This window comes from Dermacentor silvarum, chromosome 9, assembly GCF_013339745.2.
Source record: "Dermacentor silvarum isolate Dsil-2018 chromosome 9, BIME_Dsil_1.4, whole genome shotgun sequence".
Taxonomy (NCBI): Eukaryota; Metazoa; Arthropoda; class Arachnida; order Ixodida; family Ixodidae; genus Dermacentor; species Dermacentor silvarum.
In genome coordinates this window covers 27,128,045-27,200,133 of record NC_051162.1, presented here as the reverse complement: position 1 = coordinate 27,200,133, position 72,089 = coordinate 27,128,045, and the positions used below count along the sequence as shown (strand labels likewise).

Below are 72,089 nucleotides of genomic sequence, written 5' to 3'. Positions count from 1 at the left end.
CTCTTCAAGTGTCAGGGATGTTTCTCATTTGCAATGCCTATCTCTAAGTCTCTGGCAGCATTATGTTATTGGCACTTTTGTGATCTGAGAAGCTGCCTGACCAAGTTGCCTATCAAGATGAACATTCCATCTCTGGATTCTGCTTGCGTGGAATTTATTTTACCATATATTTTTCAATGCAGCTAGAAAGTACTGGCTTTCTAATCTTGAATCCGGTGGCCCCAGAAGCAAGTGCTGGCAAGCAGGCCATGCGCTTTTGGTCATTAATTAGTATGTTATACTACCTCTTACTAATCAGTTTTATTCTTTTTAACTATAATTGCGGCACTGTGCCTACTAGTCATTCTGTGCCTATTCGTTACTTGTGTTTTAATGAAGTTTAATTTTCAAGAATCTGTTCTTGATTACGTTTTTTTTAAGATCCGCGTTTAACCTGTTTGTATACAGCGAGCACATGTAATGAATAATTTCATACATGTGCGTGGCTGGGGGCCGATCATTTTTGTAATAAAGCTTTATCAGTTGTATAAATAAAAAAGTAACATTGGTATGACATTGTGAGTTTCACTGGTGTGCTTTACCTAGTGCTTACTGAACTCACTATTTTTCATTTATCCATTGCAGGATTTGTAATGATGCATAATGATCAAAATGCGGATTTACGGTTTTGTTAGCACAGTTTTCGCATTTTGATGAGCGCTAGAACTATATATAAAAGTTGACAGTCACTTTAGCGAACACTGAAGAGGATAAAGGCAGAAGCCTGCGCACTCACGAAGCATTAATTAAATTATTTGTCATTCTCATTCGCATGCGTTGTTACTTCTATTGTTTTCTCCTACCAAAGTTGTGGGCTCGAGTGCCTTAATTACCTGTGCCTTAATTAACTTCGTCATAATTAACACCAATGGTTGCGGGCTCTGCTCCCACCAAAGGTCGAGGGTTTGAGTGCCTTAATTGTATCTTAATTAACTTTGCTTTAATTAACACCAAAAGTCGTGGGTTTGACTTCCACCAAAGGTCGCGTGTTCGAGTGCCTTAATTAACTCTGCCCTAATTAACTTGCCTTAAGTAATTTCGCTCTAATGAACACCCAAGGTAGTGGGTTCGACTCTACCTTCACCATGTCAATTGGAATCCAACTTGGCGATAATTTGGAGATGTGGCCGATTCGCCCATCTCTCCAAGTGGTTTTGACTCCCAACAAAGGCCGTGGGTTAGAGTGCCTCAATTAACTCTATGTTATGAACTATGCCTTAATTCGCTTCGACCTAATTAACACCAAAGGTCGAAGGTTCAATCCCCAATTTTGGTGCCATTAAATTTTGGTGCTGCAACGTTGGACATCGGATTTTTCGACCATTGAGCCATCTAAGGATTTCATCTTAATAAGTGTTGCAATTTATATTTTCACATTCACACATTTACACGTTAACAAAACATTTCAAGCAAAGTCACCAGCTACATGCCGACAATGGGGGTAACTGTGCCATTAGTGTGCCTCAGCAGAGGCACACTAATGGCACAGTTAATGTCCATCGAGGACAAATTAAATGCGAACAGCGGAGTGTGTGGCCGAAGCATAACTAAAGGTATACTGTGCATGTCGTCGGCCAGTCGTTGTGCACGTGCGTGGGGATGTAGTTCTCGAGGAAGAGTGCAGCGCTGCTCGCCCTATTGCAATAAACGTCACCCGTATTTTGTCCGAAAGTTGTTTTCTCATCTCTCCTCGACAGTGCCATACCCACCTGGCAGTACAGTGTTATGGTGACTGGCACCATCGCTACATCTGTAGTGTGATATAGCTGGCATGCTACCCAGCTTGCTAACGTGCATTGCTTTGCTTTTGTTACCACCATCAAAGCTGACAGTGTCTAATCGTAATTTGAATAGCACGAAAAATGTATTGCATTGGATGCGCAACAACAGTGCTAGCAACCTTAAAAGTAATCACAGATAGGAATGGCACTGCAATAGTGGGGTGAGAATACAAGCTTCAAACAAAATACACGTGACGTAATACGCACTAGGACAAGCAGCCCCGCACTCCGCATCGAAACCACATGCATGTACATGTGCTACATGTGGTTGTACATGTAACCACATGCGTGTAAAATGATCGCTGGCCGACGCCGCAGACTGTGCTTTTGGTTACGTTTTGGCCACACACTCTGCTGTTCCCATTTCATTTGTATTCAATAGTACATCTGCTGTGGCACTCGCAGGTATGCAGCTCAGTATAGCGTCAGCAGGAAATATCCACTAGATGTTCTATGGGCCTCCTGCATCCCCAAAAAGAACATCTATTAGAGGTTACTTATGTCCAGCTGCGACATCCTTTCAACGTTAGAGCAACGTGATCTGGATGGGACTTAGATTATCCAGGGTACGTATTTGTAATGTTGTTTGGATAAATATAGATATCTATAGGATGTGTGCAATGTCTCAAACATGATGTTCTATGGACATCTATGGTACATTAATGGTTCACTGGGAGATATATGTATAAGCCAGCGAACGTCGACGCTTTTTTTTATAGCGGTGCTCAGTACATCAGCGATGACAGTGCGTTGTGCGTGTTTTATTTCGCCGATCAAGATTGTTAATGCCTCTCAGTTCTGCACCACGTCGCTGTTGCCGAAAAATAAGTTGGGTGTGGCCCAACGGTGGTGGGCGCGCACAAGAGTTACATGCCTCGCGCGGGGCGTGACCTATGGTTTTGATTGACAGGCAAACTCGTGCCAAACTCGTACATCGCGAAACCCCCCTCGAGTTGAACTCGTGAGCATAGCGGCGGCAGCAACAGCCTGTGTCATCGCATCCAGCGGCAGTAAGCGTCAATATGACTGCCTGGACCCGTTCACCTACATGACCGACGCGTCATGCCTTTCCAAAACGTCAGTGTGCTGGCTGTGTGACCAGTTAGGCGAAGGCCGTCGTCTGCGAAGACAGCGTGGCGGGCAAATTATGCTTTCTGAGCACAGAGTGGTGTGACTAGGCTGCGGAGGAAAAGTTCGTGCGATCGCTTCGGCTCTCTCCTGTTTCAAGCGCTCCTCGTCCACCGCGCCCCAGCCCCAGGCCAGGTCCGGCGTCGTCATCGGAGTACTGGGGCACCTGCGAGCACCTGGGGTTCAACCCGGAACAACCAACCTGCGCAGGCGAAGTGGTCACATTGTATTGGAAGGCTCAGATTGGACGCCGGGCTGCCTTCCGGTGCAACAGCTGCCGAAATCAGTTTTTGTAGTTACACGGTACCGCTGCACTGCACGGGCAGAGAGGCGAAGGAAGTTACTTCGCCAACACGGACCACTTCCGCCATCCGAATGACCACCTTTCCAGGCGGCAAATGATTTGGCTCACGTACTACGTGATCCAAAGCGTAGACATATGGCTGTTGAAGGAGATGACCGGCGACTTGTTTCCTCTATCGGCGCACGCCATCGCCGACAGTAGGAACTACCCCCATAAGTTCGCGAGGGACGAGCTGCTGGCGCAACCTCCACTCGGTGGCCCCGGGAAGATAGCGCAAATTGACGAGTGCCTTCTTCGCCGCGAGCAAAAGTACAATCGAGGCCACCTGATGTCGGGCGACAGCTTTCCGCCGAGCGGTCAAAATTACGGTGGTGTTAAAGATGATGGTCCATGGGTATTCGGCATGTTCTGCACGACCAGAGGGGTGCTGCGACTTTCAAGGTTGACCGACGAAAGGCGGTGACGCTAGGCACCATCATTGCAGCCAATGTTCAACCGCGGACCATTATTCATAGTGATGAATTGGCCGCATACAAATATATCCCAAATTTAGGGGATGCTAACGGGCCATGCCACAATCTGCATTGGGAGATAGTCTACCACAGCGTGAACTTTGTGGACCCCTTCACGGGCGTTCACACGCAAAAAAAAATAGAATGTTATTGTCAAAAAGTCCTCGTCAGCGATGGGTACACGGTAACTGCACCGATGCTGGAGTCCCCCTGGGATGGATGTGGTGGCACCCAACAGCCATGTGCGCTGCAAATACCGTCTCTTACATTTGTTAGAAACCACCGATCTCTCGGGCTACCCAGTATAAAGAGTCTTTCCTGTGGTTGTTAGAAGCAATCGCTCGACGTCTTGCCAGTATGAAGGTGCATCTCAAGGTAAAAGAAAATAAAGCGTAGTTTTCTGAACCTTGTATGAGTGCATTCTGGCATTCCGTAGTGCTTACACGGTAAGCGCGCGGCAAACCACTTCTGCGCTAGCCGACGCTCACTTCGTCTCGCAGCCTTACTTCAGCGCGAGCAACGAGCGATCTGTTAAAAGCCCAGTGCGTCTACCAAGCGCACACCAATCTGTGCTCGGAATTGCTAGCGCAAGCACGTAGCCAGCCGCGCCAATCCAATCCGGAGGAAAAAAAGAGGGCGAGAGTCCCCTCGTGGTATAACGTGAAACTTATTAAACTACGAATTAGTCTAATACACATTCAGTGTACATCTTGTAAACATTGAAATGGTTGTAACCCACGTTAATGTGACTAATATTATTGTACTAAATGCATTTGTTTTATAACTTGATTGTGCCTGTAATGCACTCGGTGGAACGACAAACAAGTGAAAGAAGGCACGACCATGCAGCGACCGTATCATCACGTGAGCCCCAGTTTGTCGACCGCCCGTATGGCAACGCCCAAACGATGATAGCCACCCAGAGTGAATCTAGATAGACCAATGAAACTGGAGGCGTGCCGACGGACAAACTTTGTCTTGTTACCATTAGTTCTTTCATCTTGGGGTGTCGCCAGAGCTCGTGAAGATCCCGAGTTTCTACAAACTCGGCGCATCTTGCATAGCACCCCAGGTTTCCCTTGAAATGCTTTTGTGAGTAGAGCCGCCAGCCTTTTACCACGGGGCCTGTGAAGCTTCAATTCATATGTTTATTGCACTGTAGCCCAATGAAGCCAACCAAAGGCTACCCGAAACCCAGAAATATATTGTATTCATGGTGACATAATCTTATTTCCTATGAGTGACTGGCGTGCTAGCGTGCTCCTCAGTTTCGATTATTTCTCCTCACAGGGGCAGCCGTGGCCACTCATTCTTGCAGTAGAGTTGAATGTTTAAAGCATCTGAAAAATATGCTTGTAATACCAGTAGTAATTACTATTATTGTCTACCTGAGGTCAGTGCAATTTTGTTTTGTTAATGAACGAACACCTTCGAATGATCGTAATTCCCTATCTGACAACAAACACCACTCGTACACAAAGCTGAAAATTTCTCAGCAGGCGGAAGAAATAGTCATTCAATAATAGCGCTGCAGCAAGTGAACGAAACCAAGCAAGGTACACTTTCATGCGCTTCTCCACTTGGCTGCGAGTATTATAATAACTTTGCTTATAATGATCCTTCAAGTTAGTGTTGCTTGCCTTGGAATATTTTCCATGCATTCCTGATACATTATATTCTTCTCGTTCAGACAGCAGCGTAAGGACGTCATGATCACTGTAATGCTACTTACTGTAAGCGTGAAAAAAAATGTCGCTGTTTCGCCCGAAAGGCCAAGCATCGATTGCGATAGCAAATGAGTAGACAACTATACGAACTAAGGATAGTAGTTTAATCAGCCGTATAAACTTGAAAACATTGGCTTACTAACTAAAATATCAAGCACGGTGTCAGCGCAGACAGGTAAACACGACCGCATTTCGCTCGATGTCTGCGGAAACTCGCTGTCAAAACGCGGGAGTGAGGAGGCGCGGTAGCAGCAGCGAGCGAAGTGATCTTTGTGCTGTCTATCGCTTCAACGCAAACTGAGCGACGAGAACACCGCACATACTAAGGTATGAGCCGCCTGCAGATCGCCTTCAAGATAAAGTGCGCGGGAGCGCCCGCGGCCGGGTAAAGTACGCAGTTTATGCCGGAGTAATACGCCTCCCTCCCGCGCTGCCTCCCCGCTGCCTCACTCCTTGCCAGATTGAGCCGCGATCTTCTGCTCCCCTCGCGCGCTTTAAACTCGCACATACAGCGTACGGCGCGCGGCGACGGTGCTACCGCCTTGGACTTTATACGGCGACGTCGAACAGTGCGCCTATGTAGAATATATAGTTGGCCAAGAATGAAAACAGCACAGATTAACTGTTAATATTCAGCACGGAACACTTGTGACCCTTCACATAAAAAAATTATCTTGAAATGTACTGACAAAATTTTTCCGTGAATGACCTATTCACCCAAGAAAACAAAAATATATGTTCACAAAGACCTATAAAACCACGCTGAATTGCTGTGTAAGCTAGGTGTCATGTACAGTAAAGAGTGCACTTAAGTTTCACGGCTAGTCAGCCTGTGCTGCAAGAATTTGCTGAAGCAATAAATACAAACATACCCATAAGCAAACGCGTATATTAGCGCCTCACACACAGTTTTTGTCCCCCAGCCCTTGCTGCATGACACCAATCAGGATTTCACTACCAGTTTAGATTTTCAAGATCAAAGGCGTTTAGTAGTGATTTTAACAGTTCAGTTCAAAGGAATGCGGAATGAAACTACAAATGTAGGCAGTGCTGTCTTCCAACTAACCTTATTTAGCATCACATGCGTACACACGAAGCTGTCACATGCACAAACATGATAAAAATCATATATTGCATATGAACTAGCCCTATTCCCAAAATAGCCTTTACGTTTAACTAGATTCTGTGATACGAAGATATTACGCTATTCATACCTTCATGATGATGCACATAGTACAAGTTATAACTTCATAAAACAGTTGTTAAAGGGACACTAAAGTCAAATAAAAAGTCAAGCTAAAGTGATAGAGCAATGCTCTTGAACGTCTAAGGCGTCAATATAATCGGGAACAGAGCTTTAGTAATCGAGAAATTGAGGTAAATGCAGGACATGATAAGAGACTCCCCAGAGATATTCCGGTACTTACCCGATGACGAAGGCACTCCTCAAAAAAGATGTCACTAGTACTCAACCACTCGTATTAAAAAGATTGTTTCGTTGGATTATATGACGGAAAAATTATACTTGTGTTATCTAATTATATTATATTATAGAATCTAATTATATTAGATTCTTAGAAAAAATACCTTTTTGGCGTCACACTTGATAACGACGCGGGCGGTGAAAAGGTTTCGTTTTCGATCGACTCTGCGCCGCGCTCGCTTTCGAGTTTCAGAAGTTTCGATATCGCGTAGTACTGCGCTCACAGAGGAAAAGCTTTTCTTTCCTGGCTCGCTAAACTCGCACTTGAATTTGCTAGCAGCTTGAGAGTGGCGACGGCACGTCCAGACGGTGACCAGCTTCGTCGCCCGACGTCGCATTGCAGGAGTCCTCGCTGCTTTCGTGCTCGGAAGAGCCGGTGTCGAGGCCGCCGTCGTAGTAGGCAACGACGCCGGTAGCGCGAGCCCTCAGCAGCATGTCACGCTCACCGGAGCTTAAATCACTAAAATCGAGCCCAGCATCGCGAGCCAATGTGTCGTGGTCAGGGTCGTCAACTAGTTGGTCCATTGCGACGAGCGTCGACGATCACCGTGTTCACAGTTCGCCACCATATTTCCGCTTTCACACTGCCGTCGGCTCTGTTTCTGGCCGCACGTTTGCGCTTTCCCCCCAAAAAAGTCGTAGCGCCGTCTGCGGGCGCCGTTTTACTCACCGGCCGCACAACGTCACGATATGGCCAGGGCGTCACCACTCCTCGCTCGGGTTCGCGATTTGACTTGACCTACGTATAGAGAATAAGTGTAGGGGTACACTCTTCAGTCAATGTACCAAAGCATGGGTGGCGGACTGCACGTCAGTGTAATCTGTCACCCGTACAGCACATGAATGTTCGAAGGTGAACGTTTTGTGACGGTGAAGAAAAAAAAGTAGTCGCAGTTTCACCTGAAAGGCGAAGCATCAATTCCGATAGCAAATTTGTAGACAGCTATACGGAGTAATGATAGTTGCTTTATCAGCTGTATAAACTTGGACATGCAGCAGCACCGGCAACACGCAGAACTGTTGTCGACGCCGTCGGTGTTTTGCCCGCGTTCGCACAAAATGCGTGCGGCGTTGGTGACTGTTGCCGGAGGCTCTGATATAAATAGGCACTTGGTGCCGCAGCTAAACGTCGCCGTCGCCTCCCTTCCCTCCCCCTGCCCCCCCCCCCCCCAAAGCCTTTCGCACGTCGGAAGAAGGCGCGTTTGCTCTACATATATGATGATTGTAAAGGAGGAAAGAGACGCCTACTTCTGCAGCCCTTCAGGGAGCATGGCGCAGAACGCGCGTGTGTTCTCCGCCGTGCGTTCACTGCCCGTGAAAGCGGGCGTCCCTCGCGCCCTTTCACTCGCACATACAGCGTTCGGCGCGCGCGGCGACGATTTCATCTCCATTGACGTCATACGGAACCTCACGGCGACGGCGACGCCGACGGCAGAAATCTGCTTTGGAGTGTCCATATAATTGCTATCGCAATAAAAAGGGAATGGTAAGCAATAATGGTTATGAGTTTCACGATAACATTAATGCAATTATAATGCGGTACCCATCAGCGTCAATAACTATTCTAGGCGATTTTAATTATCCTTCCATAGCGTGGACGTCATCATTACCACAAGTCGTGCCATTTTCTTCTCACAGCCAGTGCTTCCTTGATACCTGCAACCTTTTTAATTTAACGCAGATGGTGACTACTCCAACTCGTGTTACCAGTACTTCATCGCACACTCTTGACTTGATCTTGACATCAATGCCTGAGACTATTCATTCACTATCTTCCTTTCCTGGTCTTAGCGATCACTGCATGTTACACTTTTACATAAACAGCAGCACGCCTGCTGCTACTAAGGAACGCAAGGTAATCTACGACTACAATGCCGCAAACTTCGAAGCAATTATTCACGAACTGTCTCTCTTTTTTGACACCTACATGATTTTGATCACAGAACCGTACAGGAAAACTGGGATTTGTTTGTTAACAAAATTTATGAACTTACTCGAATTTTTATTCCTCGGAAGTTTATCCCTATAAGCAGCTCCGCACCCTGGTATAACACATACTTGAAGCGTCTCTCTAATAAAAAGAAACGCTTGTTTCGCGGGGCGAAATTGCAAGGTACTGATGAACGCTGGCGTGCCTACGAATCTGCTACACAAGCATATTCTTTGGCAGTTTCAGACTGCTAAAGCTAACTTTCTGTCAAACACCCTACCTGCAATGCTTGTCAATAACCCGAGGAAGTTTTGGAAAACTGTAACAAATACTAACAACAGTGAAATTGTACTTGTTGACACTGACGGCCTTCCCGTACCGGCTGGGAGATGTACAACACTTTTTAATGAAAACTTTACCCGCAATTTTTCAGTATCGGTCACTAGCACGTCTGTTTCTTTGTCAATGCGCAATTATGTCTCCAATAGAGATCGAAGTGCCTGGCATTGTGAAAATGATTGAATCCCTCCGAATGTCCTCTGCTTGCGGTGTTGACAATATTAATTCAAGATTTCTTAAAGAAACAAAACTGTGCTCATCTCTTTTCTTGTGTAAAATATTTCAAGAATCTTTGGATCAAGGTGTGGTACCTCGTGCTTGGAGAGAGGCGTAGGTGGTTCCCCTACATAAATCTGGAAGCAAACAATCTGTGATAAATTACCGACCTATTTCTCTCACTTCTATACCATGTAAGATTCTGGAGCACATAATCTTCTCTAATCTGGTCACCTTCCTAGAATCTAACTCATTCTTTAGCAAGTCACAGCATGGATTTAGGAAATCATACTCATGTGAAACACAGTTGCTCTGCTTTACCCATTCCTTACACGTCAGTCTAGAACGTGGTTCCTGGGTCGATTGTATCTTCTTGGACTTTTCCAAAGCCTTTGACAAGATTAACCACCACCTATTACTCTACAAGCTTAGGAGCCTAAACATTGACAGCAGAATTCTTACTTGGATTGAATTTTTTTAAGCAATCGCTCACAGTACGTTGTTGCCAATAATTCCACCTCACCGTCGTCTCCTGTTACCTCTGGCGTGCCCCAAGGCTCTGTATTGGGGCCTTTACTTTTCCTCATCTATATTAATGACTTACCCGACTGTATAAGATCCTCAATTCACCTCTTCGCAGATAACTGTGTTGTTTACCGCTAAATTTCAAGTAACCTAGACGTTAGTTCACTGCAAAACGATATCTCTAATATTGCTCATTGGTGCAGAACTTGGCACATGGAACTTAACACTAACAAATGCAAAGTTTTACGTGTTTCACGCACTAACGGACCCTCTGCTACCTATACCCTAAATAACGCTACTCTAGAATCTGTTAGCTCTTATAAATACTTGGGCATTCATATCACAACTGATCTAAGCTGGAAACATCACATTAACTACGTTATTAACAATGGTAACCGTATGCTAGGGTACCTACGACGTAACTTTAGTGGAGCTCCTGTAAGTGTGAAACTAACAATGTATAAAACACTAGTGCGCTCGAAACTTGTATACGCATGCTCCATTTGGGACCCCTTTCAATCGCACTTAATTTATTCACTTGAAAAGGTACAGAATAACGCATCACGTTTTATATTATCCAACTACAATCGTACTAGCAGTATCACGTCGATGAAACACACCCTTTCCTTGCCGTCGCTTGTTTCACGTCGCAAAGCATGTCGTCTTACACTTTTCCATAAAATATACCATCATCCAGTTCTCAAAACCCAGTTCGTTACGACCCCATCTTATCGTTCAGTACGCTTAGATCACCACCATAAGGTAAACGTTACTACTTGCCGCACTAACACTTTCTTTTATTCTTTCGTCCCACGCACGTCCAGTGACTGTAACCACCTTCCCTCAGATATTGTTTCCATTGCAGACCATGATCAATTTTGTGTAACCATTTACAGTCCCTTATTTGATGACGCATGAATTTTTTTTTTCTTTTTTTTTCTTAACGCGGTTCTTCGCATTGTATCTTCATTCCTGCTTTTGTTGTATTAGCCTAACATTGTCTCGTCCTGTGTATTGTAGATGTCATTAGAATTGTACATATTATTACATTTTCTATTTTGTTTACTATTTATGTACCCCACTCCCCTCTGTAAAGCTCTGTGCGCTTGAGGGTAAAATAAATAAATAATAAATAAATACGTATTCGCTACACCGTGTTGAACAGTACACAACGTCTACTTTCTAAACATTGTGCCCCGAAAGAACAAGTCCGCCACAACTGAGCGCACCCTTGAGCGACTGGGCAAAAAATAAACAGCCAACTACTGAAATCACCAAGGAATGTTACTGATTCAGAAACTGGACAGGCTGCCATTCAAAGTAATCGACAAATAAAAAGGAACATTAAAAGAAAGTGGTCCTCATTTATTTCAGAAGCGGAAAATTTCGATCGCTTGGAACACATTTCTAGTCCCAATTGTAGTACAAGCCCTGTATACGCTGCTCGCAACTTTTGGACTAGAACTAATGAGCTCAGAAAAAGCTTACATGTCCTCTTAAGCTGTGGCCTGAGGTTTCTGAAGTCCAACCAGCCACCGCCTACGATATCCACCGAAACAGAGGTTTGCTGAGCTGCACCAACCGTAGTGCACATCCATTGTAAACATGGAAGAAACGGAGGCAGCTGAGACAAGCTATGGACGCGTCACCACGGCACCCACGAGATCGCGGTGAAAAGGTACAATAAATAGAGATTAGGTTCTATTTATGCTTACTTATGCGCTCGGCAGGCGACTTGTACTGTTATTATGCCTGGTGCTCCCCTGTGAACAAATAAATAGAAGCGTGCCGCCTTCAATGGCGTTTTCGCCTCAATGCCTGTTCAACGCCGCAGAGTTGGCAGAGATGCAAGAGCAGCAATCAAGGTGATTGAGGAAGGGCGCGTGCTCTGAAGCAATGGTTCCCGCTGGTCAGATCATTGCACGTTGGCAGCAAGCCTACATTCCCGACACCATGCATCACAAACATCAAGCACCATGCCTCGACAACGGTATTCGGGTCAATGGAACTTCTCTGGGCCTGCTGCTCGGCAGGAATCTGGTGAAAGAGCACTCGGGAAAGTCTAGGGGACCTGGGCAACTGAGTGGTTATTTAGGCGCTGAGATTTCTCTTCTGATCTTTGCCATATAAATTACTGTATGTAGTTACACGAAAAATAACCGAGGCCTTCCATATCAAAAAGCGTGCTGATATGTACGTAAGTGAGCCATCTATAGCCCTAACTGACAAAGAATTTGCCTTTTTGAGCGCCACCTGGTGTTAAGATACGTAGAAGTTCTGTATATATATATATATATATATATATATATATATATATTAAATGTATTTATTATTCTTATTTCTATTCCGCATGCTCTTGCACATGCGCACTTTAGTCAGACTGGGTATATATATGTGTGTGTAATTTCCCTTCAAAAATAAACTGAGTTGTGAGTCAGCGCCTGTCTGTTACCTTTGCCTTGTGTCCTCGTTTCTTGTGCGCGCGCTGCAGTTTCAAGATGTATATAGTTACTTGCAGAAAGACCCCCGACAAAAGAGACTATTTAGAATGTATTTACAAGAGCAGTGCAGCCAGAGACCAAGATGGGAACCAGCTCGTGTCAAGCCCAGATGCCCGTCTTCGTTTTCCTTTGCGCCATGTCTTATAAGCGCCTTTTGTATCGCAACAACATAATGATCATTTTATCGTCGCTTCGGACTTCTCTCTTCTGCTGGCACCAGGAGTGGAATGAGCCCTGAAGTCTTCATGGCCACTTATAGTTCCCCCATTTCGCATAGGTGGGTGGCAGCTTATGGGATCGGCCGGCCTTGGCTATTTCGTTCTGTGTGATAAGTGTTTCGTGTTTCCTTAACTTTTTGCCCGACTCATTCGCGCAAGCAGTTGGTAGTTGTTTGGCGTTGCTGGTGATTTTGCCACAAAGACAGACTTGGGTGGCTCATAGGCTGAACTGCTCGTATAGAAGCAACAAGGAATGTGCTGTAAACTTGTACATGTTTAATGTCCGAGAACGCCTGGAGTTTTTAAGCTGTTCAACATTTTTGTTGGCCTTGCGAGACGCAAAAATGACTAATGTACGGAGTGATCACTTTTAGGATCACTTGTGGCAGATAGCATAATTCGATTCCTTGAGCTGGAGTACTCAAAGAGGCTGAAATTACGTGCACGAGAAATCGAAGCACATAATCAGCTAATTGATAAAAATTCGCCAATTATCCTCTTAAGTAATTAGTTCACGGCACATATTGCAATCAAGGAATTGTACGCAGTTAGCTTGGAAGGCATATTCTCTAGGAGGAGGACAAAACATTTATTTGAAACCAGAGGCTCGTGGTTTCTTCAGATGTGGGAGGCGACAGCCTCTGCCCGCCCCGTGACCCAGACCTGCTCATCTGCGTTGGAGCTCAGCAGTGTGGCCTCCCACTGCTGCGTCGTGGTAATTCACTAGGAACACATTTTGAGGATGGCACGGGCTTCGAGAAATGCGCCATCAAACTCGTGGTGAAAACGCACTGTTGCACTTAAAAAGAATGCTCTTTTATGCATTGAAGCACGAAAGCAACTGAAAGCCCATTTATTTCGTCGCATACTTTATGCCTGAATATCCCGAAACTGGTGTCATACTAAAGATCCATTATAAGTGGATGCACCTTGCAAGGTCACCGGCCACAATTCGTAAATTGAAGTTTGTGCCATAAAGTAGTTCATCAACAGGTTTATTATAGCATTTCCGTTAATGAGATAAATACATGTTTAGATTTCTCGTGAAAGTCATTTAAATATTCGAGCTCAAGGAGTGGAATTATGCTTTCCGCTACAGGTGATTTTTTAAAATTGCGTTAGAACTTAAAAATGATGACGCGGTGGATGTTTTGCAAGATGAGCAAATAAGTGTACATGGGACTGAAGAGGCTACCACACAATTCCAGACACGAAGGAGCACGAAGAGCGAGAACAGGAAGCCGAGAGAAAATGCAATGAAATAGAGCATGAATTACCGCCAAAACAACTTAGATGGGCCGCGCAATACACTTTGAACATAGTAAATAAATTGTATTAGATGCGAGAGAATGCTTCCGTAAATACCTGAGCCAAATATTACTGAATTCCACGCAGCGGGGAACGCAGAATGCCTCTGTAAATATCGGTCACGCTTTCCCACGGCTCCGACAAAACCCCGCCATTTAAACGGTCCATTATGATGTCGTAGCGCCCTCATTCGACTATTGAATGATTGTGTGATAGTAATATTATCTAGGCTGCGAACAGGACATACACACCTAACTAGCAATTTCTTTCTTAAACACGCCCGGTACCTTATCAGCAACAAGTGCGATGAACTACTGACTGTAAATCACATTCAATAACATGCCCAGCTTTTGAAACACAAATATCTTTTCCAAACTTCTACACATAAGACGTATTGTTTTATCCATGTTTAGTCGTTGAAGGCAATGCAATTATTCCCCATAATGATGGTTTGAGGTTTTCGAAGGAGCTGTGTACTTAAAAAAAGACATTTAGGCAGAAGCAAGCATGTTATTCTCATTGCATTACATGAATTTTACCTTGTGTGCGGCGCATCATATGTTCTTGCTGAAAAGAAGCCCTTTATACTCCTCTTACTTAAATTTTATTGACTGATTTGAAGTGATGAAAAAAAAACTATCTATTTTGTCTATAACAACAGCCGCAATGCAAGTATAACTAGAACGATATCCGGCATAAATACGCCCTGACATTCCGCCTTGGAATTTTAGATAATTTATAATACCACCAGTGCTTGTGCGATGAACTAATCCTTTTTTCCAATTATATTTTCAGTGACTAGACCCTTCTTACGCAGTAGGCATATAACGGCGCAGAAATATTCATTTTTTGCAGTCCTTGTTACCACGCAGGGCAATAGAGTGAAATCAGCTTCGCATGAGATGATGACCAAATTATGAAACACTTAGCTGGCATTGCATTATAGGAGACTGTTGTATTTTTGTCGTTTATATCCCACCCCCCTTTCTAATGTTCATTTTATCCTGATGGCACTTGCAAAAAAAGAAATAAATGAAGTTTAGATGTCCTTGAAACAACCTCAATTGATGGCTCAGGAACCGGTATAAGCGCTGATGAGAACCTACGACAATTTGCTTTTCTCTGTCGGCATAGAAGAACACAAAGTAAAAATGAGGATAAAAGGTGACGCCGACGACATTTTCAAGGTTGCTCGTCAGGACAAGGAAAGTCGCCTCGTTCTTCACGCGGTGTTGTAAGTTCGTCAGGCTGCCACGGGCACTCTACTTCGAGCGCCCTCTGGTGCTTCCTTCTCCTCCTCAAATTTCCTCCGTTCCTCCCTCCTTCGTCCCACAAATGTTTGCCATGAATGCCGGCAGAGACTATGAAGACAAGAATGCATTCTTTTTCAGCACGCTTGTTTGTAATCATTCCAGCTCGAAAATATTGCTCGTGAATGAAAGTAAATGCTCAGTAGACCTGTAGATAGCTCATTGTCACGAGATAAGGAAGTTGGTGCGTACTTTCTAATTATAGCATTCAATTATGTCGTAAGAAAACTCCCAGTATGAAGAGAAAGCACAAGGTTCAGGCAGTTCTCACCTTAACAGTGGATTAAGCTAACCGCAGCGACTTCCACCTTTAATAACATAAGCTGTCATTTGCTTCAGATGTAAACAAATCGAATGATAAGTGCAGGCAGCTTTACTATAACCGGACCTGAACAGGAAGCTGAGTGAGTTCTTAGGTTAAGTTATATACGGACGGATACGGACGAAGGACAATGAGTCTGAAAACAAGAGCGCTGACACACGACTAAAGGCTTTATTTCGCCGATAAAATTATGCATACGAGCGTAAGGGCACGTGGTGCATGCCAAATATCAAAGATCATCAGAAAATTATGCACTTAATGTTTCCAGGAAACCAAGGTGCTGTTTGAAAATGAGAACCAAATAACCCGCGAAATATTTGAGGCATACCATAAGCCTAAACATACTGCCTCTTGTCGTGACAAAGACGTAGAATTCGTGAGTGGCACGATTTTCTGATTCAACTTGCGCATCTGGCATGGATCAGGTACCTTTATATGGGTTGCTGAGAATCTTTTCTGTGAAATAAACCATTTATTTATTGGTATACCTCGGGTTGCCTGATTCATTGTCATCATCATCATCATCAGCCTATATTTTATGTGCACTGCAGGACGAAGGCCTCTCCCTGCGATCTCCAATTACCCCTGTCTTGCGCTAGCGTATTCCAACTTGCGCCTGCAAATTTCCTAACTTCATCATCCCATCTAGTTTTCTGCCGACCTCGAATGCGCTTTCCTTCTCTTGGTATCCATTCTGTAACCCTAATGGTCCACCGGTTATCCATCCTACGTATTACATGGCCTGCCCAGCTCCATTTCTTCCGCTTAATGTCAACTAGAATATCGGCTATCCCCGTTTGTTCTCTGATCCACACCGCTCTCTTCCTGTCTCTTAACGTTAGTCCTTCATTCATTGTATGTGGTTCCTTTGGCCTGTTTGATTTATATTATGTGTCGCATATCCGCCAGAAGCAGCATGTACAAGCTCAATAATATAGTCTTTCATAGGCAATGGCTAGGATGATCGCTTCTCGACAATACATTCCTCACAACTGTTGCTTTGAAAAGCGGACACACTTGGAGCGTGGAAATAGAGAAAAATGTCTTCCATATGTAATATAAAATTAAGAATTGCAGGTGTGACATTTCTGGAGTAGTTATCACTGGTTTTCAATGCGGTTTAACTTGTGCACAAACATGTGACATAGATGGTTGTGACACAAAATCACCGCATCATGTTTTTACTAAGGGCCTCATTACGGCATCGACATAAAATTTGGGTCTAGTTTAACACGAGGCTTAGTACACGGGTATTGGCAACTTCAACAATGCCATGAGTTCACAAATTTGCTCGAACAAGAGAACTTAACTGGTTGTACGTCCGCATGGATGCCATACAAGCTCAACCTATATAGTCGAATTCGAGTTTCCTAGATGGACTACATTCCGTGAGGTCAGATTCAACTTTTGTTAAGCAGGTATAAGTAGTCTGGGTGGAATGCACGAAGTGACGTTTGTTTTTCACCCATATATGTGTTGGTAGCAACCAGACAGCGGGTCAGACACACGAGCAAGCACGTTCGCTAGCGGACGCATGCTTCATCAAGAGGAGCGGTGCGCTGCCACCAAATCGATACACGTGACCCTGGCACGAGCATGCAGACGCAACGGTGGTGAGGATTACAGCCCTTTCTCTCATTTACTTGACACTCTCGCGTCGCAAGCCAGCTTTCCTCTTCGGGCCAGCGACGTTGCGTGCTAGTGAAACACCCATAGTGTTGCAGGAATCGCGCCTACCACAAGCGCATTGTCGGTTGTACTCGTCTAGAGTTGTTTTGTTCTGAATAGCCGGTCGAGTCCCGGAGTCGACACTAGACGACGAGGTAAGTGCCACCGAACATGCATAAGCGCCAAAGGCATCCCTACGTGAAGTCCGGCAGCTCAGAAGATAAAATTTTGGCTACCATAGGCACGAGGTCACAGGATCTAATACCGTACACGGCGGCCGCATTTCAATGGGGACGAAATGCGATAACACCTGTGTACATAGAATTAGGTGCATTTTAAAGAACTCCCGGAGGGCCATATTATTCCGGAGTCATCCACTACGACGTGCCCCATATTCAGATCGTCGTTTTGGCATGTAAAGACACATAACTTAATGACATGTTTAAGGAGAAAATATTTTTGTCTTCATGGGCCGTATTTTATGATTGTATTGATTTTTATCTATATATTGTCTTTTTTTGTTGCGAGTAAATACATACGAGTAAATATTATACGAGTAAATACAGCATACGTGGTCCAAAGGTTTACTGGCTTGGTTTTGCCTGTGCAATTTCAACCCAGGCCAATTCCTCGGCAAACAACGAAATGACGACGAGTGCAGCACTCCTGGCGGGCCTTTTTCTCGCAGTCGGGCTCACTGCCTCGGCCGACGATGCATTCGTTGAGAGGCAGACCACGGAAGGCATGGTTCGCGGCAACGTGCTACGTGTCCTGGGCAAGGCCGTCGAAGAGTACCGCGGCATTCCGTTCGCCGAGCCGCCTGTGGGAAAGCTCCGGTTTAGGCCTCCCCTTCCCAAACGACCTTGGGAGGGTACCGTGGATGCAACCGCTGGAAATACAGCCTGTCCTCAGGTGAGATACACATGAGTGTCGTTGCTTGACCTGTGACCTCGCGAAGAGAGGGTGGGAGGCGCACGAACATCACAATTTAGGAGAGCCCACTTAAGGTCAAGTAGAGAATGACACAGATACATGCATAGGGCAAGAGTCCAAGAAATCATAACACTTAAACGGAAGGTCGCGAATGTGCAGCTCAACGTCGTAAACCTAATGACGCTAAGTTTTTTGAGTTACCGAAGTAGCAATGATAGCGGATGAAACGCATCCTGTCTCGTCGCCTGCAGTCGCTGTTACGAGGAAGAAGGCCATGTATGCTGATTGTCGATGGTACAATGTTGACGAGAGGCCTATGCACGAAGAAGTGTCACGTATATTTAGATACATTTCAGCCTTCTGTGCCGACTATCACAAGAATGGCCAGATACCCAGTGGCCAAAGTTTTACATTCGTATGAGCGCCAAGTGGCACATAACCAGGGGCACATACCAAGACGCACGTAACAAGTGCTATAAGCTGTTATCTAATAGGCGAGAGAACGACGAACAGCTCTAAATCACGGACGAGACGCAAAGAAAGCTTCGATTTAGAAATTGAGATAGATTCCCCTCCACTAACCAAACGCTGCCCGAGCGTATGTCGTACAGTACCTAATATCCTCCACTTTATTTTCATCACTAATAGCACCTTAGCCTAAACACTAATAAAATAACTTTGAGTGACAGCGCAAACAGACGACCACAAGAAGGGAGACACGGATGCACAGGCGCCTTTGTGTCCGTGTCTCCCTTCTTGTGGTCGTCTGTTTGCGCTGTCACCCAAAGTTTCAAGATGTGCCAACTCGCCCAAAAAGAAGTATTGATGAACTGATAAAATAAGCAGGAAAAAATCGGATAGCCACTTCACTTCCGAATATTTTAGTCAAACTTAATAAGAAAAACTTGATTTACTATGGATGTCAATGGGGGAGCTAAGGAGAGAGAGAAAGAGAAAGATCATTATTGTCGTCGTAGGCTTAGTCCAGGGCTCCAATGATCAAGACTATGTCGCGTGCCCACCAGACAAGCGTCTGCAGAACAAGCGGGTTTATTCACACAACCTCCCAGCTATCGAGGGTTAGAATAGAGTTGGTGTAAGGTCTGTGCCCAAGCGGCGCGTGCTAGTACCCCAACCTCTCGTGAAATAACGTCAGAGTGCCCCCACACCCCACACTATGGGGAATTGGATTGCGGGGTGCAGGCCATGTAAGAAGTGAACGTTTGGGGAGGCGTTGGCCTTCAATGGCCTAACTAACAGCCACTATGTCCCTTCTCAAGAAAGGAAAAGCTAAGGCATGCTTCCCTAACTCCCTTCACTAACTACATTGAGAAGGTATGCGTTACCCAAGAGCCAGCCAAGGCACTGACTGATTTCTTTTTCTATTTTTTTACATATGGACTGCCAATACAGGTGCTGGTAGGAGGAATCACCCTAGGCAACCTGAACTTCACAGAAGACTGCCTCCAGCTGAACGTATGGGTCCCAGAGGTTGCGACTACTCCGGGCTCGCGTCGGCCTGTACTTGTGTGGATCCACGGAGGAGCATTCACCTTAGGCAGCGCGAATGTGGCGAATTGTAGCGGAGTCTTGCTCGCCGCGCTGGGCGATGTAGTGGTCGTCTCCATGAATTACCGTCTTGGCATCCTCGGCTTCATGAACGCGAACTCTCCTGAGGCGCCAGGCAATGTTGGCCTCCTAGATCAGAACATGGCTCTGAAGTGGGTGCAGCGGAACATCGGACATTTCGGAGGTGACGCCGAGCGAGTGACGTTGTTCGGTGAGAGCGCAGGCTCAATGAGCGTGCACGCCCAAATTATGTCGCCATTAAGCAAAGGCCTTTTCGCGAGGGCAGTCTTGATGAGCGGCACGATGTACAGCGTAGACACGTGGGACACAGTTCCGGAAAGCGTGGTCAAGGCCGACAAGGTCGCTAACGTTGTTGGCTGCTCTAACGGTGGAACTATCGAGCTGTCATCTAAAGCGGAAGAAATCATAGACTGCATGAGAAACAAATCCGCCGATGAGCTCGTGATGGCTTCTCTAGAGGTAGCGATACCAAAGGTGGCCCCATTTGCGCCGACTTATCACAACGAGTTCCTTCCCCGAAATCCATTAGTGGCCTTGAAGCGTGGTTTCTTCTCATCTGTGGACGTCTTAGCTGGAGTAACGTCAGATGAAGGAGCTGCGTTTCTCCTGTTCCCGTTGGTCCCCGAGCTTTTAGTGGAAGACCTTCAAGGTTCGCCACCAGAGGAGCTTGCTAAATCTCTTCGTAGCGCCCTGTGGCGAGTGCTTCAAAGATGACATACCGGATATAGTAGAAACATACACCGAGGAAGCACCAAAGGACGATAACAACGCACTGAGACGCCAATACATCGACTACGTGTCCGACAGATTGTTCAACTGTCCCCTGCAGTTCTTCGCTGAAAAGCACAGCGAAAAAGGCAACAAGGTTTTCATGTTTGTGTTCGCCCACAAGACGGCGATGTTTCCGCTGCCTGAGTGGATGGGAGCGCCCCACGCCACCGATATAGCCTTCACGTTCGGTCATCCCTACGCAGCAAATCCAGATTCTCCGGACGGTCGCATGGCTGAGGCCTTTATTCGAATGCTGGTCAACTTCAGCGAAAACGGGTGCGTTGCTTTTTTTTCTATTCATATAGCAAAAAGTAAATGGGTTCGGCAGTAAAATTTCTTCATAATTAACCTCATTATGCTGTAAATAAAACCAAAGTGGATATGCGAATACATGAGATGTGTACATCGACGCCTAATTAACATCGTAGATTCTATGCTACCACAAATTTCTACGTTGAGCAACGAGAACACGTGGAACCAAACGAATTTATATGGCCACCTGTCGCGAGTAATGGCAGTGGCACATTCATTCACCTAATGTGCAACATGCACGTCGACTGCTGTACTGACGCGTTGAACGCTCAAAAGTCAAGGCTCGTGTATAAATTACCGTATAGTTTCTCAGCGTAAAAGGGAGTCAGATATCATAAAAGAACGGTGATAATATTTGAGTAACTTCGCGCTGACTACATTGAAAACTTTATTGACCGAGTGATCTAGGAACCTACAAGAGAATAGTACATCACTGTCACAGGAGTGAAAAAAAGATAAAGTCTTTCAGGAATATCATTGCAAAGTAGTTCATGGTGAGCATCGGTACACCTCGCTTCATACATTTACAATGTCCAAAAACGATTAAAACGCAAGATCCGAAATGGAGAGGGGGAATACTCAAATCAAGGTGTTAAAAAACGAATTCCCAAAAAGCATAAAATGATAAATCACAAAAACTCTCAGTGTCTGCGTGCTCAGAAAACAAGCATGCTTTGCCTATGTTGTGTAAACGAAAGTTGACAAGCCTCACTCAAACTGCGCAGGGCATCATTTTGAAGGGTTTCAATCTTACTACTTGCTTGCGAATAAGGGAAGCAGAGGGAAAGGTATTTAATTTCTTAACTACCACTTCAACTGAAAACCGCGATTTACAGTGAAGAACTAGTCGCAGCACGGTAGTTACAAGTTACAGCTTTGTCACTAGCAACAGTTACCAGATGATTAGTACTACGCGACTTGCCGTGACTACTTCTTAATTTGCAGATTTGATTCTTACATGTACTGAACGTTTAGGAGACATACAGATGGCATGGGCCTGCATGTTCCTAAACTTATTCATATGCGTGTGCAGAAGCAGAAAGGCAGTAAAAAACGTTTCATTCTTTGAATTTTTAATGGCCTTGCAGTCTAGAATTCAAGGCCTTAGTAATCGACTTGGGACAGTTGAAAAATTACAGTGGAGAGCTGCGCTCACGAGCTAACAAGGTGCTCTCCGATTAAGAACCCGTGAGGTTGCAGGCAAAGATGAACGTAGGGTTAATCTGCGACGAAGATCGTGGTAGAATAAACGCGCTGGTGGACTTCTACCATAAGTTCGACTATACTGTAGTAGTAGCTGGACGAAGTCATTAGGCGGTTTTAGAAATAGTTCGCCCAAGTCGGCGTACATGCCCAATTCTCCACGCCTTGCTTGCGTTATTTTGTACTCTTTTTATTGATTGTTTTGCTTCGTCTCCACGTGATGTAGTAAGCTATTTATTATCTGCTAAAGTCCCTTTCGCTTGTCTAACAGAATCAAACAGTTCATTCTTTGATCTAATGATGGGTAATGCTTCTGTACACATTTTGGGAATATTTGAGTGATAATTTCCTGTTTATGATATTCGCATCCGTTTTTTACACGTCTCGCTATCACCCTATTAGAACTTTTGTGCACGAGGGCAATAATATTTCACAGATAATGTTGGACTCGTATTTGTAGGGATAGCTACTACACATTGCTACAACTATTGCTTTACATTTGTTATGCTAAAGGGGTGCGGTATACTTTGATAATGCAGAAAGATGCGGGGAGGGTGATCTTGCACTAAGCACTGATAATCATCTCTTATGGCTTTTCTAAACGAATGTTGATAAGAAGTATAATCTTGCCAGCTCGAATGCAAAGGAAAAACAGTATTATTTGGAATTACATACAGTGTCACCAGGTCGCAAAAAAGTAGCATATCAGCTGCTGTTCCTGGGTACGTTTAGTTAAGACGTTACAAGACGGAAAAATCTTCAGGAATGGAAAGAGCGTCACTAGCAACTATTTTATTGAAAGCAGACGGGGTCACATTTATAGGAGTAGGTGGCCATGTGCGCACGTACGTTTGCACACACAACTCAAAGTTTGTATCGTTATACAATCATACAGTGTAGAAACTGGCGTTCAGTCTGTTTTAAATAATCTAGGTGCAAGTGACGCTCTTTCCTGTTCTGAAGCTTTTTTTCCGTCCTTGGTTGCGTCTTAACTATACGGAATAAGATTAACCAACTAGCCCAGCAACAAATATGACAAGTACCTGTGTCATTTCAACTATTGAGGTGCTGCTGTCCGCAGAGTCAAATACTTACTTGGTTTCTGCTAATGTATGTTTGCAATTTGCAATTTCTAAAGCGCACCAGTTACCTTTTTGGCAATTGATGCTTCGGTGCAAAACAGTTGATCAAATTTCGTGTTTTCAACAGGATTCCGGAACTTCCTAACAACCAGACGTGGCCACAATACAGCAAAGACTTGCCAAGCACGATGGTTATCAGCAACGGCCAATTTAACCAGACACAGGGATTCCGCTCAAGCTACTGTGAACGCTGGAGGCCTTTGTATTAAATGTGTGACTGACATTTTCCGTCATTGTTATATATTATTGGTTTATTAGCTGCACATTTTCAGTGCATTAACGGTACTACAAGTAAATCATACAGCTCAGGTCGACCTCCCTGCATTCCTGGAAATAAAATTTACCTCTCTAAATTAATAGAGCAAAGCGCCAACAGAGAAGGAACGCCGAAACGTAAGTCAACGCCACAACTTCTCTTCTCTGTTGGTGCTTTGTCGTAAAAAAGTTGGTTGACTCTTCTTTCGAAAGAAATGGTCATAACACGAAACTCAAACGTATATTCTATCAATCAACAACAGATTTTTTGTGCAATCACAAATACAAGCCTACAAATATTCACAATATGTTTTATAAATTACAGTTTCCCTCCAAGGTCGAAGCAAAAACAGCGATAGCAAGTGCGCTATGCGTGTGCCTGTGCGCAGCGTGAACAGCACCCTGAAGGCTATGCGTTATAGGGTATATACGACATGACGATGAGTGCTTATGTGGCGATGCGGCATGGTTAGAGCTTCGATTAAATCGCATGCAAGAGCGCATACACGTGTTCATAGATGAGCAGACACACAAAAATGGTGTGAACCGCCGCGGCACCACCGAGAGGTGACGGTTGTCGGAGATAATCGTCTACAAAAGCTCCATGTACGAACTACGTTATAAGTGCCCAGGCTGCCGGGCATTTTTTCCCGTGGAATTACTCAGTGTTTAAACAAATGGTACCTATATATGCTCATTACAATAAACAAACCACACAAAGAACGGAGTTCATTCAATAAAGCAAAGTTTTCTTAACTTACTCCGCCTACTTTCCTAAATTTCACACAAAACGGCAAATAACCGCCATGGCCCGGATTGGCGTGATGTCGATGGTCTGACTACGTACATGGGAGATTTTTTTTGGTGGGGCCCGGCGTAGAACACCTACGTGCGAAAAACAATGTGTATCAACTTACTCATATTCCACTTGTTTAGCGGGGATTTAAGTCCTTTGGCACCGCAGTACGTCATCATTTTATTATTCCTTGGAGTCATGGTCATATTCGCTTTTAGTGTCGCCCTATGGAAAACCTGATAGAATAATCTACACATGGCAAGCGATGTGAGTGTGCCCTAATGGGTGAGAAAAGGACCGCAAACATATTCTTTTATAATAAAAATATAATTCACATCGAAATCAAGTATGGCATGATATGATGAACTTTATTCAGCTCCTGAAGATCAACCCTTTGGTTGACGCAGGCGGCTCCCACGTCGGGACAGTAAGGTTTAACCTTGTCGCCGTGTCGTGTACCTTCTAGACAACCTGTACTTGATCTAAAAGAACTCCATTGTGAAGTACTCGTAAGTCTCTTTCTGCTATCCATTATTATTGCCACGACGCCCTGACTTGCTACCCCCTGTCACTGTTCTCTTGACTGTCCTACCCACCGCTCCTAGGAGTGTTATAACGCTTTCGGCTTCAGAGGGCATATATTCCTCCCCTCTCCGACGCCTCTAGCTTTTTCAGCTTTTTCTCGGCTGTTAACTTCCACTTCCATACTTTGTCCACCTTAAGGATACTTGTCTACCTGCCGTGTCCTTTTGGTCCCTAGTCACCTTCCTAATATCCTCCAGAACCGAGCACATCAATTCCACCGCAAGAACTACAGCTCTGTCTTTGGGCGCCGGTGTGCCTTCTTCGCCCTGGCTGTTACTTCTACACACCGGCTTAGCTACTGCCACATTGCCGCTTTCTGCCCTCAACCTTTTGTTCATTTCCTGCATATGCTTCTTAAGTTCTTTACTTGCTTCCTTAAGTGATATAACCTCTCTGATCAGCTGTTCTACTCTGGTATTATTGCTTTGTACCTGCGAGGCTATTCCTCCGTTACCTGTGGCTTTCACAGTACCTTTTACTTCACCTGCCCAGGTCGCTCCGGGCTCCTTTTTCTTGTTTGTCTTCAGATCCTACTTGTCGAAGCGCACCTGCACCTCCCGAGACCTCGACGGTTTCTTCCCTTCGATGTTAAACGCTGTCTGGATCTTAAACTGCTCCTTGAGCATTAGCGCCTCCCGGCGCTCGGAGGGGTCTCCTTCGTTGGTTCAGCCTATTCCATCTCGGTGTCCACTTTGAAGCGTTCTCTTCTTCTTACTCTCACTACATACGGTATTTGGTACCGCTACTTGCAAGCCTTGTCACCTGTGGGGTGATCTGCGGTGATCAGAACTTGCATTTGCGAAACCATACATATCCTCCCCTGGGTCTTGCACAGCACATTAGGTGTGAGATAAACGTCCGATCTGTGTTCAATTCTTCCACATGCGTAGCATACGTCAAATTGCTTCCTGTACAGATAGCACCTCAAGCTGCCTTCCCTGCTGAGTGCATAGTACGACATGCTATTTAGGTTTCAGTGGGGCTGACCCATATTTGATGAAACTGGGCACCTCGAATCAGCCAAAGAGCACAATAACCGCGCCCGTAGCTTTGATACACTGTTCAGCCAACGCCGTTGGGTTGTATTCATGCCCAATCATTTTCGTGATCATACTTTGACTGTCGTTTAGGTTCACTCTTCTAGTTCACTCGTCTCCTTCCATTCCATTTGCACGTAGAGTGGGGGGCCGTTTCATAAGCGCTGACATCATATTCTGCCTCCATGACTGCAATAGACTTGATTCTCACATACCTTTCGGCATGATCGGAGACCGGTGTACTAACCACCACGATGTTCTGTGTGAAGTTTGAGCAGACGATGTCTCCCTTCGCTTGGTTTTCTGTAAGTCCGGCCGCCTCGACAATCGTTTTTCTAATAACTGTAGTGCTGAAATTGTTCAGGTTGAGGCCTCCCCGAGGGCTACGGATGATTTTCCTCTGCTCCTCCGGCAGTTGCGGCATCCTTGACGCCTTCATAATCCGGCGCTTGAGCTTGTCGGCCCCGGCGGCACCTTTGTTGGCGATCTCCTTTCCTTGTACTTCTTGGGTCAAATTGGCGGTTCCATCAGCTCTCCAGGTCGTTACCGCAAGTCTGTTTGGATCAATTTTTTTATATTTATTAACGGCACTCAACAACAGCTTAATGACCTGCAAAGTAGAAATTGCAAATTAAATTCTGAAACATATAAGCACAAATGAAGGTCTGATAAGATTTTCCTTGCCGTCGTTTCCTTCTGAATATGATCACACCCGCTACGCGGAATCAGCGTAGATTTAATGCAAATAGACATTTGTTCATGTCTAAAGAGCAAACAATATATTTACGGCGAAATCGAACTGAAACCTAAATAGCATGTCGTACTATGCACTCAGCAGGGAAGCCAGCTTGATACTAGTAGGCATTCCTAAAGAGCTCATCGAACATTCTTACTATCGCGTCCAAGAGATGTGCTTACCAACGAAAGAATGTCAGGAACAGAAGATTCACTCCAATGCAGTGAAGCACTGCTTTTAAAATATTTTATTAGGAGCGATAAATGGTAAATTAATAACTAAGGCTTGTAAATCGTCTCAAGGCTACCAAAAAAATAATTACACCAACTTCCCGTAGGGGAACCCTGAGTAGTATGCGAAGCAGCCATGGGGTCGACTCAAGGTAGTTTTATCAGCTGTATAAACTTGGACATGCAGCAGCACCAGCAACGCGCAGAACTGTTGTCGATGCCGTAAGCGTTTTGCCCGCGTTCGCACCGAACGCGAGCCGTGTTGGTGACTGTTGCCGGTGCTTCTGGGACGCCTACCGTTGCGCCTCTAACCTAAGCTGCTTCGCATTATCGCGCGCGGAGCCGCAGCTGTTGCCAATCGTTGCGCAATCCGGAGAGGAGAGAAGGAATGCCGAGAGGAAAGGAGGGGGAGGAGGATGCGCATGCGCAGTAGGGGTGTGGACGCTGCACGGCCGATGGATAAATGGATGAGGGAGGGAGGGAGTGACATAGCCCTGACCATAAGATGCTTCGCATCTAAAACAAGCACAATGAATGTGGCGGGGCAGACAAGACGCTTCAAAGTCATTAACATGAGTAGGACTATGCAATCTACTCATAATATTTTGCTGATAATTTCCATTCTCTACACCATTCCGAGACTTGATGATGATGATGAACCTCTGTCACGGCTCGAACCCACTAAGGGGGATAGGCCAAGAATCGGGCAGCAGTGCTAAATAAAATTCACATGAGCTATGAGAGGAAACATGTGAGTGCTCGTCTGCTTCCTTTTCTTCCTTGTGTCCTGTCGTGTTGCGTAATTTGTACCACTGTATGCGTGCCATATAGCGGCTCATGAGAAAGTCATCATCCACAGTGCAGTTGTTGTGAGTGACTCCTCTTTCTACAGACGGCTTCTATTTTATGCGCTCAGCAGGCGGCTTGTACTGCATTCTGATGGGCGTACGTTTGGAAAGGTAACGGGTGACTCCTTAACACTGCGCGCGTGTCTCCACCGTTTTCCATCAGTTAACCATGAATAAGGTTTAAACAAGGTTTCACTTTCCTGTCTGGGAAAAAGCCTAAAGCCACATTGATACTTTGGAATTTCAGGGTACCAAAAACAATCTGCATTGGCTTGTTTCCCACCAGCATAGGTCGGCAAAATAAACGGAACTCGCTGCTCCTCAGTCACAAATTATATTTTTGCTTCGAGATCACTCGGACTTACACTCACCAAAACTCTGCTCAACTGAACTGATGCGTACTCAGACTCACTAGAAGAGACGGCGGCTGGCACTACTTACACTAACGGACTTAACTCACTCGGGCTCTTTCGGATTTGCGTGATTACGGACTCAGAGATACCAACAATATCGTGGGATCAGACTGCAATAAATCTCCCAGGATCGCCCACTCGTTCACTAGATTCGGAACTCACAGGCTTATAGTTCACGTGAATTACCAGCTCACTAAAAAGATCAATGATACGGAGCAAGATAAGAGCTCGCTTCAAAGCCATATTCACACTCCCGTCTACAAACATGCACTGCCACGCACTAATGCACGCACTCTTCTGCCCACATTCAGACGTTCTAGACGCTCATTCACACGCTCATAATGATGTCGATTCACCCTCAGCAGCGTTTGCTCATAATCAGAATAGGATGTGAAACAGAAAAAAAAACATACCTGGCTCGGTTCGACTTCTACTCACTCTGATTTATTTAAGTTCAGTACCGGTTTCTACAAAAAAAAATAACATTTATCAAACCGATTCAGCATAGAACAGTTCCCCTAGCCTCATTGTGATGCGTTGCCGAGTGCTATTGACTTGTCTGTATGACACAAGGGCAAGTTTACACGGTGACAATCGAATTATGATATCTCACGGTGGCACCCAAATTATAATATTATTTCTTCATTAAGGGTACATTGTAATTTAGCGATATAATATTACAAAAAAATGTCTTGGATATAAAAACAATATTAGGTCTTGTATAGGGCACATGCACAGGCTTGACAAGCGACAGAACTTAAAGAAACATGGAATATTACACATACAACGAATCCCCTTATTTTATGTGCCTGACAACGTGCACAAGTCAGTTACAAAAAGATTGCATATAATGAACATGCAACGCAATCATCAAATGCACAACTAAAGGCACGTCACAGAAAAATAAAATTTTACTGAAAAGACTGAAAATGCAACGAAAATATCACAATTACAATAGCAGCTGTTCACTCGATTTGCTAAGTTTCTGCTTAAGCTGTGAAGCAAGCTCCTAAAGATTTCATGCAAAGAAAAATAGCATGGGCGCAAAAATTTAGTATGAAAAAGCCTAAAGTAACCTGACGCCTGACCGGACTACGACACACGGGAACACACTACTGAAAGTTCGGCTCACGTCACCGTTCTGGAAGGTAACACTCGACACTCAACTTTTCGAATGTCTGTGGCTGCTCCACAGACGCAACAGGAGTTCTAATCGCGACACTAATTGTGCACAAGCGTAGATCTACACGCAGCACGGCTCGTGCACAACTGTGGCATTTACATTTGATCACAGTCCCTCGGAACACCAGAGCGCCATTCGCACAAACCAGTAGGACAATCATTTTAAGCAGCATGTCCCTGCGTTACAAGGAAAGAAGGTCGAGTGGTTGATGAAAATGAAGCTGAACTGAACTTACCAAACTCGGCACTCGTCGTCAATTGCCCTTCCTTTCTTGACGCCGCCGATATCGTGGGTGTGGCTCAGTCTGACCGTCGTCACAATGCCGAAGGCTAAAGCAAAAGGGAAAGCTTTGCTCTCAAAGCACCCAATGCTTCGTGCTCCTCTACGAGGTTTCCCACGTTTTCCTTTCAAACTCCCCGCATCGTGCCAAGGATGCTCGAAAAGTGTACCCAGTTTTAGGACCAAAGCGAGATGCACCGGGAAGGCAGGGTGGTGGAAGCAGGCACCCTACCAAGATACTCAGCGTCGAGGGCGCTGCGATGGCTCTTGGCTGACGCTACGTAAAAGCTCGCACGTGTGTGTGTGCGTACGTACGTGCGTACATATCTGCCAAAAGCAGCATGTATAAGCTCAATTAAAGTTTTTCACAGGGAATGGCTGGGATGATTGCTATTAACAGCGAAGCTGTTTAAGCCAGCCGTAATTTGTGGTTCATGGTTCGTATCAAGAAATGAAAGGAAATAAACTTTAGTCCCGATGTAGGATTCGAACCCGCGTACCCTCGGTCCCAAGGCGAGCGTCTTAACCACTAGCCTATATACAGCCGCGCTTGCAGAACGCGCATTTATGTGAACAATATGATTGCGTTCGAGCGTCGTCGTCTTCGGCCACAGCTGGCGCGTTCGCACACTCGTGCTCTGCGAGGTGAACATGTTTTGCGCGCTATGAGAGAGAGAGAGAGACGCATTTACGGAGCGGGTCTGCTCGAACGCGTTGTCGGCATTGCAATGCGGTGTCGGTGTAGCAAGCTGCGCTATGCAACGCGCAGTGACGGCCGTAAGTCCGAGACACGTGAAAAGAAATTATAAGCATGAGTAGTAAGATGAAAAGTGCGCGCGCATTTCCTGGAAATGCTGGGCTACGATCGCCCACCTTCCCTGTTTCAAGTGATGCGCGGTTAAGCGTTTTTTTTTTTTACAGCAAATTCCTCACCACTGTCTCTGTGAAAAGCAGCCGTACCTGGAGCCTGGATTTAGAGATAAATCTCTGCCAGATGTAATGCACCGTGAAGAATTGCAGCTGTAACATTTATCGAGTAGTTGTCACTAGTTTTCAATGTTGTATAAACTTGTGGAGAAACACGTGCTGTAGATAGTTAGAACGAAAAGTCACACCCTCATGTTATTTCCAACGACTTCATAATGGCATTGACATATATGTTTATAAGCCTAGTTCAACGCGAGAATGAGTAGGCGAGTCTTCGCAACTTCTACAATACGAAGAGCTCGCAAATTTATGAGAACAAGAGTACTGAACTGATTATACTTGCGAATGAACACCATACAAGGTCAACCTGTACCGTCGATTTCGAGTTTGTTACACGGACTGAGCTGCGTGAAGTCTGTTTCAACTTTTGTTAAGCAGATATAGGTCATCCGAGCTTACTTCAGGAAGTAACACTTGTTTTTCACCAATATATCTGTTGGTGGAAACCAGACAGCCGGTCAGACACACGAGCGAGCACGTTCGCTAGCGGCCACGTGCTTCATCAAGAGGGATGGTGCGCTGCCGTCAAATCGGCGCCCGTGACCCTGACACGAGCATACACCCTCGACGGCGGTGAGGATTAAAGCCCTTTCCCTCATCTACTCGACGCTGTCGCGTCGCACGCGAGCTTTCCTCTTCGAGCCAGCTACGGTGCGTGCTGGTGAAACACGCAGTGTCGCAGGAATCCCGGCTACCACTAGCGCATTGTCGGTTGTACTGGCCCAGAGCGTTTTTTATCTGGATAGCCGCTCGGGTCCCGGAATCGATATTAGAGGACGAGGTAAGTGGAACCGAACACGAATAAGCGCTAAACGCACCCCTTTGTGAAGTCCGGCAGCTGAGACGAACCACTTTTTTTTTTGTTTCCATGAGCGGTATTTCATAACGCTTCTATTGATTTTTCTCCATATGCATATTTTCTTTGTTGTTGCTGCCTCGTGCAAAGTGACGTGCCTCTCGGCTATACGCATGGAAAAGCAAATGTTTGAAAAATAAGAATTTTTTGATATTATGGCCCCAGGTATATAAATTTGCCAATATGTTTCCGTTATATGTTATGGCAGTCAACATAATACGCCTGAAATAAGTGCCCGCTCTTATAATTTTTGTTGGAAATGCGCCAAAATTATTTGATAAATTTATGGTAAATCTTTTCATTATCGCTTTTCGCCAGTTCTCCGAGCAGTCTTGAGTAGTCTGCGATAATTAAGGTGCAGGCTAGAGCGAAAGAAATGCGTACGATAAACTCGCCCTGATAGCTGTGTCTTTGGTGTATGCGTCGAAACGAACGGCCCTCTGCCTTCCATTGAATTACGCTTGTGCAGTACGGTAAAAAAAAAGTGGATTGCTTCGCACCGGTTTACAAGCTACAGATGGAACAAACCTCGTTCTCTTTACGTTTAGGTCTAGGATCCGCATACCGAATATTCGTCGCTCAGATTCTAATGCGTAAATTCACAAAATGTAGCTAAATCAGCTCTACGGAAATCCTTAATATGTGAAAGAAGAACAATGAAAAGTAAGACTGTCAACCACCCCAGAGTCTCTCTCGAATGTAAAAATGAGACCCATATGGCGTAGGTTTGCACCTCGAGAACCCCTGAGCACTTGTTTCGACAGGTTCTTGGTCCTTGCCTCCGCGCATGTCCATCGCCGGCATGCGAGTACTTAAGTACGATCCTCCGTGTACATATGGGTGGCAAGGCAAGGCATGATGGCCACAATTATACCTTCAGCCATGCCACCTTAAATCAAAGAAGCACGGCTGATATCCGGCGAGAAATCTGTCACGACGGTGAGTTGGTCTATATTCCTACCCAACGTCGCATTACACCTGTTCTGACGGTAGAACCGAGAATGACCGTAAGGCAACTCGAAAATTGGTAGTTGATGATACGAGATGGTAGTTCATGGTAGTTGATGGTACTTGATTGTACGCACAGCCGACCGCACAACGATTCCCGGAGGCGTGCTGGCCTCGTATTCGATTATACGTCGAGGCACTAGAGCACGCAAACGGCAACCTCCCCGAGCGCAGATACTAAGTTATCAGTGACACGGGAAACATGAAGCTGCACCCACAACGGCCTCTACGGAAAGATCAGTGTCACTGAGCTTTCCGTTGTCTATTATTTTGAGCATCCCTCTGTGATCTGCTGACCGAGTTAACTGATATCCTAGAGCGGCTGCCTATCAGAGGCGTTGGTTTCATGCTTAATCTTCACATTCTCAGAATGTTTTGTCACATAAGTATTACATCGCCACCTACGCAGACATGGCTGGCGGCGAAAGAACGTTTATTGTGGCAGCGCAGGCCAAATATGTAGCTTAATATGTGAAGAGGGTAGGCAGGGAAAGAGGACCAGGAACGGCTATCGCTTGAGCCATCGATAGAAACAAGAACGGGGGCAGGGAGACAGAAGAAGCAGGGGCGCGGTTTACAACATTGCTCTCTTCTTAAAAGTGGGACCCTTGCAGAGGCTTGCGTTGCCTTGTCGATCGCCGAAGCACTCATTCCGTGTCTGTGGTGGCTACCTCTGCAGGATATTTCTGTGGCGGTGTTGTCACCCGACTATCGTGGGTGCTTTCGCTAATGATCTCTTGAGGATGCAACACTTCAGGACCTGTGTTTGAGAAATTGATGATTGTTCCGGGAGCATGGATAGGTTGGGCTCTCGTGAAGTTTCTAAGCCAGGGGAGGTTGGCATCGGCGATTCATGTCGAGGGCGTACTTGGTCAACGTGGCGTCTGACCAAGGAAGTAGGAGATTGGATGGTGGGAACCATTCAGTCATCCGAATCCTTCGGCAACTCTGCAACAGGTCTAGGAAAATAAGTGTCCAATCGAGATGGCAACTGATATCCCAGTAGCAACTTCAACGGAGATTTTCCCGTCTTCTGGGGCGTCCTCCTGTAGTTGAACAAGAACCTTACAAAGTTGTCTCGTAAACTTCCCTCCGTCATTTTCCGAAATCCGTCCTTATTGTACGAACTGCTCGTTCGGCCGCTCCATTAGACGGTGGATAAAAGGGTGCTCTTCGCATGTGCATTAGGTTGTTAGCTGCGAAAGTAGCGAATTCCTGGCTAGAGAACTGCGTACCTTTATCCGAGACAATGGTTCGCGGAACGCCAAATCTGCTGAACACGGCGCGGAGGCAGCTGATCGGGCGCGCCGTTGTGGCATGTTTGACTGGCACGACTTCAATCCACTTTGTATGTGCATCCACTGCCACTAGAATCATATTGCCTGCTATTGGTCCGACAAAATCGACATCAATCCACGACCATTTTTGTGCATCTATGGCCAGTTTACTTGTGGCGCTGCAGTCGGCATTGGCATGTTTTAGACACAGTTCGGGCAGCGTTCTGATAACTCTTCGATATTGCGGTCTTGTCGAGGCCACTAAAATTTTGACCTAGCAACTGACTTCATTCCCTACGACCCCGTGTGCGTCTCTTGCAACAGTTGCAAAAATCGGTCCCACGCTTTTTCAGGCATGACTACGCGATGCCTCCAGTACACGAGACCGTGAGCGTACGGTCAGAAAACGGCCCTGCAGTTCCCTCTAGCTGTTTCGTGCTTTTAGGCCAGCGATTCTATGTACTGCTTGACCACACTTACTGTGGGGTCTGTGGCCGATACTGTTGCGATACAGCAGATAGCTGGTGCAGTTGACGTGTTGTGACCTTACCGCCGTCAAAGTTTTCAAGAGGAAGTAAATATTCTGGTGGCTGAACCACTTTAACCGTCTCCGTAGTCTGCAGTGGCCGTCTGCTATGGGCGTCCGAGGTGAGCAGTTGTTTTGCCGGCACGTATTGCATCGAGAAAGTGCAAGAATTGGGTTGAAGATGAATATGCAGAAGACAAAGATAATGTTCAATAGCCTGGCAAGGGAACAAGAATTCAGGATCGCCAGTCAGCCTCTAGAATCTGTAAATGAATATGTTTATCTAGGTCAATTACTCAGAGGGGACCCTGATCATGAGAAAGAAATTTACAGAAGAATAAAATTAGGTTGGAGTGCATACGGCAGGCATTGCCAAATCCTGACTGGGAGCTTACCACTGTCGTTGAAAAGATAAGTGTACAATCATTGCATTCTACCGGTGCTAACATACGGGGCAGAAACTTGGAGGTCAACAAAGAAGCTCGAGAACAAGTTAAGGACCGCACAAAGAGCAATGGAACGAAAAATCTTAGGAGTAACGTTAAGAGACAGGAAGAGAGCGGTGTGGATCAGAGAACAAACGGGGGTAGACGATATTCTAGTTGACATTAAGCGGATGAAATGGAGCGGGGCAGGCCATGTAATGCGTAGGATGGATAACCGGTGGACCATTAGGGTTACAGAATGGATACCAAGAGAAGGGAAGCGCAGTCGAGGACGGCAGAAAGTCAGGTGGGATGATGAGGTCAGGAAATTCGCTGGCGCAAGTTGGAATACGCTAGCGCAAGACAGGGGTAATTGGAGATCCCAGGGAGAGGCCTTCGTCCTGCAGTGGACATAAATATAGGCTGATGATGATGATGATGATGATGATTGCAGCATGTAGCGGTAGCGGTAGTACAGGGCCAGCGTTGGATACGTGCTGCAGGGAGGGGTGGTATCGGGTGGTCAGAGTGTAGCAAACTCAGGAGGGGTCGGTGATCCGTTACGAGGGTAAATTCGCGACCTAGAAGATAATCACGGAACTTTGTGACACAAAACACCAGACAAAGGGCATCTCTATCTAGCTGGGGAAAATTCTTTTCAGCGGCCAACAGCGTACGGGACGGAAACCTATGTGCTTGGCCATGCTCTCGATCGTGTGGAATAGAGCTGCGCCTTCGCCGTACGGGGAATCGTCACATTCGAGCTTGGACTCTTTTGACGGATCGAAGTGTACGAGAACCTGAGCTTGCCTTAAGATTTCCCTGGCTTTGTAGAAGGTAGGTTCCTGTTGCGGTCCCCACTGATATTGTGTGCACTTCTCCAGGAGTTTGTTACGCGGACAACGTAAAGAAGACATGTTTGGCAAAAATCTGTATAAAATGACAACATTCATAAAGAGGATCGCAGCTCAGCGACATTATGTGGGCGAGGTGCCTCTAAATTCTCCTCAGTTGGGTGAAGACCCTCTTTGTCAATTCGATGGCCAAGATTAGTGACAGCCGGCTGCCGAAAATTGCTCTCGTCATACGTCGTCATACCTCAGCTTAACTCCGTGTTCTCAGAAACGTTCTAGCCCATTTTTCAGGCATGCACTTCCATCTCCACGCGTCTCGGAAACTCTCATTGAAGATTTTCAGAGAAGGAAATGAGACGTGTGAACACAAGAGGGGTGGCAACTTGTAGTATAGTAAGCCCGCCGGACCAGAAGCAAACGACTTGAAGCGCACCCCACCTCACGAAATGCAGACGAGGAGTACGGGCTTCGGCACTAAGACAAAACCTTGAGCTGGTATTCGCCGAAGGCGGTCGTGTTGGCTGAATCACGAGAGCACCTCAACTTCTGAACGCTCTGGCCCGATGTTGTTGCAAATAGGCATTGCACATTAGACATATTTAGTGGAGGAGCGGTGTACGCGGACTTCCTCGTCAAGCAAAAGGAAGTGATCCCCACTTGATCCCCGTGAGGTGTCAAATGGTGCAGCAGCCCCGGCCACCTATCCCCCCAGCACATTTCTTTTTCAGCACTTTGCACTTCATTTGTGCAGGACCAAGATAAGTGGAGACTATGTGTGGATATTGTTTACGCCTACCGTATTTACTCGCATAATCCTTGTACCATCTTCCTCCTCCTTTGGCCAACAAATGATACATGTTTTAGTTCGATTAAATATCGCACCGTTGAGAATTGCTGCAGCGGAAGTCATCGGCTTCTTCCGGCTGGTAATGATGACAGCGGACGGCTGCCCAGCGCCACCTGTGGAGCTTTATGTACGGTATTGTCTGGCATCCACAATCCAAACCAAACATGGCATGAGGTCACTAGCATTTCGCGAAGTTGGTGATTGCAGGCGGGTAGCTAACGTCGCCTTAGTATTTGTTTGTGTCGCTTCGCCATTGGGCGATATGGAAGCTACATGATTGGTGTCAAGCTGCAGGCTGATGACAGCGGCGATGCCAACAGCCATGACGCGGCTACCTATGAGACAGCTATCAGAGACGTAAGTGTTGACAGACTCTGAAGTGGTCGTGCCAAGATCACTTTATTAGAAATGTAAATGCTACTAGGAAGGAATACTTTTTAGTGGGCAGTGGTTGGTGTGCAAAGTTAAATTTACAGCCTCTTCACTTGTGATTTTATTGCGATAGCAATTATATGAACACTTCAACCGGATTTCTGCCGTCGCCGTCGCCGTGAGGTTCCGTATAGATAAAATCTTCGCCGCGCGCCGTATGCCCGAGCGGAAGCGTGCGGGGACGCGCGCTATCACGGAGAGCGAACGCACTCAATCTCCCACGCGCAAGCAAGGAAGCAGGAAGCCCGCGCCGGAAAGAGCGGGGGAGGGGGGGGGGCGCACTTCTACGCTGCCAACAACCGCGCTCGTCGCTCGTCCGCACCGTCTCTTATCTCAACACGGCTCTGACCTTTATGCGCCGTGCATTCGCCGCTCAGTTTCCGTTGAAGCGATAGACCGCACGTACCTTCGCCCGCTGCTGCGGCGTATATATCCGCTCGCTGCCAGCGTTTTGACAGTAGTTGTCTGCAGTCATTCAGTGTGATCTATTCATGTTTGTTTGTGCGCGCTCACACCACGCTTGTTCAATCAGTTAGTAATAGTCGGGCCACATTTTCCAACGCACGCTACACATGCAATGCTGCCCGGGTCGGCAGTGCAGCGCTACAGGTGTGTCGCTTCGCACGCGCTGCCCACGGGAAGCGCTTCTCATCAACACCACCGTTTCACACGCGCCTTCTCGTGGTCATCGAGTCTCTCTTCATGTCGGTCTACTTGCGCCGCAGCACACCTGTTTACTTAATCAGCTCATGTTTACTACAATTCATATTGCTACCAAAGCCGCTCACCTTACTTCGTATGACATTGCTGTGTTGCTATCGCATTCATCGCTTCGCCCTTAGGGCGAAACTGTGCCATTTTTTTAATGCGGCAGCATTAAGGGCCCCGTGTCGCAGAAAATACGTCGCCGGCGTCGGCGTGGATGTCGGCGTCGGTGGCGGAGAAAATCACCCCCAACCACCCCGACCGCGCAGGCCCTCCACGTGATGCAACGTATTGGTGAAAAGAATTGAATTTCTCAAAGTAAAATCTGTCAGAAAAACGGTAAAGTACGACTTAACCACAACCTACATACATGGTGGCGTCGAATTGTAATTTGAATGTACGAGAAATCCTAATTCCATTACGAGGAAACTCAAACACACCCCTTTTCCAGCATTTCTACCAGAACTACAGCCGCGCGCTCGTTTAGTTTTCTTGCAAAAATGATGTCCAGATGGCGCTGGCATCCTCGGCCGGTATTCGCCTGCCTAATGCGTTATGGAGACGCGCGCGTGTCGGGGCGATAGCAAACAATTAATAAAATAAATAAAAAAGGTGCTAGGGCCTACACATTTTATTATAAGACCACTTATACTGCACCTCGAAAAACGTCTTCCCAGCAATGCATTTCTGTTTAAGAGTGAAGCCGATTTTTAGGGGATCGTTGTAAGCTTGGTCTTTGTAAGCTGACTTTCCCACGTTCACTGTTGCAGTGAAGCCCACTGAAAGAAAAATGAGATGTGAACAAGGCCCGATAACGCTATCACGTCACACTCTTAAAGGCGAAGCTTAAGTGTCCTCCAATATTATTGATATAGCAAATATATGGACACTTCAACCGGATTTCTGTCGTCGGCGTCGCCGTCGCCATGAGGTTCCGTATAAATTCCAAGGGCGATGAAATCGTCGCCGCGCGCCGTATGCACGAGCGAAAGCGCGCGGGGGGGGGGGGGGGGCGCTATCACGGAGAGCGAACGCACTGCGGAAAGCAACGCTACCGTCGCGTGAAAGGCCCTGGGGGTATGGCAGGGAGGGAAGCGGGGCGACGCTGTGCTCCGGCACCAAAGGCGTATCTTGCAACCAGGCGTAAGGAGAACTTGTCACCCAATCTCCCACGAGAAAGCAAGAAATCGGGAAGGCAGCGCGGGAGGGAGGGGGCGCAGCTTCTACTCGGCCAACAACTGCGCTCGTACTTTGCCCGCGGCTATGGAGGTCGCCCGCACCGTCTGTTATCTCCACACGGCTCTGACCTTTGTATGCGCTGTGCATTCGCCGCTCAGTTTCCGTTGAAGTGATAGACCGCACGAGCCTTTGCCCGCTGCGGCGACTGCGCTTGCTGCCAGCGTTTACAGTCGTTGTCTGCGGTCATTCAGTGTGATCTATTCATGTTTGCTTGTGCACGCTGACACCACGCTTGTTAATTCAGTTAGTAAGCGAATGTGTCCAAGTTTATGCAGCCGATAAAACTACTATCCCTACTCCGAATAGCTCTCTACTAATTTGCTATCGCAATTGATGCTTCGCCTTTCGGGCGAAACTGCGACATTTTTTATATGTTTAGTGCATAGAATGTTCTCTCAGAAATTTTCTTCAAAGAGTTATGTCATCAGAAAAAATCTGCAAAAGCTTTCAGAAAAAAGGTTCCAGCATTAATTGGGTAAATGCGGCGTACGTTTTCCAAAGCTAAACTGACTTGGCATCGCCTTTACACTTTCAACCCAGGCTAAATCCTCAACGACCATAGAAATGGCGACCAGAGCAGCCCTCCTGGCGGCCATTTTTCTCGCCGTCATGCTCATTGCCATGGCCGACGATGCATTCGTCAAGAAGCAGACCACGGAAGGCATGGTTCGCGGCAACGTGATCCGCGCCCTGGGCAAGACTGTCGAAGAGTACCGCGGCATTCCGTTCGCCGAGCCACCTGTAGGAAAGCTCCGGTTTCGGCCTCCAGTTCCAAAAAGACCTTGGGAGGGCACCATGGATGCAACCGCTGGAAACACAGCCTGTCCTCAGGTAGGATTCACATGAGTGCCGTTGCTTGACATGTGACCTCAAGAAGATCGAGTGGGAGGAATAATTAATTTGGACTCTAGTGAAATTTAGTTACAAAAGTTTCATTTACTAGCGGTGGCGATGGAGGACGTAAAGAAAGAGAGAGAAATAACTGTATAGGCTGTAAAGTTTATAGGCTGGATCGCATAGTCTAGAGCTCCAATTGCAATGGCGATGTCGCGGCCCCACCAGACCAGTGCCTGCAGAACCTGCGGGTTTCCTTTTCTTAGCAGTGCCTCCCACCTATCCTGGGTAAGGATAGACTTGGTGTAAAGTCTGTGCCTAAGCGGCGGGTGCTAGCACTCCAATCTTCATCATCATCTTCATCATCAGCCTATATTTATGTCCACTGCAGGATGAAGGCCTCTCCCTGCGATCTCCGATTACCCCTGTCTTGCGCTAGCGTATTCCAACTTGCGCCTGCGAATTTCCTAACTTCATCATCCCACCTGACTTTCTGCCGTCCTCGACTGCGCTTCCCTTCTCTTAGTGTCCATTTTGTAACCCTAATGGTCCACCGGCTATCCATCCTACGCATTACATGGCCTACCCAGCTCCATTTCTTCCGCTTAATGTCAACTAGAATATCGTCTACACCCGTTTGTTCTCTGATCCACACCGCTCTCTTCCTGTCTCTTAACGTTACTCCTAAGATTTTTCGCTCCATCGCTCTTTGTGCGGTCCTTAACTTGTTCTCGAGCTTCTTTGTTAACCTCCAAGTTTCTGCCCCATATGTTAGCACGGGTAGAATGCTATGATTGTACACTTTTCTTTTCAACGACAATGGTAAGCTCCCAGTCAGGATTTGGCAATGCCTGTCGTATGCACTCCAACCCAATTTTATTCTTCTGTAAATTTCTTTCTCATGATCAGGGTCCCCTGTGAGTAATTGACCTAGATAAATATATTCCTTTACAGACTCTAGAGGCTGACTGGCGATCCTGAATTTTTGTTCCCGTGCCAGGCTATTGAACATTATTTTTGTCTTCTGCCTATTCATCTTCAACCCAATTCTTGCACTTTCTCGATGAAGGTCCTCAATCATTTGTTGTAATTCCTCTCCATTGTTGCTCAATAGGACAATGTCATCTGCTAACCGAAGGTTGCTGAGATATTCGCCGTCGATCCTCACTCCTAATCCTTCCCAGTCTAAGAGCTTGAATACTTCTTCTAAGCATGCAGTGAATAGCATTGGAGAGATTGTGTCTCCTTGCCTGACCCCTTTCTTGATAGGTATTTTTCTACTTTTCTTGTGGAGAACCAAGGTAGCCGTGGAATCTTAGTAGATATTTGCCAAGATATTTACGAATGCCTCCTGTACTTCTTGATTACGCAATGCCTCTATGACTGTAGAGAGGTTGATTGTACTCCGCAGATTTCTCGATTACCTGATTGATGACATGGATGTGGTCCATCGTAGAATATCCCTTCCTGAAGCCAGCCTGTTCTCTTGGTTGGCGGAAGTGTTGTCCTGATTCTATTGGAAATTATCTTGGTGAATATTTTATACAATACTGAAAGCAAGCTAATGGGTCTGTAATTCTTCAATTCTTTAACGTCTCCCTTCTTATGGTTAAGTATAATGTTGGCGTTCTTCCAGCTCTCTGGTACACTTGAAGTTGTGAGGCATTGCGTATAAAGGGCCGCAAGTTTTTCAAGCATGATATCTCCTCGATCTTTGATTAAATCTACGGTTATTCCATCTTCTCCAGGCGCTTTTCCCCTGGTCATGTCTTTCAAGGCCCTTCTAACTTCATCGCTAGTTATAGAAGGAGCTTCTGTATCCGGTTCATCACTACTTCGAATGAAAGTAGCTTGGCTGTTTTGGCTACTGTACAGGTCAGTATAGAATTCTTCTGCTGCTTTTACTATATCATCAAAATTGCTGATGATATTACCATGCTTATCTTTCAGTGCATTCATCTTGCCTTGTCCTATGCCTAGTTTTATTCTTACTGATTTCATGCTACGTCCATATTTTACGGCTTCCTCAATTTATCCCACGTTTTAATTTCGTATATTCCTTACTTTCTTCTTGTTGATCAGTTTTGACAGTTCAGCGAATTCTATCTGATCTCATGAGTTGAACATTTTCATATTCGGTCGTTTCTTTATTAGGTCCTTTGTTTCTTGGGAAGGCTTACCTACTGGTTGCCTTGGTGCCCTACCTCTCACTTCAATCGCTGCTTCTGAGATCAACCTAGTCACGGTTTCATTCATTACCTCTATGTTGACTTTATCTTCCTTTTCTAAAGCTGCATATTTGTTTGCAAGCACCAGCCTGAATTGGTCTGCTTTTACCCTTACTGCCTCTAGGTTGGCCTGTTTCCTCTTGACTAATTTCACACTCTCTGTCTTCAAATTGAGAGAAATCCTAGACCTCACTAACCTATGGTCACTGCACTTTACCTTACCTAACACTTCTACATTCTGCACTATGCTTGCATCGGCAGTGAGTATGAAATCTATTTCATTCCTTGTTTCTCCATTAGGGCTTTTCCAGGTCCACTTCCTATTGGTGCGCTTCCTGAAGAATGTATTCATTATTCGGAGCCTATTCCTATCCGCGAATTCCACCAACATCTCTCCTCTTGCATTCCTAGAATCGATGCCGTAGTTTCCAATTGCTTGCTCGCCAACCTGCTTTTTGCCCACTTTTGCATTGAACTCACCCATGACTACAGTATACTGAGTTTGCAGCTTTCTCATTGCTAATTCCACATCTTCATAAAACTGTTCTATCTCTTCATCATCGTGACTGGAAGTTGGGGCGTAGGCTTGTACTACCTTCATTTTGTACCTCCTATTCAGCTCTATTATGACGACTGCTACCCTCTCACTAATGCTGTAAAATTCATCAATGTTGCCCGCTATGTTGTTATGCACTAGAAGTCCTACCCCGGATTCTCTCTTATCTGGAAGACCTCTGTAGCAGAGGACGTGGCCGTTAGTCAGCACTGTGTATGTTTCACCAGTTCTTATAACCTCACTAAGGCCAATAATATCCCAGGCAATGCCTGATAATTCCTCAAATAGTCCTGCTAAGCTAGCCTCACTCGAGAGGGTGCGCGTGTTGAACGTTGCCAGGTTCAGTTTCCATTGGAGGCCTCTCCGGACCCAGAGATTCTTAGCACCCTCTGCCACGTCGCAGGTCTGACCGCCGCCTTGGTCAGGTGCTCCGCAGCCACTGGGGACTGAGGGCCATGGGTTAATTGTCGGAGTCATCAGGGAGGTCGGTGCCAATTCCTGGTGGAACAGGAATTGGCACCAGGGAGGCCAATTCCTGTTCTGGTGAGGGAGTGACTTTGAAGAAGCTTAGTGGGCCTGCCTAGTTTGCTTGCACCTGAACCAGTATAGCCCCACTAGCTCTCGGCAATATGCAGTTTTTTTTTCTTTGCCGGTGTCAGGCACTACTCCATGCCTGAAAATGTAGTGGAATAGAGCAGGATTCGAACTTACGACCTTCAGATTTGAGGTCGGGTGTCCTACCTCTACTCCACGACACCACTCCTATCTCCACTCCACTCCACTCCAATCTTACTGAACAAAATTAGAGGACGCTTAAGCTTCGCTTTTAAGATTGGAACGCGATTGCATTTAGATCCCTGACTGCATCTCACGCTTCCCGACAACTGCAGCTTATGTAACCGTAATGTTCACTGTGAAGCGCTGGCGGCGAACACTATGCACGAATGCGAGCTTGCTGGTAGAAACTTGGGCCCTTGCATGGGTTGATTCTGGAGATGGTGCCGCACCAAAAAAGGAAAAAAATTGCATCATTTGCAGATTTCTTGTATTGTTTCGCACTTTTAATATTTCAGTATAAGAAGATGTAACATAAAAAAGATGTGTTGTAGGTGTGTTATTTCGTGACATTTGTTTGTCGGCTGTCATTCTCAAACCTCCAAGGAATGACTTTGTCAAGAATGTAAGGCAAGGTATGAGCAACTTCAGCGATATAAGGGTGTGGCAATTTAACCCGCATGTACATGTCAAATATCAAGGTGTGGCATAAACATATACCTAAATACATGCGCAAATTTTCGCTCACGGGAAACTCCGCCGACCCCGACACCTTATTTTCTGCGACACGAAGCCCTTAACGCTTTCGCGTTAACAGCGTCGGCTTGTCCCCACAGCCCAGACAACAGGGACAGTATGTGTGGGTTGGAGGACATGTAAGAAGAGGTCGTTGGGGGAGGAGTCGGCCTGCAATTGTCTTTCAGTCGAAGGGAGGCCGTCATCGAGCGGATGCACCCACAGACGCACGCACACACACACACACACACACACACACACACACAGGCGCGCGCGCACCGAGGTCGCGGGATCGAATCCCGGCCACGGCGGCCGCATTTCGATGGGGACGAAATGCGAAAACACCCGTGTCCTTAGATTTGGTGCACGTTAAAGAACCCCAGGTGGTCAAACTATCCGGAGTGCCCCACTACGGCGTGCCTCATAATCGTATGGTGCTTTTGGCACGTAAAACCACCTAATTGAATTTTTTAACACAGGCACACACACACATGTATATATATATTGTCACCTGTCGGCCCCCTCGGTTCCCTTTCGTCTTGTTCATATATATATATATATATATATATATATATTGTCACCTGTAGTAGTGGGAATAGGGCAAGCGCAGAGGCGCAAGAAGAACGAAGTGCGCGTGCTAACCGCCCCGCTCGATGGTTAGCACGCGCACTTCGTTCTTCTTGCGCCTCTGCGCTTGCCCTATTCCCACTACTACAGGTGACATTATATATATATATATATATATATATATATATGAACAAGACGAAAGGGAACCGAGGGGGCCGATTATTATTCATCATATCACAAGAAGCCAACAAACAATGACACCAAGGACAACATAGGGGAAATTACCTGTACTTACTTATTGAAATAAAGAAATGATAAATTAATGGAAATGAAAATGGATGACAAAACAACTGTCCGCAGGTGGGGAACGATCCCACGTCTTCGCATTACGCGTGCGATGCTCCTACCATTGACCTACCGCGGAGCCGTTTTCCCATCCACTTTCTGGGGTATTTAAGTTTTACCACTAGAACTAACCCAGGGAGTGTTAGCCAGCGCCACCACACACAAACCATGGCGGCGGATGTGGAACATCGCTTCTTCCGCAGGCGTCACGAGCACGTGATCTTTTTTGGTGATGGAAACTGGGTTAGTTCTAGTTGTAAAACTTAAATACCCCAGAAAGTGGATGGGAAAACGGCTCCGCGGTAGCAAAATGGTAATAGCATCGCACGCGTAATGCGATGACGTGGTATCGTTCCCCACCTGCGGAAAGTTGTTTTTTCATCCATTTTCATTTCCATTAATTTATTATTTATTTATTTCAATAAGTACAAGTAATTTCCCCTACGTTGTCTTTGGTGTCATTGTTTGGTGGCTTCATATAATATTATATATATATATATATATATATATATATATATATATATATATACAACAGTACATGTGCCGCACGAGTGGAAGACGAAGCGCCAGCGGCGAAAAAACAAGAATTATAAAAAGGACGTTTTTGGCCGTCTAAGGCTTTGCCTGTTAACATGTCCAAGGAAGGCGACGCTCAGAGACCGATGCCTGCCTCTTAGGGATCAATGCCTGCTGGTACGTGGCGCAACTACCGAGAACCTCGGGTTTTCGGCGGGAAAGCAGGTGAAGATGTGGACGAGTGGCTGAGGCATTACCAATCAGTTCGCAAATACAACGACTGGGACACTACCGACCAACTAACCAACGTTGTCTTCGCAATCATTGACATTGCCTCGATGTGGTTTGAGAACCACGAATAATTAATAACGAAGTGAAACGTTTCGTCCGTGAGCCAAAGGGATGCTTCGGTGGCTCGGACACAAAAAATAAACGCGCAGAGCACACCCTGGCACGGAGCGCACAGCTACTATAGTTGCACTATATACATCGAGGATGTTTTGAAATTGTGCAAGCAAGCCAACGCAAGAATCTCCGAGGAAGGCAAAGTCTGGCACCTGCTCAAGGAAATAGCAGAGGATGTATTTCTGAAGGCATGAACCACTGCCATACGTTCGAGCCACTGCAGATGGGCGGAATGACGCCAAAGATTGGTCAATTGGCCAATGTTACCACTGTGGCCAGTATCGATATGAGCTGTTCATTTGACCTGGCGTCGACCATAAGACAAATCGGCCGCGAAGAGATGCACAACGAGATGACACGTCGCCGGCCTGATGTCTCTGACACCTCCTTTTAGGGCCGAATCTCCTTAGGGTGTGGGTCTGTCCCTCCTCTGTAGTATGTAGTAGTAGTAGTAGTAGTCGTAGTAGGTATCCACGTCTACTTTTATGAAAAAAAATTCAGAAAGTTGTGGCCGTAGCGCGGAATCGAACCAGGGACCCCTCGCTTCCGAAGGCGTGGCGCTAACCACTACGCCACGAAGCTTTTTTTACTTCTTTATTGCCACATTGAACAGCACAATTACACAAAAACATACATTCGAGGGAACAGACACCCGGAACTGGTTTTGCGCTATCCCGTTAATATTCGGGCATGTTTAACAATGCTTCAACTCTTGGGAGCCATGCAGGCTCAGGGGTTTGAAACTGGTACTAAGTAATAATTCTATTAATGCTTTCCTTGAAATATAGCCGTATCGGTTTCGAGTCTATGTCAGCGTTCCGGACTGCCATCCTAGATCGCCAAATGCTGTGGAGGCCCAAGAGCATAATGAGGTCAAATGGAATACTATCCTCATGTTCAACTGGCAAAAATCGTATACCGAACGAGTCCACAGGTAGGTATTTCTTGAGAGTACGTTGTAAGATGTCCCAGAAGAAAAATGCTTCCCTACAGTCTAGGAATACGTGCTCGATCGTTTCTGGCTTCCGACAAATGAAACAGTGAGTAACCCAAGGTACAAAAAATCCCTTTTCTTCCAAATAAGTCTTCACATCTAATGTATTTGTATGCAATTTGAAGAAAAATGTTTTAACTCCTCCTGGTACACTCATGCTTTTCATTCGTTTGAGAACGTTTGCCCATGGTCCGGTACAATATTGTGATCTATACAGAGGAACTGGTAAGACAGTGTCACACAAATCCTTGTATAGTCTTTTCCGCGACACAGACCCAAGATAGTCCAATGAAAAACGAGCCTGCGAGAAAATACATGACAGGTAGACCTCTTTTAGGTATCCACCCAGGCCTCCCGCATATTATCCGACGTGACTACAAAGTTTGGTAATGCTCTTCCTAGTCTAACTTGACAAACAGTTCGTAAAAAGGGGTCTGGTGCATCGCGAAAAAACATGAATCGGTTTACTAGCTGCCTTATAAAGAGGTGTGACAGACTCAATCATCCGTAGCGCACACGTCGAAACAGGTTGGTTCGCCGTGTGCGCTCCCACGTAGATCCCCAAATGAAAACGACAAGAACTCTAGGCAACTTTTGCACATTCACGCGTGAACACTGAATTACCTGCATTATGTACCAAAGCTTGCATATTAAAAACAAAATACACATCGTTGCTCTCGCAAAAATTGACCAGTAAAAACACTTAATGTTATCAGCCTTTTCGCGCACTTCTACAACTTTACGCCGCCACAAAGGCTCACTGTCCTTGTGATTTTCCAACGGCACGCCTAAATAGGTTGCTGGAGTAATATCCCACCTGACGTTGCAGAACATGTTTGGGGTCGTTGGCCAGTTTCCATGCCAAAATCCCAAGCACTTTCCCCAATTGATTGCGCTGCCACTAACCCCACAGAAATCTTTAACAACTTTAACGGCATTAATGATGCTTTTATGATCAGCACAATATAGTGCTATGTCGTCTGCATATGCAAGCAGACGTACTTCCGCTGCCTGGAGACGGAATCCTCGTATAGTGGAGCTATTGATATGCTCAAACAAAAAGATTCAATGTACATGGAAAAAAAGCAATGGCGAGAGAGGGCATCCCTGACGTACCGAGCGTTCCACTTTGATGCGCGCTCCAACCACCTTATTTACTATCAAACGCGTCGTGCAGCCTCTATACGCCATGGCGACACCCTCTCTTAAAACGGATCCAACGTTCACGTGTTGTAATATAGCCAACAGCATATCGTGAGGTACTCTATCAAATGCTTTTTCAAGATCTAGCTGTAGCATTGCGATGCTGTCAGAATTAGCATCACAACACTCCAGAACGGAACGGGCTTTATGCATATTTGTAACTATTGATCGACCTTTTATGCCACAAGTTTGATGTTCACCGACTAATTCTTGTATTACAGTTTGCAACCTCTTGGCAAGAATTTTCATGAATATTTTGTAGTCTGTTTGTAAGTGATATAGGTCTGTACGAAGTAACTTGCATGAGCTTATTCTTGTCTTGAACCTTAGGTATAAGAACAGTGTTTGACGTTAGAAATGATGGTGGAAGTACTGACATATCGAAAGCCTCGTTAAAGAGCGACACTAAGACTACAGCTACTTTTTCCCTTAGAACCTTATACAAAGATGCTGTAAGCCCATCTGGGCGCGGGGATTTCCCAGGATTGAGATCATTAATAGCTTTCTTAACCTCTTCCAGTGAGATCGGCATTTCCAAATTTTCTTTCGTCTCATCGCTTACTCGCGGCATTAGAGGGAGAAATTTATTTTTAAATGCGTCTACGTCGACTTCAATGCACGAATATAATTCACTGTAGTATTCATAAAACGCTCTTTGGATACCTTCCTTATCTGTAATAACAGCGTTTTTCCACTCTACTTTTGCTATTTCGTTTAGGTGCGCGCGACTTTTTTCCAATCCTAGTGCTCGCTTGGTAGGAAACTCCCCACCCATTAAGCGCTCGGACCGAGCTCTGACTACTGCGCCTTCGTACTTCTCCCTATCTATGAGTTCCAATTTCTGCTTTATGGTACTTAAGTCTTCTTTAAATGTTCCAGGCTGTCTGCACTCTTCTGAAATGAACGTGCTTAGGTTGGTTCGGAGCACATTTTCTACACATTCTTACTTATGCTTTATGGCACCTGACCTTTCCATGGCCTTCATTTTTGCTTCTTGCTTAAAGAGCTCCCAGTGTTCCCCAACTTTTAACACGAAAGTGTTTTATGCCGGGGTCCACCAAGACTTCACTGACGTATTTCCGTCACGGAAATACGTCATAGAACATAATACAAAGAAAGAAACCAGAAGAAAAAGTTCCACAAACATGCAAAATTTGGAAATCGAACCCACGACCTCTCGGTCCGCGACGATAGATCGCCGAGCGTTTAACCCATTGCGCCACAAACGCATTTGCAGAGAGCTACACAGACGCGCCTAATATATCTAACACTCCTCCGTGTACCCGCGCTCTTGCTCGGGGCGGTGCCGCCGCCTACGAGCAGAAAAGAGAAGTACTGCATTATGACACTAACGCGCACCGACAGTGAACGCTTCGGTGGTCTCAGCACTACGACGCCTCGATGCCAGCATTCGAAGGGACGCTGCCATCAAAAAGCACTACCAACGCCACCTAGGTGGCGTTCACCGTACTCAGCACAGCGGAGCGTGGCCTCCGCAATTAGCTCTGAAAATGTTTCTGAAGTTGATCGCGGAGGCTGCAATTACGACGCGCTGTACGCGCTGATTTGACTCGGTGACGATTCAGTTACGTGCTTTGTCTTGCGCGTTGTATTAGTGTGTCAGTTACGTGCTTCGTCTTTCGCGTTGTGCTAGCGTGTGCAGCGTAGTGCAGCTTCCATATGCACGACGGTTGCTCATGGTGATCGACGTTGGTAGTCGTGATGGAGGAGACGTGCCACCAGGCGTCAGCGTGGGTGCATCAACGCCTAAGGGCGCTTTAGCCACAAAACACCAATAGACATTATATATCAATGTGCAATAAACATTACACTACTTCTGTGAAGACACGTTTCACTTTCGTGTTCTATACTGATTCCTATATAAGAGGGATCAACCACATTTTTTTTATAATATCCTTTGTCAAATTTCGCGATTGCGTTTGTGACATACCTTATAAAAACGTCGTCTTTTAAAAGCTTATCAATAAGTTTCCAATTTTCCCAAACAAATCTACACGTTTTATCTTTTCTTTTTCCGACAGAAAATGTTACGAGGCAGTGATCGCTAAAGGATACTGGCTGAACCCGATATTCTCCGATCAACGGTACTAAATCTCCAGATAAATAGGAGCGGTGCAACCGCGCGTGGCTTTGACCTTGAAAATGGGTAAAGCGAATATGATTCCCAAACCCACAACATTCACCCACGTCTTCCAAACAATGCTGGCTGATGATATCATTTAAGGAAACAACGCTGACATCCCTATAAGGGGTCGAGCTGGTTTTGTCGTTTGCCAGGCATACGCAATTGAAGACACCAATGACAATTACAAACCGATCTGTAACACAGTAGTTACTGATAGTTTCAAACATTTCTTTTCTCTGTTCTGCGTTTGTATATGCATAAACGGATATTATGCGCCAATTGCGTTCAAATAATGTAATGTCACAAACAATGAAATGACCTAAATTACATGTCACCACTTTCTCTACAACTGCACCCAATATCCTACACATCATCAGCACACACCCCGCCGACTTCCCCACTGCATGACTCACACATACATCGTACCGACTAGTAAAGAGGCGCACCATACTATCCGTCTGTTCTTGACTTTCGATTTTAGTTTCTTGAACTGCTACAATGTCGAAATCTTTTTCAGTAATTAACCTGAAAAGCTGATTTTGCCTCCTTCTTGAGGCCAGCCCTCTAATGTTTAATGTCGCTACAAGCATATGCTTTTCAAAGGTAGCCATTTTTAGTTTTGTTATTGCAGCCAGGCAAACAGTATGGTGCTCACCTTAACATACAGACTAACATCCCGCGTGGTGCTGATGAAACAGTATTTACGTCTTCTCAGTGTCGTCGCGGGGAAGCGACGACGAGCGTTGCGCTCTAGTGACACGCGGCTTTTTCCCAGCGACGCGCCACTCCCGATCCGGTTGACGTAGTTGCTGCTCCTGAAGAACGCTGGTTGAGCCGTCAAGGCGACGCTTAGATGACGTGCTGTCTAGATCCATCGACGCTGCGTGGTCGTCTTCCACACTTGTCGACACGTTGCCCACCTCTTCAGCTTCTGCCATCGATGTTCCCGTTGAAGCAGCGGAAACACTAGCTCGCGTCAGCACATGGTTACGCTCTTTCTCGCTAGACGCGACGCCTCCGTCCTTCGCGTCTCTCGCCGTACTCGCTGATATTGCCGGAGCCTCCTCGGTTGCAGAAGACAGAGACGCTGGCTTTTGTCCCTGGCTACCTTCTTGGGCCCCACTCACATTAGCTGCGTCTGCTCCTGTCTCAGCGTCTGAAGCCGCGTTCGCAGCAGCCTGTTCCGCTTCATCTTCGTCCATTACCAACTCGCTGCTTTCTGCCGTTCCTCGAAAAGCGGCTCGAGCATAGGACCTTGCACATTCCGCCTCTTCGTGCCCATAGGCACGGCACTTATTGCATCTGGGCACTTTACAGTCACGGCGGATATGTCCTGTAGCACGACAGCGTAGACAGATGGGTGCACGGCCTGGCACTATGACGTGTACTGTCCCGTTTCCGATGCGCATGTGGTGTGGTATGCGTCCAAGGCTTACCCCATCACGGAGAATGAGCCGCACAACACGCTTTGTTGAGTCTGCGTTGTCGAAGCCGCCTGTCTTCCACTTGTCGCCAGTGACTTCCTTCACCTCCCCGTACTCTACGAAAGCCCGTCTCACTGCGTCGTTGCTCACGTTGAAAGCGCACCAATGCACTTTCAGCCGCACTTCCTGCCTCTGTGGGTCGATTGCGACGCAGGTCCTACCTTTGACAAGGAAGGGCTTGGTTTCCAGCAACTTCTTTTTCGCTTCTGCAGTGCGGAAATTCACTAACCAGACGTGAGACATCTGGTAAGGCCCTATTCCACCAACCTGCTCAATAATGCCAGCGTTCCTCATAGGCTGACAAAAGTCCTCTATTTTGTACGGGCGTCCTGCTATGTCGCAATGTGGAACAACCATAGTCTTCAGTCCTTCTCCGGTGGGCATGGGTGGCAGAATGATCCTGTAGTCCTTGGGCACGTCAGAGAACGAAGATCCGCGGCCAGCGTCGGCCGTTGTCTCAGCTCGTGAGGAGCCAGCCATCCTGCGTCCGCACGCGTCAGTAACCAGAAGCAGAATGACTACGCCACGAAGCGCACATGGACACACGCACCACGATGACAATAAATACCCAACATTAACGAAAGACTGCGCGTTTCTAACGCGTTTGTGCTAGCGCGTTACGGCTTTGTGTAAGAAGCTGGTGTAAGACGCTGTGGCCTCTCCGCCTTACCCCCGTATTCATAAACGCTCCTCGACTTTAACTTGACTTGCCACCGCCTTGGGCAGCGCGTTCGAAACGCGTTGAAGGCGGTGGCAAGTCAAGTTCAAGTCGAGGAGCGTTTATGAATCAGGGAGTTATACTCTCTGAGCAGTCATGTGATGGCGTCGGCAAACGCGGTGCACGTTCCGGCATGTGTAAACGGCTGCGTAAGATGATGTGGCCTCTCCCCCTTACTAGAGAGTACTGCACGTTTCTAACGCGTTTGTGCTAGCGTCCCCTTAAGCGGGAGATGGTGCAATTATAATGAAGGGCGCTGTTATAAAAAAATGTCACAGTTTCGCCCTAAGGGCGAAGCAATGAATGCGATAGCAACACAGCAATGTCATACGAAGTAAGGTGAGCGGCTTTGGTAGCAATATGAATTGTAGTAAACATGAGCTGATTAATTAAGCAGGTGTGCTGCGGCGTAAGTAGACCGACATGAGAGACTCTATGACCACGAGGAGGCGCGTGTGAAACGGTGGTTTTGATGACAAGCACACCTGTAGCGCTGCACTGCCGACCCGGGCAGCATTGCATGTGTAGCGTGCGTTGGAAAATGTGGCCCGACTATTACTAACTGAATGAACAAGCGTGGTGTGAGCGCGCACAAACAAACATGAATAGATCACACTGAATGACTGCAGACAACGACTGTCAAAACGCTGGCAGCAAGCGCATATATACGCCGCAGCAGCGGGCGAAGGTACGTGCGGTCTATCGCTTCAACGGAAACTGAGCGGCGAATGCACGGCGCATAAAGGTCAGAGCCGTGTGGAGATAAGAGACGGTGCGGACGAGCGACGAGCGCGGTTGTTGGCAGCGTAGAAGTGCCCCCCCCCCCCCGCTCTTTCCGGCGCGGGCTTCCTGCTTCCTTGCTTGCGCGTGGGAGATTGAGTGCGTTCGCTCTCCGTGATAGCGCGCGTCCCCGCACGCTTCCGCTCGGGCATACGGCGCGCGGCGAAGATTTTATCTATAGGGAACCTCACGGCGACGGCGACGACGACGGCGACGGCAGAAATCCGGTAGAAGTGTCCATATAATTGCTATCGCAATAAAATAGGCATGACGCCACATATGGCGCGTGTCATTGGTGGAAGTCAATCGTTCGATTTAGTGCGGCGAGACTGGGCGAATTACACGGAAATTCACGGTTTACCGATGATTCCCTCCGGAGCTTCGCCCACACATCATCATTCACCCCGTGGATATGCGGTGTTTGGGGGTGAGGTTACTGTATATTCGCTGCTGCAAGATATGCCTGGCATTGTGCTTATGTTGAAGAACTAAGTGGAATTCCTTGTTGATGGTGTGTCTACAGCGGTATTAGTGAACACTGGTGTTGCTGTTTCTGTGATGAGTCCTGCTTTCAAAAGGTTATTAGAACGCAAAGTGGTATTTCAATGGGACCAAGTGGCAACATTTTGTGGCATGAGCGCGGATTCGTTGCGGCCTGTTGGTTTTTGCACTGCGGAAGTGTCACTTGGTGGTCCAGTTTTCACGACTACATTTAAATTATCCCCCTTTCCACCACACGGTGTTATATTAGATATTGATTTCCTACAGATGTGCGGTGCCACAGTTGATTGCCGAACAGGGGAGATGTTTGTGAGTGGCGACAATTCTTGCGAGCTCATGCAGGATGCTCCAAGCGAGGACGGCGCATTTCATGTCTGTGAGGATAGTCTCGTGCCTGATTTGTCAGCTGTGTTTGTGCCGGTGGGCTGCGCTAGTATCAATCATCAGGCCTTCGAAGCCACAGTGGAGCCTACGTACTTACCGTGCATGAAGACGAACATTTTTCTACCACATTGTCTTGTATCCGCGGCTGAGCGGCTCCCTAAATTATAGGTTGTCAACCCTTCAGGCGAAAACGAAGTGGTAGCTGCTGGGACGAAGCTTGCTTCCTTCCAACAGCACAAATCGACGCCAGTCGCCGGGCTCACAGATGTTCCGTATAAACTAGTTGACTTTTGTTCAGAAGACTCAAATATTCTGCCGATGTTCAAGTCAATCAGCACGGACGAGCGCCATACATTAGTGCACGTTGTGACTAAGCACTTAAGCATCTCCGACTTTGCCCAGGGGAATAGCACACCGTCCGTTCCGGCGTCTCATACCAAGCACAAAATTAACACGGTGTCGGCGCAGCATGTTCGACAGAAATACTGTCGAGTATCACCGTGAGAGCACAAGATAATCGACGAACAAGTTCACGCAATACTACAGAAAGGAGTAATCTAGGAATCGTCCAGCCCGTGGGCTGCTCCACCTATAATTGTGAAAAATAAAGATGGTACTTGGAGATTTTGTGTGGATTACCGCAGTCTCCATTCCATTACCAAGAAAGACTTTACTCTCTTCCAAGGATAGATGACGCATTGGACTGCCTTCATTCGGCGTCCTACTTTTCTTCTGTAGATTTTCGATCGGGATACTGGAAAATCCCAATGCGCCCGGCGGTCAAAGAAAAAAAATGGCCTTCATAACCCCGGACGGCGTTTTTGAATTCAACGTCATGCCGTTTGGGCTTTGAAATACACCCACGACTTTCGAAAGGTTTATGGACACTATTCTTCCAGACCTCAAATGGGATATTTGCATGTGTTACCTCGACAACGTTGTCATCTTTGGAAGTACAAGAGCACAACAGGTTTCTTAGACTACATCGAACACGCCAGCCTAGTACTCAATTCTAAGAAATGTCACTTCGGTGAGTGGCAGACAGTGTTGCTTGGCGATCTTGTAGGACAAGGCTGGTATCAGGCCTGACCCGCAAACGACAGCAGCTGTTGAAGCGTTTAAGTATCTTCGGTCTGTTAAAGAGCTTCATAGTTTCCTAGGCCTCTGCTCTTATTTCGGCGAATTTGTACCTGTTTTTGCTGATGTCGCCTATCCCCTGACTTGTCTTCTGCATAAGGACGCGATTTTTGAGTGGACTCACGAGTGCGACGCATATTTTCGTCAACTGAAGTTCTTACTGACGACGGGTCCCCTTCAGCATTTCGACCCAGCCGCACCGATAGAGATCCACACCGATGTGAGTGGCGTGAGGGTCGGTGGAGTCCTCGTTCAGCGATGCGACCGGAAAGAGCACGTCATTGCTTATGCGAGTGATACGTTAAGTAAGCCTGAACGAAATTATGGCGTTACGGAACAAGAATGCCTAGCGGTCATTTTTGCTGCGCAACGTTTCCTCTCGTACGTGTGTCGACACCCATTCCCAATCGTCACAGATCAGTATTCGTTGTGCTGGCTTGTAAACCTTCGTTATCCGTCTGGTCGACTCACGCTTTGGGCGTCTGGGTGTCTACGTCTCCAGGAGAACAACTTCACAGTTTCATACAAGAGTGGTCGCCGACACATTGATGCTGACTGCCTTTCGCGAATGCCGCTACATTGGACTCTTTGTGATGCGGATAACTTTGATCATTTGATTGCTTCTTTGGCACCTGCATTTTATGATAAAGAGACCTTTGAGGAGTAGCAGCGAGAAGACTGAAGCTTAGAGCCGCTTTTCAATGCTGCGCATGACCCCACAACAAGCCGATGCTATTCTGGTCGTGATGGCCTGCTCTACAGCAGGAATTTCGCAACCACTGGTTCCCGCTTCCTCCTTGTAGTTCCAGAGAAGCTACCCTCCACTTTTCTGCTGGCCATGCATGACGATCCTTCCTGCAGACATCTAGGATTTCATCGTGCCCAAGAACGGTTTTACAGGCCCCGAATGCGTCGGTTGACTGAAATGTATGTGGCCAGTTGCGTTCACTGTCAGGCCCACAAGCAGGCCTACGACGCCAGCCGTACTCCTACAACCACTGACACCTCCATGCTCTCCTTTAGAGCAAGTTGGAATTGATCTCATGGGTTTCTTTCCCCGCTCATCGAAAGGGAACCGTTGGATCATCATATGTGCCTACCATCTGAGCCGGTACTGCTAGACGGCTGCTTTGCAATCTCCCACCACCAGCCTAGATTATTTTTTTCTGCTGCAGTCGATCATTTTATGTCACGGCTTTCCTGGAGTCATCATCAGCTACCGCGGCCGCCAGTTTACCGCAGATATCATAGAAGAGCTTCTGCGATTGTGCGCTTCCAGCTTTCGCCACTCGACACCGTATCACCCCCAAATTAATGGGCTGACCGGGCGTACCAACCGCACAGTGGTGAAAATGTCCATGCGCGTCGCATCGGGCCATAAAGACTAGGACGACATTTTGCCCTTCATTACATACGCCTTTAACACTTCAAAGCACGAGATTACTGGCTACAGCCTGTCTTTCTTCCTCGACGCTCGTCTGCGACGTCACACACTGGACACCATATTTCCTTTCTCCACCCACTGACGACCTCACCATAGCAGAGACTCTGTGTTTTGCTCAAGAAGCTCGACGCTTGGCCCGCATGCGTACTCTGGCTTCGCAAGATCGGTCAAAAGCACAGTAAGACAGGCACCACCGGGACGTCACCTATTTTCCAGGGGATCTAGTCTGGCTATGGTGTCTTGTGCGCAAACGTGGCCTGTGTCAGAAACTTCTCGCTGACTGTAGTGGCCCGTACGTTGTTGTTGACCAGCTCTGTGAAGTAAATTATCGACTGGCGCGTCTCACTCCAACTGGACAGCGCTTAGCCAAGACTGAGGTTGTGCACGTCGCTCGTCTGAAGCCCTTAACTAAGAGAACTTAAATTACTTGGCCGGCGGGTTTCGTATTTGAGGGGAGAAATATTGCCGCATGAGTGGAAGACGAAGAAGTGAAAGCGGAGAAAAACGAAGAAACCGAAACAAGACGTTTTTGCCCATCTGGGGCTCGCACTGAAGTCTATTCAATGAACCCCGTTTCTTCAGCGTCGTAAGGATATATATAAAATAAGTTATAGCTGCAACACAGAACATTAGTTGCCTTGCTTTATGGAAAAACTCGGCACTACACAAAATATTTTATTGTTCCAAACCTACTTACCTACAGAGTGCATGCTTCTTTGGTGTAAGACTGCACTCACAATGTACAGCTAAACGAATTAAACTAAGTGGTAACCTAAAGAAACTAAGGTGAACCGTCTCTAATTCACGGAGAGGTAGCTTCACGCTCAGGTGGCTCATGAAACAGTACCCTGTGCCAAAAAATGGTGGTGACCATCATGTGCAGTGCCTCGGAGAAATGCGTGAAGCATTAAGACAATATCTGCTTTCCTGTTCTTGCTCATGCCACAGCAACCGATTAATCATGATTAATTAATTAATAAAAACATTTGAGAGTACAATAGCCCCCGCCCCCTGACACTAAGCACTGTTTACAGCCACCACGACCGCTCTCTCAACAAACAAAACACTACGCCATGCTTGACTACCTATCTCCTCCCCGAATGAAAATAGATTTTGATTCTTGGACTGACAGCATTAGCATGAGAAAGACATACATAACCCAACGCGAAAGATGATAAGAAAATAACTTTGCCGATGCAAAGCTCTTTTCTGTGTCACTGTAGCACCACAAAATGTGTTCTTCAGCTCGGTATATATTTATACAAGCACAATATATATACATATATATATATATATATGAGTTTCCTGCAAGTGGAACATGCTGGACCCGACGTAACAGATGCAGGAAGGAGACGACAAGCTCTTGGGAAATAAGACGTATTTACAGAACCTTTTCGGCTGCTGGACCAGTCTTCGTCAGAGTACAGTAGCGCAGTAGTTTCTGTACTCTGGCAAAGGCTGGCCCACCAGCCGAAAACGACAAGTACGTCTTATTTCCAAAAAGCTCGTCGTCTCCTTCCACTATATATATATAAGGCCAGCAGTGCAGTTTTTTTTCGTGCACAGCGCTGAACGTACCCTGCAGAAAAGGGGATAGAATGCCTAACGTTAGGCTCGACGACTTGCGAATACTACAATGAAAACCTTACCCAAGCGCCTGTCAATGCACTGACTGCTTTCTTCTTTTCTCTTTTTTACATATGGACTGCCAATCAAGGTGCTGGTGGAAGGAATCCCGCTAGGCAACCTGAGCTTCACAGAGGACTGCCTCCAGCTGAACGTATGGGTCCCAGAGGTCGCGATTACCCCAGGTTCGCGTCGGCCTGTACTTGTGTGGATCCACGGAGGAGCCTTCACCTTAGGCAGCGCGAATATGGCGAACAGTAGCGGCGTCTTCCTCGCCGCGCTGGGCGATGTAGTCGTCGTGTCCGTGAATTACCGTCTTGGCATCCTGGGCTTCATGAACGCGAACTCTCCTGAGGCGCCAGGCAATGTTGGCCTCCTGGATCAGAACATGGCTCTGAAGTGGGTGCAGCGGAACATCGGACATTTCGGAGGTGACCCCGAGCGAGTGACGTTGCTCGGGGAGAGCGCAGGCTCAATGAGCGTGCACGCGCAAATTATGTCGCCATTAAGCGAAGGCCTCTTCAAGAGGGCAGTTTTGATGAGCGGTACCATGTATAGCTTAGACACGTGGGACACAGTTCCGGAAAGCATGGTCAAGGCAGACAAGGTCGCTAACGCTGTTGGCTGCTCCAACGGTAGAACCATCGAGCTGTCATCTAATGCGGAAGAAATCGTGGACTGCATGAGAAACAAATCCGCTGATGAGCTCGTCATGGCTTCTAAGGAGGTGACGGTACCAAAGCTGGCCCCATTTGCGCCTACTTATCACAACGAGTTCCTTCCCCGAAATCCATTCTTGGCCCTGAAGCGTGGTTTCTTCTCATCTGTGGACGTCTTAGCTGGCGTAACTTCAGACGAAGGAGCTGCGTTTCTCCTGTTCCCGTTGGTTCACGAGCTTTTGGTGGAAGACATTCGAGGTTCGCCACCAGAGGAGCTTATTAGGTCTCTTCGCAGCGCATTATGGCGAGTGCTTAAAGATGACATACCGAATACATTAGAAATGTACACCGAGGAAGCACCAAAGGACGATAACAACGCACTGAGACGCCAATACATCGACTACGTGTCCGACAGATTGTTCAACTGCCCTCTGCAGTTCTTCGCGGAAAATCACAGCCGAAGGGGCAACAAGGTTTTCACGTATGTGTTCGCCGACAAGCCGGAGATGTTTCCACTGCCTGGGTGGATGGGAATGCCCCACGGCATCGACGTAGCCTTCATGTTTGGTCACCTCTACGCAGCAAATCCTGATTCGCCAGATGGTCGCATCTCTGAGGTCTTTATTAGACTGCTGGCCAGCTTCAGCGAAAACGGGTGCGTTGCTTTCCTTCTATTTCTAGAGGACAGTTTAAATCGTCTGAGCAGTAACATTTCTTGATAATTAACCTCCTTGCGCTATCAAGAAAACCAAAATGGCCATGCGGATAGATTAGAGGTGTGCATCGACGCATAACTAACATTGAAATAGAGAGAGTCAGAAAGAGACAAATTTTAATTTTGATGGGGCACGGAGAGGGGTGGATTCACGTAGTGGGTCAGCGTCGGTGGCAGCACTTTCGGCTCTGGTGGTCAGCTTTCGCGGATCCTCCACTGCCGAGCTGGTCAGCACCACCTCTCACTGCTTGCGCGTTGCGTTTCGGTTGGGGGAGTTATTAGGGATTTTTTTTGGCATGCTCCATGTGGTAGCTCGCTCTGTACAGAAAGGAGAAATGGGTCCTTCCTTTTTTTAGCATACATTGAAGATTGTGTGCTAATGCCAATTGTCATAGTTGTCGTCTCATCAAGCACAGAAAACAACACATATATCTACTTCGAGCAACGCAAACCATGTGGAACTTATCGAATTTATATGGCCACCTGTCGCGAATAACGGCAGTGGCACATTCATGCACCTAATGTTCACGTACTGTACTGACGCGTTCAACGCTCAAAAATCAATGATCCTCTATATATTATTGTATGCATTCTCAGCATAAGAGGGAATCATATTTCATGAACAAACGCTGATAGTAATTGAGTAACTTCGCGCTGACTACATCGAAAGCTTTATTGACAAAGTATTCTAGGCACCTACGAAAGAATAGTACATCACTGTCACAGCAGTGAAAAGAAGATTATGTCTCTGAGGAATATAAATCAAAGTATAGCAGGGTTAACATCGATACACCTCGCTTCGTACATTTGCAATCTCCAAAAACGAATAAAACGCATGCAGTGAAATGGCCACGGGCAATAATGAAATCAAGGCGCTAAAAAAATTATCTGCGAGCACAGAATGAATAAATAACAAAAAAAAGCTCATTGTAGGCGGGCTCAGGAAGTAAGAATCCTTTGCTTACCTTGTGTAAACGAGATTTGACAAGCCTCACTCTAACTGTGCACGGCTTCATTCCGAAGGGTTTGATGTTGCTTCTTGCTTGTGAATAACTCAAGCAGAGGGAAGGGTATATAATTTCGCAAATGCCGCTTGAACTGGAAGCTGCGATTTTATTGCAATAGCAATTATATGGACACTACAAAGCGGATTTCTGCCGTCGGCGTCGCCGTCGCCGTGAGGTTCCGTATGACGTCAACGGCGATGAAATCGTCGCCGCGATCCGGGCGCTTTATGTGCGAGTGCAAAGGGCGCGAGGGACGCGCGCTTTCACGGGGAGCGAACGCACGTCGGAGCAAACGCCCGTTCTGCGCCGTGCTCCCTGAAGGGGTGCAGAATTAGGCGTCTCTTTCCTCCATTCCATATATAGAGAGCAAACGCGACTTTTCCCATCGCGCGAAAGGCTGTGGGGGGACGGGAGGGAGGGAGGGGAGGCGACGTTTAGCTGCGGCACCAAATGAGTAATTATATAAAAACGCCGCGCGCGTTCGGTGTGAACGCGGGCAAAAAGCCGACGGCGTCGACAACACTTCTGCGCGTGGCTGGTGCTGCTGCATGTCCAAGTTTATACAGCTGATAAAACTACTATCCTTACTACGTATAGCTCTCTACTAAGTTGCTATCGCAATTGATGCTTCGCCTTTCGGGTGAAACTGCTACAATGTTTTTAACGAAGTTCCAGTCGCAGCACGGCAGTTTCAGCTTTGTCACTAGCAAGAGTTACCAGAAGTGTAGGACTGCGCGACTTGCTGTGACTCTTCTTCGTAATTAAACGTAAATTTGCTGTGACTACGACTTGCTGTGACTCTTCTTCGTAATTCTTCGAATTAAACGTAAAAGATGTTTAATTCGTTGGATTCTTAATGCCCGTGCAGTGTAGAACTCAAGGCCGCACTAATCGACTCGCGACAATTCAAAAATTACTGCAAGGAGCTGTGCTTACGAGCCCCAGCTAACGAAGTTATCTCTGAGTGAGACCACGGGGGCCGCAAGCGAAGTTGAAGTTAACCTTAACCTGCAACGCAGACAACGTGGTGGTAGAACAACCCTGCTGGTGGACTTCTACCATAAGTTTCGCTGCACTATGGGGCTCCTGCTTTTCCCAGGGGGCGCTGCAAAAATGGTGCTAAAGAGCATCCTCTGTCCTGAACTGGGTAGTACCAAGCCCGGTCGTCTGCTTCGGAAAGCACGTTTACAATATGGACCCGCCACTATCGGTTGTGTTGTACCACGGCTTGCAGCGAATATCGGCCACCGAAGATTTTTGCAGGGGTGGCACGCTGCATAAAGGGAAGAAATTATGCAACGCCGAATACGTCCACGCTGTTCAAGAAATAAGCGGCGAAGTTTAAGCGCGGTGTCAATCGCAAGTGAAGCGAGTCGCGGTTTTCACGCTGCTAGATTCAGGCACACAAATGTGAGGAAATGCTCGCTATAAATGAATTCACAGCAGCGATAATCAGACATCATGTGTACGGAACTATTTGATCCCACGGCGGGGCGCGCCGCGACGGCAGCTGTCTTTCAGCTTGCCGCGATGTACGAACTGCTCGAGCGCACGATCGTACGCACCGCGATGGACCGGTCTTTCAGCATGTCGCGAAATGGCAGGCCTCCTGCAATCTTTGTTGACTGCATGCCGCTAGACAAGTAGTTATCCCTCCGCTGTAGTAGAAGCCATCTGTCTCTTTAACAACTAATAAATGATGGAGTGCATATGAGCTCACAGTAGCATAGTATGTGTGAACCGCGCTGCAGCGCGAGCTCGTGCGCTGCTCGCTTCATGTAGGTTTAATGACAACGCTCGAACATCGATGTGCTGTAATCCATACTGCCTTGCTGCGCTGCCTCAACATGCTGGTCAAGAATGAGCACATTTAACTATCAAACCTGTGCTGCTCGTAGTGAGGTTGTGAAGTTATAAAGCGCGCCCGACGCTCCGCTTCGTGAGACCTTGAAGAAAAACGGTAGAATCTGATGTTGGGATTCGGGCCTTCTTGATCGTGGCGGCGATTTTGTCGCCCGCACACTTTATACGGAACCTCCTGGTTCCGTATAAAATGCTCCTTGACTGTCCATATAATTGATTAAAAAAGTGAGGTATATGAGCTGCTGTAACTGTGTCATTACGTCTAATGAAGTGTTGCTTTTCGCAAAGTCAAGCTAAGCTTATGTGGTGTCTCCTAATGTATGTTTGCAATTTTCAATTTCTAAAGCGCGTCAGTTGCCTTTTTACAGCGTCAGCTGTTATGGGCTCATTCCAATAGCCGTTTCTGGTCGCGATGATGCCGCCGCCGCCCCGCGTAACCGCTATCGCCGGAAATGCAAAAACATGTACCCGCTCTCCGCCGCGATCGAACCCAGGCCCGCTTCGTGGGAGTCGGATATTTTACCACTGAGCCACGCAAGCGCTTGCTATCAGGCAGAAGAAAAATTCCCTTTATACGCGCCCTATAGGCCGGCGCGCAGGCGCAGACGACCAGAGCCTCTGCCAGTATGGTGGCGCCATCTAGTTAATGTGCCTGCAACCGCCGCGGGCGACGAGATGCAATTCAGACAAGGCGCGCAATCAACGCTATCCCGATGTTAGATGTGCGCCACGTATTCTGGACACCTCTTCGGTACACGTTATGGCGTCTCCTCGCAAGGTACGAACCACTGCTGAAGAAGCGAATCGTAGAGCCACGTGCACGGCTACAACCAGGCATCATCGGGCTCAGCAGACTGCTGTGCAGAGAGCATTAGAAGCCGCAGCTCGCTGTCGACGCCGGGTGGACAGTTCAGATCATTCTCGTCAAAATCGAGGCGAAGACACTTTGCCGCGTAGGCACTGTTGTCCGTGGTGCCGAAATTGGAGCTACTCTTGCGCCGCTCAACCAGCTTACGCTGTGACTGTGCTGCGTGTGCCGCGCAGCCCTGTGACTTTTTTGGTAATTGATGCTCCTTTGCGAAATATTTCATCAAATTTTGTCTTTTCAACAGGATTCCCGAACTTCCCAACAATGAGACGTGGCCACAATACAGCAAGGACTTGCCAAGCACAATCGTTATGAAGAACGGCCTATTTAACGAGACACAGGGATTCCGCTCAAGCTACTGTGAACGCTGGAGGCCTTTGTATTAAATGTGTCACTCCACAACTGACTCCACAATTGCACTGCCTTGACTGTACTAGAAATAAATCATACAGCTCAGGCTGACCACTTCGCCTGTTCTGCAAATAAAATGTATCTCTCTAAAATGGTAAAGCTAAGCGCAACAGACGAGGAACGCTGAAACGTCAGATAGCATCGGAATGTCCCTTTTTCGTGGGTACATTGTTGTAAAAAAAATTGGTTGACACTTCTTGCAAAGGAATTGGTCACAACACCAAACTGAAACGTATAGTCTGACAAGCAGCGACATATTTTTTGCACATTCACAAATACAAAGCTATCAATATGGATGGAATTGTAATTACCTAGTTTCGCCTGAAGGTCGAAGCAAAGACAGTAATAGCAAGCACGCGAGGCCTGTGCTGCTTCGCAGCGTGAACAGCAACCCAAAGGGTGCCAGGCATTATATTATATTTATTTATTTACTTATTTATTTATCTTCAGTAGCCCTAAGGGTATAAATACATTACAGAGGGGAGGGGCATACAAAGTAAAAGTGAACACAAAAATAATAACATAAAGATAACATAAAGATCGAAGCATTACACAGAATTATACAAAACATATACAGCATATACGAAGCATTAGACCGAATAATTACATACTGACATAAAGCCCACAAGAACGTAATGTGTGGTACTACAATAAGCTTGATAGGGCATTTTTAAAGGCAGTTCAATCAGCTATGTCCGTTATGAAGGCGGGTAAGTAACTCCAGTCCCTTGCTGTTCTAGGGACAAAAGATTGCGAGCCAGTAGTAGTTGAAAAATACGGTATCTTAACCTTATGGGGATGATCAAGCCGGTGTGAGCGAAATTCCGCTGGTAGGATCAACAAGGATCGAAGAGCGGGGTTGTGGCAGTACATTTTGTGAAAAAGACAAACGCGTGACTGCTTTCTACGGTTGGCCAGGGAAGGAAGACCAAGAGTAGCTTTCATTTCTGTGACACTGGCACTGCGATTATAGTTAGCTGAAATAAAGCGAGCGGAGCGATTTTGCACTGCCTCTATGCCCTGTATCAATGTAGAGTGATGCGGATCCCACACAGACGAGGCGTATTCTAGCTGGGGCCGAACGTAAGTTGTATAAAGTAACAGTTTTAGTGACAGCGGGGCAAGGTAAAGTTTCTATTTAAGTAACCTAAAGTTTGGTTCGCTTTAGCTACTAAATAATCAACGTGATGTTTCCATGATAAGTCACTGCATATGTAAACACCAAGATAGCGATAGGAAGCTGTGGTTTGCAGGGAGTTGTTAAGAAAGTAGGACGGAGAGATAACATCACGCCTAGTTACGCGCATGCTTTTGCATTTAGCAACGTTTAATTCCATATGCCACGTTTGGCACCACTCTGCTTACGATATTTAGATCGTTCTGAAGTGATGTTACGTCGGAAGCGTTGGCTATTTTCCGGTAAATGACACAGTTGTCGGCGAATAAACAGGCTGTAACATACTGGATGCGACAAGAAAGAAATTCGCGAATCCAATCAAGTACTTGTGGGTCAATATTTAACGCATTTAGTTTATGTAACCGTAAGGAGTGATTAACTTTATCAAAAGCCTTGGCGAAATCTAAAAAAATACAATCTACAAAAAATCCGGAGTCAATATACTCATGTAAGTTGTTTGTGAAGGTGATAAGTTGGGTTTCACACGAGAAAAACTTACGGAAGCCAAGTTGCGAAGTCGAGAAAAAACTGTTATCCAGGTAGTTGGCAAGATGTGTGAAAATGATATGTTCAAAAATCTTACATGGAACTGACGTGAGTGAAATAGGTCGAAAGTTTAACGGGCTATTTCGTTTACCTGATTAGACAATTGGCACAATTTTACCTATTTTCCAGTCGCCTGGTAAAGTACAAGAGTCATACGATTGTGAAAAAAAGACACTGTAGAATAATTGAACAGGACTCTTTCGTGTTTTTGAGGAATTCCGTATTAATCTGATCTGTTCCACAAGTGGAACTTAGTTTTAGTTTGTCGATTATTTTTGCGATTCCAGCTGCATCAAAAACTATCGGATGCATGGGAAGGTAACCGAATCGTGGAAGGTTAGGCGTCGCAAGCGATTTCGCAGATGAAAATGATTGAACGAAGGTATCATTCAATACAGAGGCATTCAGGGATGGTGGTACGGGTTCACCAGATGGATAGGATAATGTTAAATTATGGTCATTGTTGTTTTTTGAACGCATTCCAAAAGCTTTTTGGGTTAGTTTTCAGCATTTTTGGAAGAGTGGTGTTGAAAAATGAATATTTGATACATTTCAAAGCGGAAAGGTACGTTGAGGCGACTGTTTTGTACAATAACCAATGAGATGTCTTTTGAGAAGTTTTTGCTCTTCGAAAGAAACGTTTCTTTTTGTTAGCAAGACGGTTTATGTGCCCATTGTACCAAGGTGCGTTATTGCTGGAGAATATACGTCGAATAGGTACATATTTCTGAATTTGTTTTGAAACTGTAGTTTTAAACATATTCCAATTTGTTTGTACTGATCGCTCGAATGCGCCAGGTAGAAAAGAATCCAGAAATAATGCAAGTTCCTCAATAATAGCAATATAGTTAGCTTTCCCATAATATCTAATAGTCTTGAACCGTTTGCATGTTTTTGGATGTGTAATAACTAGGTTGAAGGTCAAAATGTCATGGTCGCTAAGGCCAGGTAAGTGGGTGACTGAAGGGACGGTGTCATTCACTGACATCAGAACAAGATCTAAAAGGGACGATGAGTTTCGTGTGGCACGTGTGGGCAAGACAACTATCTGTGATAGATTGAAGTCAGCACAAAGAGATATAAAATTATTAGACTCGGTTGATGAGGGATTCGAAAATGGGCACATGGCAGACCAAACAATGTTGGGAAAGTTAAAATCACCCATAAGTAGTAGTTCAGCACCAGGATATTGTACCGTAACTTGGTTTAAACAGTCGTGAAGACTTTCACTAAATGATGCACTGCTCGATGGCGCGCGGTGACAAACACCGATAATAATATTTTTAAAGTTCGTGCACAGAACACACCATACTGCCTCCAAATCACTAGTAATGGGAATAGCAGAACTACTAAGGTTTCCATTAATTGCAAGTAACACACCGCCGCCAATGGAATTAGTGCGGTCATTGCGATAGATTTGATATTTTCTATGGCAGTGTAGCAATTCAGTATTGGACACCTTAGCGGACAACCATGTTTCAGTAATGGCTGTGATATCAGCGTTACAGTCATCGATTAGACTACATAATTCATCTCTTTTCGGCTGTAGACTGCGTATGTTAGTAAATAGTACAGCTAAGTTAGTCTTGCATGCTTTCTTTGAGCCGCAACCCCTAACGCTTCCCTATCGCTTTTTTGTCTGCACCAAACGTCTAGATCGAAGGAGAGGGGCAGACTGTTCGCTTTCGTGGTTATTTGATAGACCGATTTCTTGAACGGAATCATCGTCCACGTTGAAATAATAAGATTTCCCTCCAGTAAACAGTTTCTTATATCGCAACCGATAAGGAGCCTGAAGGCTTTTGCCAAACTCGGCCAGTTTTTTCCTGGCAAATCGTGTCGCAGGGCAGAAGTCCTCACTTATGAACACAGATGTTTCTTTGAATTCCGGGCGTTTCTGAGAGGATTTGTTCCTTTGTTTTATAGGCGGAAAAGTTAACAATCAAGGGACGCTTTTCACCAGCGGAAAAACGACCAATCCTGTGAGCTCTTGCAATGTTGTCACTGGTTATGTTAAGATTTAGCGTTTCATTAATGATTTCTAACACTTTTTTCTCAGACTGGGAAGCGTTCTCTGAGGCATCATCTTGTATTCCATAGAACACAAGATTTTCGCGGCGGGAGCGGTCTTCTGCATCGTCAAGCCGTACATGCAAGTCACTTGACACTTTCGCGAAATTTTGCACTGTTTCGCGTAATTCATTTACTTCGCTCTGCCAATGATCAATGTTTGCCGTCTGGCTTTCAACTTTTTCAAGCCTTTCACTGATGTCAGAGATCGCCGTAGCGACTGTTTTATGCTCAGTTTTAAGCTCAACAATCGCGTCAGAAATCTTTTGTGGTACATCTTCCATTCTAATGGTCCTCTGATTTAAATCTTTCATAGCTCTCAGAATTTCACTTAAAGGTTCTGGTTGTTCCTTAGGGGGACCAGGGTTACTTTCTACGTGGCCACATAACATAAGCAATAATGAACAGAACGGTGCATTAATGGCTTCTGGGCATGGAAGCACGAGAATGAAAGCATTGTTAGACTTAAAACAAGCGTAGGTAATATAGCAACGATTACCAACCTGCAAGAAGAGCGGAAAAATCCGTAAGCCCTCATTCCGTACGTGCTTCCATGCCCACTGACGAGTTAATTCGCAGCGCCGAGGTTTATCTGTCCCGCCACAGGCACTGTTGATAGCGTTGCGGCTGCGCACTGATGTTCCAGTCTGGAATGCAGCGAAGTGCACGCGTACTGGCGATGCAAGCCAGAAGTTGGCCCGAAAGGTAAAGCCTGAGAACTCAGGCAAGGCACTTGTGTAGTCGAGATTTCTTCGGCGACACATCCGTCGAAGGCAGGAGCAGGCGAGTTGCTGCAGAATTCCATGTGAACCACCGCAACAGAAATGCTCCAGTCGAAGGACAGGAAGCCAAAGAACTGCAAGAAGAGCGAAAAAGTGCGTAAGCCGTTCATTCCGTACGTGCTTCCATGCCCACTCCATAGATATATACGACGCGGCAGTCAGTTCGTATATGGCGATACTGCGTGGTTGAAACTCCAGTGGAATCGCGCGCAAGCGCACATACACGTGTTCAAAGGTGAGCAGACGCACGAAAATGGTGTGAATCACCGCGGCGCCATCGAAAGGTGACGCTTATAGGTGTCAACCTTCCGGTTGTTTTTAGAGCGCAGCTCTTACGCGACCATTCCTGCGTTGAGCGTCGGGGTGCCTTGGTGTCTCTCGGCGCTGTTCCTCGGCGTAACTGAGCGAACGAACACCGCGAAGGATGAAAGCGAACGCGGAGAGTAGCAGGAGATGAAAGCCGGCGACAGCAGAGAGAGAACGAGGAGGAAAGTGAATGAGGAGCCTGCACCGGAGCCATGAGGTGGGAAGCGGAGGAGATTGGCATGGTGAAAGCGTGAGAAGAAAAGCGTAGGGCCACGCAAGACGGGCTTTGCGACGACGACCGCTATGAGATGGTAACAGAGTAGCGTGCTGTCGTCTGTTCACCAGTGGCATGCGGCAAGCGCGTCCAACTATACCATATAGGAAAACAAAGCGCTGCCTGAGCAAAGGTCGGTCTTCGGCGGCTGCCCACCCGTCACCCACGCGCTGCCTCTCGCGATCTCCCGACTAGTGAGGCAGTCGCACCAGACTTCGCTCCATTTGCAACGCGCCTAATGAGACAGATTGCCCGCGCCAGCCAACATATGGCGAAATGAAAGCATGTATACAGCTGCACTCAAATTTTACATTAGAGAGTCTTGTAATCGTCGGCGAAAACTTTTTGCTGCTGAATTAGTGTTAAAACAAATAGTACGTACTACCAAAACATGATTATTACAATAAATATAGCACACCATGAACACAATTCATTTATTAAAGCCAAGCATTCTAACCTTTGTACTTCTACTATCCTAAACATTAAGCAGGCGCAAAACGGCAAATTATCGCCAGTGCGCGGAGTGGAGGAGTAAAGATGATGGAGTGCCTGTGTACATGAGGCAGATTTTCGGTGGAGCCCGGCATAAAACAATTCGGTGTCGAATAGAATGTGTACCAACTTGCCCATAGTTCTTTTCGTTAGCTGGAATTTAAATCATTTGGACGACAGTATGCCTTCATATTGTTTTTCTTTGGAGTCGTGGTCATATACGCTGTTTATTTTCGCGCCCTCGATAACCTTACAGAACCATCTACACACGGCAAGGGCTATGCTTGAACGCTAATAGGCGACAAAATCACAGTGAACATTTTCTTTTATATTCTAACGTGGCAAAGAGGAGATAGAAGAGGAGGAGAACGAAGAACTCAGCAGCAGCCACGGCTACATTTCGGTGGCGACATCGTGGCGACCTCTTTTGGTGGAGGTGCTGGGTACCCCCGACCACCACGCAACACGGACAACACGGTTCTCCAACCTCCTGATCTGCGTCGAAGCCGCCGAATCACGGGATTGGCTGCATTACTTCCGGTGTTTCAGATGTCCCACACCAAAGCCAACACTCGCACGGAACCAGCGGCATCTTCGACCCAAATAATGGCTAGTCCGTAGCAGCGCCAGCATCTGGTAGAGCCTCGCGCATTCGGAGGGAAGCCCGGCGAGGACGTCGAAGAATGGCTTAACCACTACGAACGGGTGAGCAAGCACTATCGTTGGGACAGCGTAACGCGACTCTCCAACGTAGTCTTCTTTCTGATGGACACGGCGCTCGTGTGGTTCGATAACCACGAGGAAACTGACAACGTGGGATCGTTTCACGTCCGAAATCAAGGAGCGTTTCGGCGATTCAATCGCAAAGAAGAAGCGGGCCGAGCAAACGCTCCTTCAATAAGCTCAAGTTCCGGGCGAGACGCGCACGACCTACATCGAAAACGTGCTCAAGCTGTGCAGGACGGCCAATCCTCGTATGTCAGAGGAGGACAAAGTTGGCCATTTGTTGAAGGGAATCGCGGAAGACGTTTACAACTTCCTCATTGGTAAAGAGATTCGTGGCTCAGTCGCCGACGTAATACGTCAATGTCGTACCTTTTAGGCTATCAAACTGCGCCGCATAATCCCGAAGTTTGGCCGGCTAGCAAACGTAAGAACTGTTGCAAGCATTGAAGACGACATCCCATCAGTAGATCTCGCGACGACCATTAGACCGCACGGTGTGAGAGGAGCTACGTCGTTGCACGGAATTGAACAATGAAATCCGTGATAGTCAACATCCGTACAATCCTCCACCAGCTCCCCTTTCCATCGGTGCAACGACTGTCGAGGAGTACCGCTCGAGAAGGCCAATGAGAACGCCACAGAACTACCACCGGGAAACCGGCTACGAGCGTGCTGAGGGATATGCCCGTTGTTCAGCAACGGCCTACTCGGAGCGACGGACATACCCATCCTACCCGAACGTTAGCCGCGAGCTTCCAGTGCGTTATACCAGCGGTGTCACAGGACACATCTCTCGATTTTGTCGTCAGCGTCGTTGGGCACCGAAGTGGTACGAGTCACAGCTATGGCACTGAACGTCCTAACTTCAACAATTCCTGGCCTCCACGCTCCTTTACTTCGTCGACGACCTTCCCCATCAACAGTCCTCGGCGGAATCACCACAGCGACTCGCCCGTTTCAGACCGCAGTCTCACTCCACCTTCTTCATGTCAACGTCGCTCTCCTCCTCTTCTATCTCCTCTTTGCCACCTTACAATATTAAAAATATCAGGGACATTGGAATCAAGTCCCTTTGGCTATCTAATTCTGGTACGGTACAACAGCTAAATTACCTGCACTGTATAATATGAAGACCCAATCCTGAAATATATACGGATAAGGAAAATACTGATAAAATTTTGCTCGCTTTTGTTTATTTCTGAATATGTCACACCCACTACGCGCAATCGGCATAGCTTTATGATAGATATTCCCTCATGTCTAAACAGCAACGAAATATTTAGGGCAAAATCGAAGTAAAATATAAATGGCATGTCGTACTATGTATTTATCAGGGAAGCTGGTTTTATACTATCAGGAATCCCTAAACACATAATCGAAAATTCTTACGATGACGACCAAGAGAGGTGGTTCCCAACAGAAGAATGTCAGGCACAGAAATACAGTGAAACGGTGCTTCCAGAATATTTTATCAGGAATGACCAATGGCAATTTATTAACCAGTAATTGTAAATTTCCTCAAGGCTACCAAAAAAACAGGCACAATATTGGCAGACAGGCTGTATCAAATTACTAGGCTTGGGTAAGACTGCACAATCGACTCATAAGATTTTGCTAATAATTTCCATTCACCACGGCGTTCCGAAACATGAGCTATGAGAGGAAACATGTGAGTGCTCGTCTGCTTCCTTTTCTTCCTTGTGTCCTGTGTTGTTGCGCAATTTGTACCAGAGCATGCGTGCCATATTGCGGCTCATGAGAAAGTCATCAACCACACTGCCGTTGTTGGGAGTGACTGCTCTTCCAACAGACGGCTGCTCATGTATGAGCTTCGCCGGCGGCCTGTATATGTATTCCGTGGGGCATACGTTTGGAAAGGTAATGGGTCACTCCTTAACACTGAGAGCCTGTCTCAACCGTTTTCTATAAGTTAACCATGAATAAGGCTTAAACAAGGCTTTGACTTTCCTCTCTGGGAAAAATCCTAAAGCCAGATTCATACTTCGTAATTTCAGGGCAACAAAAACAATCTGCATTGGTTTGTGCCCCCCACCAGCATAGGTCGGCAGTAATAAACGGAACTCGCTCCTCCTCATTCAGAAAAGTATATTTTGCTTTGGGATCACTCGAACTCTACCTCGAAGCCGAGGTCACTCGGACTCAGGTATACAACAATATTCTACTCAGCCGTGCTCACTCGCACTCACAGTCACCAAAATTCTGCTCAGCCGAACTGATTCGTTCTCGGAGCCCGA

General features: G+C 46.5%; 1 protein-coding gene and 1 pseudogene across 1 annotated transcript; both read left to right on the top strand.

The window, feature by feature from the left end:
* Positions 1-17,354: 17,354 nt before the first annotated feature.
* Positions 17,355-23,495, top strand: LOC119465176 (acetylcholinesterase-like; annotated as a pseudogene).
* Positions 23,496-31,267: 7,772 nt separating this feature from the next.
* On the top strand, positions 31,268-63,452 carry LOC119465175 (acetylcholinesterase). The gene is made up of 4 exons (XM_037725972.2): positions 31,268-31,392; positions 39,321-39,611; positions 58,030-59,252; positions 63,295-63,452. The coding sequence occupies exons 2-4, from the start codon at positions 39,345-39,347 to the stop codon at positions 63,434-63,436; spliced, it is 1,632 nt and encodes a 543-aa protein (XP_037581900.1). The 5' UTR covers positions 31,268-31,392; positions 39,321-39,344; the 3' UTR covers positions 63,437-63,452.
* Positions 63,453-72,089: the final 8,637 nt, after the last annotated feature.

Coding starts and splice junctions, on each gene's coding strand:
- LOC119465175 (XM_037725972.2), top strand. CDS start 39,345: ATGGCGACCAGAGCAGCCCTCCTGGCGGCCATTTTTCTCGCCGTCATG. Junction 39,612..58,029: donor GAAACACAGCCTGTCCTCAG/GTAGGATTCACA, acceptor CTGCCAATCAAG/GTGCTGGTGGAAGGAATCCC. Junction 59,253..63,294: donor GCCAGCTTCAGCGAAAACGG/GTGCGTTGCTTT, acceptor TCTTTTCAACAG/GATTCCCGAACTTCCCAACA.